Source organism: Xenopus tropicalis, chromosome 5, assembly GCF_000004195.4.
Source record: "Xenopus tropicalis strain Nigerian chromosome 5, UCB_Xtro_10.0, whole genome shotgun sequence".
Lineage (NCBI taxonomy): Eukaryota > Metazoa > Chordata > Amphibia > Anura > Pipidae > Xenopus > Xenopus tropicalis.
The window spans coordinates 1,965,870-2,030,615 of record NC_030681.2 but is presented as its reverse complement, the minus strand read 5'-3'; the positions used below and the strand labels follow the sequence as shown (position 1 = coordinate 2,030,615).

At 54.8% G+C, this 64,746-nt stretch overlaps 2 protein-coding genes across 5 annotated transcripts; one reads left to right on the top strand and one right to left on the bottom strand.

Moving 5' to 3' along the window:
- Positions 1–6,853: 6,853 nt before the first annotated feature.
- On the bottom strand, positions 6,854–42,411 carry tmem63b (transmembrane protein 63B). 3 transcript variants are annotated; one of them, XM_031902043.1, is made up of 24 exons: positions 42,265–42,410; positions 26,456–26,666; positions 24,516–24,595; positions 24,151–24,189; positions 23,487–23,577; positions 22,857–22,894; positions 22,103–22,245; positions 21,949–22,000; positions 20,119–20,227; positions 19,426–19,496; positions 18,530–18,610; positions 18,113–18,236; positions 17,789–17,922; positions 16,871–17,008; positions 15,393–15,546; positions 15,201–15,307; positions 14,985–15,071; positions 14,832–14,897; positions 14,436–14,598; positions 11,180–11,285; positions 10,880–11,047; positions 10,516–10,631; positions 10,245–10,325; positions 6,854–7,333 (listed from the first exon to the last, which is right to left on the bottom strand). In XM_031902043.1, the coding sequence occupies exons 2-24, from the start codon at positions 26,645–26,647 to the stop codon at positions 7,157–7,159; spliced, it is 2,517 nt and encodes an 838-aa protein (XP_031757903.1). In that variant the 5' UTR covers positions 26,648–26,666; positions 42,265–42,410; the 3' UTR covers positions 6,854–7,156. The 3 variants fall into 3 exon arrangements, with proteins under 3 accessions (XP_031757903.1, XP_031757904.1, XP_031757905.1); XM_031902045.1 differs by lacking the exon at positions 6,854–7,333 and adding an exon at positions 8,404–8,505 and having other exon boundaries at positions 42,265–42,411; XM_031902044.1 differs by lacking the exon at positions 24,151–24,189.
- Positions 42,412–45,622: 3,211 nt separating this feature from the next.
- Positions 45,623–52,001, top strand: mrpl14 (mitochondrial ribosomal protein L14). 2 transcript variants are annotated; one of them, NM_001171634.1, is given in 3 exon segments: positions 45,623–45,702; positions 47,409–47,502; positions 51,510–52,001. In NM_001171634.1, coding segments are annotated over 2 exon segments (435 nt in total). In that variant the 5' UTR covers positions 45,623–45,702; positions 47,409–47,434; the 3' UTR covers positions 51,877–52,001.
- The last annotated feature ends 12,745 nt before the right edge of the window (positions 52,002–64,746 follow it).

Sequence of the window (64,746 nt, the reverse complement as noted above, 5' to 3'; positions counted from 1 at the left end):
CTCTAGTCCCGGCCCCATAGAGTCCTGGGTGCACCCCCTTTCCCCACACTGACACCCCATTCCTGGGCTCTAGTCCCGGCCCCATAGAGTCCTGGGTGCACCCCCTTTCCCCACAGTGACACCCCATTCCTGGGCTCTAGTCCCGGCCCCACAGAGTCCTGGGTGCCCCCCCTTTCCCCACACTGACACCCCATTCCTGGGCTCTAGTCCCGGCCCCATAGAGTCCTGGGTGCACCCCCTTTCCCCACAGTGACACCCCATTCCTGGGCTCTAGTCCCGGCCCCACAGAGTCCTGGGTGCACCCCCTTTCCCCACAGTGACACCCCATTCCTGGGCTCTAGTCCCGGCCCCATAGAGTCCTGGGTGCACCCCCTTTCCCCACAGTGACACCCCATTCCTGAGCTCTAGTCCCGGCCCCACAGAGTCCTGGGTGCCCCCCCTTTCCCCACACTGACACCCCATTCCTGGGCTCTAGTCCCGGCCCCATAGAGTCCTGGGTGCACCCCCTTTCCCCACACTGACACCCCATTCCTGGGCTCTAGTCCCGGCCCCATAGAGTCCTGGGTGCACCCCCTTTCCCCACACTGACACCCCATTCCTGGGCTCTAGTCCCGGCCCCATAGAGTCCTGGGTGCACCCCCTTTCCCCACACTGACACCCCATTCCTGTGCTCTAGTCCCGGCCCCATAGAGTCCTGGGTGCCCCCCCTTTCCCCACACTGACACCCCCATTCCTGGGCTCTAGTCCCGGCCCCATAGAGTCCTGGGTGCCCCCCCTTTCCCCACACTGACACCCCATTCCTGGGCTCTAGTCCCGGCCCCATAGAGTCCTGGGTGCCCCCCCTTTCCCCACACTGACACCCCATTCCTGGGCTCTAGTCCCGGCCCCATAGAGTCCTGGGTGCCCCCCCTTTCCCCACACTGACACCCCATTCCTGGGCTCTAGTCCCGGCCCCATAGAGTCCTGGGTGCACCCCCTTTCCCCACAGTGACACCCCATTCCTGGGCTCTAGTCCTGGCCCCATAGAGTCCTGGGTGCACCCCCTTTCCCCACAGTGACACCCCCATTCCTGGGCTCTAGTCCCGGCCCCATAGAGTCCTGGGTGCACCCCCTTTCCCCACACTGACACCCCCATTCCTGTGCTCTAGTCCCGGCCCCATAGAGTCCTGGGTGCACCCCCTTTCCCCACACTGACACCCCCATTCCTGGGCTCTAGTCCCAGCCCCATAGATTCCTGGGTGCCCCCCCTTTCCCCACACTGACACCCCCATTCCTGGGCTCTAGTCCCAGCCCCATAGAGTCCTGGGTGCCCCCCTTTCCCCACACTGACACCCCCATTCCTGGGCTCTAGTCCCAGCCCCACAGAGTCCTGGGTGCCCCCCCTTTCCCCACACTGACACCCCATTCCTGGGCTCTAGTCCCGGCCCCATAGAGTCCTGGGTGCCCCCCCTTTCCCCACACTGACACCCCCATTCCTGGGCTCTAGTCCCAGCCCCATAGATTCCTGGGTGCCCCCCCTTTCCCCACACTGACACCCCCATTCCTGGGCTCTAGTCCCAGCCCCATAGAGTCCTGGGTGCCCCCCTTTCCCCACACTGACACCCCCATTCCTGGGCTCTAGTCCCAGCCCCATAGAGTCCTGGGTGCACCCCCTTTCCCCACACTGACACCCCATTCCTGGGCTCTAGTCCCGGCCCCATAGAGTCCTGGGTGCACCCCCTTTCCCCACACTGACACCCCATTCCTGGGCTCTAGTCCCGGCCCCATAGAGTCCTGGGTGCCCCCCCTTTCCCCACAGTGACACCCCATTCCTGGGCTCTAGTCCCGGCCCCATAGAGTCCTGGGTGCACCCCCTTTCCCCACACTGACACCCCATTCCTGGGCTCTAGTCCCGGCCCCATAGAGTCCTGGGTGCACCCCCTTTCCCCACACTGACACCCCATTCCTGGGCTCTAGTCCCGGCCCCATAGAGTCCTGGGTGCACCCCCTTTCCCCACACTGACACCCCATTCCTGGGCTCTAGTCCCGGCCCCATAGAGTCCTGGGTGCCCCCCCTTTCCCACACTGACACCCCATTCCTGGGCTCTAGTCCCGGCCCCATAGAGTCCTTGGTGCACCCCCTTTCCCCACACTGACACCCCATTCCTGGGCTCTAGTCCCGGCCCCATAGAGTCCTGGGTGCCCCCCCTTTCCCCACTGACAGGAGAAATTGTGGGCCCCCGGTGATTACATGTTAGGGCCCCTATGAACCCCCCGCACCCCTTATTGCACAGTATCCCCTAGAATGGGTCAGTGCAGGGTCCGTGCCCCGAACACCCTTCGCCTCTCCCTGGATATAAGTTCTGGGGTAACGGGCTGGAACCACTATTGGGTCAGAACATTTCTCCCTATTATCTGTGGATCAGCACAGTATGTCGGCCCTTCTGCACCCCCACTCGCACAGAATCCCACCCCTCGTATTGGGTCGGCACCACTCCTGTCCCATATGGATCTCCGGGGAGTCTCCGGCACCAGGGTCTGAGCGGAACCAAATGCTCCGTCATGGGGGCGGGATTCCTGCAGCTGCCGATACCCAGACTACTGATTGGTCAGAGCTTGCGCATATCATTAAAGGAACAGTAACACCAAAAAATGAAAGTGTATAAAAGTAACTAAAATATAATGTGCTGCTGCCTGCACTGGTAAAAGTTGTGTGTTTACTTCAGAAACCCTACTATAGTTTATATAAATACCCCGCTGTGTAGCCCCGGGGGCAGCCATTCCTGCACTGGTACAGCTGGGGTGTTTGCTACAGAAACCCTACTATAGTTTATATAAATACCCCGCTGTGTAACCCCGGGGGCAGCCATTCCTGCACTGGTACAGCTGGGGTGTTTGCTACAGAAACCCTACTATAGTTTATATAAATACCCCGCTGTGTAGCCCCGGGGCAGCCATTCCTGCACTGGTACAGCTGGGGTGTTTGCTACAGAAACCCTACTATAGTTTATATAAATACCCCGCTGTGTAGCCCCGGGGGCAGCCATTCCTGCACTGGTACAGCTGGGGTGTTTGCTACAGAAACCCTACTATAGTTTATATAAATACCCCGCTGTGTAGCCCCGGGGGCAGCCATTCAAGCTGGAAAAAAGGAGAAAAGGCACAGGCACATAGCAGATAACAGATAAAACACCATTGTATTCTACAGAACTTATCTGTTATCTGCTATGTAACCTGTGCCTTTTCTCCTTTTTTCCAGCTTGAATGGCTGCCCCCGGGGCTACACAGCGGGGTATTTATATAAACTATAGTAGGGTTTCTGTAGCAAACACCCCAGCTGTACCAGTGCAGGAATGGCTGCCCCCGGGGCTACACAGCGGGGTATTTATATAAACTATAGTAGGGTTACTGTAGCAAACACCCCAGCTGTACCAGTGCAGGAATGGCTGCCCCCGGGGCTACACAGCGGGGTATTTATATAAACTATAGTAGGGTTTCTGTAGCAAACACCCCAGCTGTACCAGTGCAGGAATGGCTGCCCCCGGGGCTACACAGCGGGGTATTTATATAAACTATAGTAGGGTTTCTGTAGCAAACACCCCAGCTGTACCAGTGCAGGAATGGCTGCCCCCGGGGCTACACAGCGGGGTATTTATATAAACTATAGTAGGGTTTCTGTAGCAAACACCCCAGCTGTACCGGTGCAGGGCAACAGTGCATTATATTTTTATTACTTTAAAGCTATTTCATTTTTTGGTGTTACTGTTCCTTTAACCTTAGCAGGAGGGGAGGGGCTTATAATCTATTCCAGCAGCTCAAGGGGGCAGCCATGTTGGTTCTGCCAGGGTCCAAGTAGAGTTCCCCACCCCACCATGTACATTATTATTGCCCAGTAAGATGCCCTGGCACTCGGTCGAACAGGGGCTGCCCCCGGAGAGATCCATTTCCCAGCAATCTCTATAGCAGATTGGATTCACTTACCCAGGGGGAGGTTCCTGTCTGACCATGGGAAAGAGAGCAGCCCAGGAGCAGGAAGTACAGAGAATCAGAGCTCTGTACCTGGGTAAGTACTGGGGGGAGATTGGATTCACTTACCCAGGGGGAGGTTCCTGTCTGACCATGGGAAAGAGAGCAGCCCAGGAGCAGGAAGTACAGAGAATCAGAGCTCTGTACCTGGGTAAGTACTGGGGGGAGATTGGATTCACTTACCCAGGGGGAGGTTCCTGCCTGACCATGGGAAAGAGAGCAGCCCAGGAGCAGGAAGTACAGAGAATCAGAGCTCTGTACCTGGGTAAGTACTGGGGGAGATTGGATTCACTTACCCAGGGGGAGGTTCCTGTCTGACCATGGGAAAGAGAGCAGCCCAGGAGCAGGAAGTACAGAGAATCAGAGCTCTATACCTGGGTAAGTACTGGGGGAGATTGGATTCACTTACCCGGGGGGAGGTTCCTGTCTGACCATGGGAAAGAGAGCAGCCCAGGAGCAGGAAGTACAGAGAATCAGAGCTCTGTACCTGGGTAAGTACTGGGGGGAGATTGGATTCACTTACCCAGGGGGGGTTCCTGCCTGACCATGGGAAAGAGAGCAGCCCAGGAGCAGGAAGTACAGAGAATCAGAGCTCTGTACCTGGGTAAGTACTGGGGGGAGATTGGATTCACTTACCCAGGGGGGGTTCCTGCCTGACCATGGGAAAGAGAGCAGCCCAGGAGCAGGAAGTACAGAGAATCAGAGCTCTGTACCTGGGTAAGTACTGGGGGGAGATTGGATTCACTTACCCAGGGGGGGGGGTCCTGCCTGACCATGGGAAAGAGAGCAGCCCAGGAGCAGGAAGTACAGAGAATCAGAGCTCTGTACCTGGGTAAGTACTGGGGGGAGATTGGATTCACTTACCCGGGGGGGGGTTCCTAAATAAAATGAATACAGAACAATATTTGGGTTCCAGACAGAAGAGACCACAGGTTCTTAGTAAGGTTCTGCTTTATGCACGGTCCAGTTCAGCATTTGGTGACACATTTCTGCAAACAAATATGCTACAGGGGGCGCCAGTGGGTGCAGCTGCCACGGCGCAGAGGGTGATGCCAATGGGGTGTCTCTGCCAACAGACTAAACTAAATTCCCATCCACAGCCCAGAAGGTGAGATCAGAACCAGCGCTTCGGGCTGGGGGGGTGCTGGGTACAGTGGGCAGGAAGCAGGGAGTAGTCCTAGTGTTTGCCCCGCTCCCGGGCAGGTACAGTCCATAATGGGAATGATCCAAAGCGGCAACGAGCAAACGCAGTGCGGTGAGAACCACAAGTAACACGGAGCTTATAAACATCACTATAGAACCCACAGGGCAGTGCCAGCCTACCTCTCCCCCCGCCCCCCACAGGCAGTGCCAGCCTCCCCCCCACCTGCCTTACCCCCCCACAGGCAGTGCCAGCCTCCCCCACCTGCCTTACCCCCCCCACACTCACCCACACAGGCAGTGCCAGCCTCCCCCACCTGCCTTACCCCCCCCACACTCACCCACACAGGCAGTGCCAGCCTCCCCCACCTGCCTTACCCCCCCCACACTCACCCACACAGGCAGTGCCAGCCTCCCCCCCACCTGCCTTACCCCCCCCACAGGCAGTGCCAGCCTCCCCCACCTGCCTTACCCCCCCCACACTCACCCACACAGGCAGTGCCAGCCTCCCCCACCTGCCTTACCCCCCCCACACTCACCCACACAGGCAGTGCCAGCCTCCCCCCACCTGCCTTACCCCCCCCACAGGCAGTGCCAGCCTCCCCCACCTGCCTTACCCCCCCCACAGGCAGTGCCAGCCTCCCTCACCTGCCTTACCCCCCACACTCACGCACACAGGCAGTGCCAGCCTCCCTCATCTGCCTTACCCCCCCACACTCACGCACACAGGCAGTGCCAGCCTCCCTCTCCCCCCGCCCCCACACAGGCAGTGCCAGCCTCCCTCATCTGCCTTACCCCCCCACACTCACGCACACAGGCAGTGCCAGCCTCCCTCTCCCCCCGCCCCCACACAGGCAGTGCCAGCCTCCCTCACCTGCCTTACCCCCCCACACTCACGCACACAGGCAGTGCCAGCCTCCCTCTCCCCCCGCCCCCCACAGGCAGTGTCAGCCTCCCCCACCTGCCTTACCCCCCCACACACTCACCCACACAGGCAGTGTCAGCCTCCCCCACCTGCCTTACCCCCCCACACACTCACCCACACAGGCAGTGTCAGCCTCCCCCACCTGCCTTACCCCCCCCACACTCACCCACTCAGGCAGTGCCAGCCTCCCTCACCTGCCTTACCCCCCCCCACACTCACCCACTCAGGCAGTGCCAGCCTCCCTCACCTGCCTTACCCCCCCACATTCACCCCCACAGGCAGTGCCAGCCTCCCCCACCTGCCTTACCCCCCCCACACTCACCCCCACAGGCAGTGCCAGCCTCCCCCACCTGCCTTACCCCCCCCCCCACACAGGCAGTGCCAGCCTCCCTCACCTGCCTTACCCCCCCACACTCACGCACACAGGCAGTGCCAGCCTCCCCCACCTGCTTTACCCCCCCACACTCACGCACACAGGCAGTGCCAGCCTCCCCCACCTGCCTTACCCCCCCCCCCCACACTCACCCACTCAGGCAGTGCCAGCCTCCCTCACCAAACACTCACCCACTCAGGCAGTGCCAGCCTCCCAGCCACACAGGACGGTTCCCCCCCCCCTCGCCCATACCAGGCACGCCATCCTTGCACACATAGAAATAATATCCATTTGCATTCGTAGAGTTGCATTTTGACCCCCCCGCCCCCCCACACACAGTGCAAAATGCCCCTTTCACATTGGTAGATGCGCAGTCTTGTTCTCGCACAGGTACAGCTGGTTCTGCCCCCAGATGCCAGGATCAGTGCCACAGCAGTTACGGGTAGAGAGCGGGCAGCGGGGGGGGGGCGCAGGGAGCCTCCGGCCGTACAACATGGAGAGTGCAGGCAGGGGGGGGCACACCCAGTCTGTACACTGTACAAAGAGCAGCAGTTGTGCGAGATCCAGTCATCCTGCACTCAGGCTAACGGGGGCCACATTGCCACAGGGCACCCCCGGAAATCCAGCGGGCAGCGCCCTCCAGTTCATGGCAATGGGGCCAGTGTGTTTGTAGTGAGATGCCAGTCCTACCCCCTCTGCCCCTCTGCTCTGGGTCACTGGTGGATCTCGTTCTCAATGAGACTGTCCTCGCAGGACTGGAACTCGGCATCCTGGGTATTTTCTGCGTTGATCATTTCCTCGTCCTGCGACCCCGGCTCCTCCGTGTCCTCGCTGTCTGCGGCCGGCTCGCTGTCTGCCGATGAGTCCTGCAGGACCTGCGCAATGTACTTCTGGGGGGGGGATATAAATATAATCAGGACCTGCGCAATGTACTTCTGGGGGGGGGATATAAATATAATCAGGACCTGCGCAATGTACTTCTGGGGGGGGGATATAAATATAATCAGGACCTGCGCAATGTACTTCTGGGGGGGGGATATAAATATAATCAGGACCTGCGCAATGTACTTCTGGGGGGGGGGGTATAAATATAATCAGGACCTGCGCAATGTACTTCTGGGGGGGGGGATATAAATATAATCAGGACCTGCGCAATGTACTTCTGGGGGGGGGGTATAAATATAATCAGGACCTGCGCAATGTACTTCTGGGGGGGGGGATATAAATATAATCAGGACCTGCGCAATGTACTTCTGGGGGGGTATAAATATAATCAGGACCTGCGCAATGTACTTCTGGGGGGGGGTATAAATATAATCAGGACCTGCGCAATGTACTTCTGGGGGGGGGGGATATAAATATAATCAGGACCTGCGCAATGTACTTCTGGGGGGGTATAAATATAATCAGGACCTGCGCAATGTACTTCTGGGGGGGGGTATAAATATAATCAGGACCTGCGCAATGTACTTCTGGGGGGGGGGATATAAATATAATCAGGACCTGCGCAATGTACTTCTGGGGGGGGGGTATAAATATAATCAGGACCTGCGCAATGTACTTCTGGGGGGGGGGATATAAATATAATCAGGACCTGCGCAATGTACTTCTGGGGGGGTATAAATATAATCAGGACCTGCGCAATGTACTTCTGGGGGGGGGTATAAATATAATCAGGACCTGCGCAATGTACTTCTGGGGGGGTATAAATATAATCAGGACCTGCGCAATGTACTTCTGGGGGGGGGGGATATAAATATAATCAGGACCTGCGCAATGTACTTCTGGGGGGGGGGATATAAATATAATCAGGACCTGCGCAATGTACTTCTGGGGGGGGGGGATATAAATATAATCAGGACCTGCGCAATGTACTTCTGGGGGGGGGATATAAATATAATCAGGACCTGCGCAATGTACTTCTGGGGGGGGGGGGGATATAAATATAATCAGGACCTGCGCAATGTACTTCTGGGGGGGGATATAAATATAATCAGGACCTGCGCAATGTACTTCTGGGGGGGGGGGATATAAATATAATCAGGACCTGCGCAATGTACTTCTGGGGGGGGATATAAATATAATCAGGACCTGCGCAATGTTGAAAAAAGACATACATCGATCATGTTCAACCATAAAAATGTACTTCTGGGGGGGCAGAATTAGTGCCATATACATATATATAATCAGGACCTGGGCAATGTACCTCTGGGGCAGGGGGGTATATGTATATACAGTATATATATCAGGACCTAGGATAGGAGAGATATAGAGTGTAAGGTGGGGGGGGTGGGGGGTATATATATATATATATAATAAGGATAGGAGAGATAAAGTGGGGGGGTGGGGGGTATATATATATATATATATATATATATATATAAGGGTAGGAGAGATATAGTGGGAGGGTGGGGGGTATATATATATACAATAAGGATAGGAGAGATATAGTGTGTAAGGTGGGGGGGTGGGGGTATATATATATATATATATATAATAAGGATAGGAGAGATATAGTGGGGGGGTATATATATATATAAGGGTAGGAGAGATATAGTGTGTATAGTGGGAGGGTGGGGGTATATATATACAATAAGGATAGGAGAGATATAGTGTGTATAGTGGGGGGGTATATATATAAGGGTAGGAGAGATATAGTGGGGGGGTGGGGGGTATATATATATAAGGGTAGGAGAGATATAGTGGGGGGGGTGGGGGGTATATATATATATAAGGGTAGGAGAGATATAGTGTGTATAGTGGGGGGGTATATATATAAGGGTAGGAGAGATAAAGTGGGGGGTGGGGGGTATATATATATATATATATATATATATATATATATATATAAGGGTAGGAGAGATATAGTGGGAGGGTGGGGGGTATATATATATACAATAAGGATAGGAGAGATATAGTGTGTAAGGTGGGGGGGGTGGGGGGTATATATATATATATATATATAATAAGGATAGGAGAGATATAGTGGGGGGGTATATATATATATAAGGGTAGGAGAGATATAGTGTGTATAGTGGGAGGGTGGGGGGTATATATATACAATAAGGATAGGAGAGATATAGTGTGTATAGTGGGGGGGTATATATATAAGGGTAGGAGAGATATAGTGGGGGGGTGGGGGGTATATATATATAAGGGTAGGAGAGATATAGTGGGGGGGGTGGGGGGTATATATATATATAAGGGTAGGAGAGATATAGTGTGTATAGTGGGGGGGTATATATATAAGGGTAGGAGAGATATAGTGGGGGGTGGGGGGTATATATATATAAGGGTAGGAGAGATATAGTGGGGGGGGTGGGGGGTATATATATATATAAGGATAGGAGAGATATAGAGTGTATAGTGGGGGGGTATATATATAAGGGTAGGAGAGATATAGTGTGTAAGGTGGGGGGTATATATATATATAAGGATAGGAGAGATATAGAGTGTATAGTGGGGGGGTATATATATAAGGGTAGGAGAGATATAGTGGGGGGGTGGGGGGGTATATATATATAAGGGTAGGAGAGATATAGTGGGGGGGTGGGGGGGTATATATATATAAGGGTAGGAGAGATATAGTGGGGGGGTGGGGGGTATATATATATATAAGGATAGGAGAGATATAGAGTGTATAGTGGGGGGTATATATATAAGGGTAGGAGAGATATAGTGGGGGGGTGGGGGGGTATATATATATAAGGGTAGGAGAGATATAGTGGGGGGTGGGGGGGTATATATATATATAAGGGTAGGAGAGATATAGTGGGTAAGGTGGGGGGGGGGGTCACTCACCGTAGACTTCTGAGATGAAGCATTGGACGCCGGTCGGCCATTCTGGGTTCCATCCACAGCATTCACCTCGGTGCCATCAATCTGCCAGAGAAAGGAGGGGCAGGAGAGGGGGGGTCAGTGTAGGAAAGGAAATGCACTTACCCCTGTGGGTATTATTCATAGCTGCCCCCCCCCCCGGCCAAGCACAGCGACAGTCAGACCCGCCCATCCTGCTGCCGCTAATGCTACTGCCGCGGGCACCATTGTACCAAGCGAGCAGCCGGTTACTGACCCTGTAGTTGTGGGCGCTCAGGTATTTGAAGTGCCCGAAGCAGACGTGGCACAAGCAGATCGCGATGGTGATCACCAGAACCACAAACGTGAACATGGACGTGGGAGCCATTAACCCTGCGTGAGAGACGGGGAAACGTTCAGAGCCAATAGCGACACCAACCTGTGCTGCCCCGCCCATTCTGCTTGGTATATAATGGGCGGGGCTTTGCTATAATGGCGCCATGACCAGGGCAGACCAGAGGGTGGCCTACTCGCTGGTAGGGTCCATTACCTAGGCCTACTAGTTACCTAACCTACTAGTATAGGGCCCAAGGATTACTAATTACCCATGGACCCCCAGTGCCCAGGTCACATGTCCTCACCAGTTCTCATGGTGGAGAAGAAGAGCAGCCAGAAGAGGCAGAGGATGGGGGCCGCCACCACCTGGCTCACAGCCCCCGAGTGGATCTTCTTGTCCAGTTTGGCCGGCAGGTAGGCATAATACAGGTTGTACCGGTCCACTAGATGCTTCAGCAGCATGTACATAAGCCCTGTGCGGATCAGAACAGAACCGGGTCAGCGGGCCATCAGCCACTCTCATCTACTGGCCAAGGGTCAGTCTGGTCCCAGGCCCCACCCACTGGATCAGACCAATAGAATAAAGACGGGAAGCGCTTACTCACCGAAGGGCACAATAATGGGGCACGTGATGCTGTAAGTCATGACTACGGTGAAGATGCACATCATCCAGGCATAGGCGGCGCCGAACTGGAACTCATAGGCCTGGTGCTGGGGGGGGGGGGGGAAAGAGAGAGGGGGGGGGGGGCGTAAGTGATAAGTAGAAGTCTTACTCATTCCCCTCCTACTCTTCCCAGGCATGGTCAGTCTGACTACAACTCCCAGAATCCCCCGAGGAGGATGCTGGGAGCTGAGCAGCACAGGAATGAAATACAAGTTCCCTGTGGGCGTGGCACACAAGCTCTCGCTCTATTGGATACATTCTAAACTGGCCCTGGGGCCAAACTGGCTGCAACCAATCACACAGATCCCAGGATTGGCCGAGACGTCCCACAGCTTTGGCTGCCAACAAGATCTTTACCCTCCCCCGAGGTGCCTGGGTACAGTGGGGCCCTTACTAAGCACCCTCTGGGATTGGCCGAGCAGTGGCGCAGCTCAGTAGGTGCCCGGGGTGCCAGTCTCCCATCTGCTTCCTGTCCCCTTTCCCTTTCTCCCATCTGCTTCCTGTCCCCTTTCCCCGTCTCCCATCTGCTTCCTGTCCCCTTTCCCCGTCTCCCATCTGCTTCCTGTCCCCTTTCCCCGTCTCCCATCTGCTTCCTGTCCCCTTTCCCTTTCTCCCATCTGCTTCCTGTCCCCTTTCCCTCTCTCCCATCTGCTTCCTTTTCCCTTTCTCTGTTCTGCTTCCTGTCCCCTTTCCCTCTCTCCCATCTGCTTCCTTTTCCCTTTCTCTGTTCTGCTTCCTGTCCCCTTTCCCTCTCTCCCATCTGCTTCCTGTCCCCTTTCCCTTTCTCTGTTCTGCTTCCTGTCCCCTTTCCCTCTCTCCCATCTGCTTCCTGTCCCCTTTCCCTCTCTCCCATCTGCTTCCTGTCCCCTTTCCCTTTCTCCCATCTGCTTTGTGTCCCCTTTCCCTGTCTCTGTTCTGCTTCCTGTCCCCTTTCCCCGTCTCCCATCTGCTTCCTGTCCCCTTTCCCCGTCTCCCATCTGCTTCCTGTCCCCTTTCCCCGTCTCCCATCTGCTTCCTGTCCCCTTTCCCTGTCTCCCATCTGCTTCCTGTCCCCTTTCCCTGTCTCTGTTCTGCTTCCTGTCCCCTTTCCCCGTCTCCCATCTGCTTCCTGTCCCCTTTCCCTGTCTCCCATCTGCTTCCTGTCCCCTTTCCCTGTCTCCCATCTGCTTCCTGTCCCCTTTCCCTTTCTCCCATCTGCTTCCTGTCCCCTTTCCCTTTCTCCCATCTGCTTCCTGTCCCCAGTGGGTGTGGGGGCCGAGCAGTGGCGCAGCTCAGTAGGTGCCCGGGGTGCCAGTCTTCCATCTGCTTCCTGTCCCCTTTCCCCGTCTCCCATCTGCTTCCTGTCCCCTTTCCCCGTCTCCCATCTGCTTCCTGTCCCCTTTCCCCTTTCCCCATCTCCCATCTGCTTCCTGTCCCCTTTCCCCTTCTCCCATCTGCTTCCTGTCCCCTTTCCCTTTCTCCCATCTGCTTCCTGTCCCCTTTCCCTTTCTCCCATCTGTTCCTGCCCCCTTTCCCTTTCTCCCATCTGCTTCCTGTCCCCTTTCCCCATCTCCCATCTGCTTCCTGTCCCCTTTCCCCGTCTCCCATCTGCTTCCTGACCCCTTTCCCTGTCTCCCATCTGCTTCCTGACCCCTTTCCCTCTCTTCCATCTGCTTCCTGCCCCCTTTCCCTCTCTCCCATCTGTTCCTACCCCCTTTCCCTTTCTCCCATCTGCTTCCTGTCCCCTTTCCCCATCTCCCATCTGCTTCCTGTCCCCTTTCCCTTTCTCCCATCTGTTCCTGCCCCCTTTCCCTTTCTCCCATCTGCTTCCTGTCCCCTTTCCCCATCTGCTTCCTGTCCCCTTTCCCCGTCTCCCATCTGCTTCCTGACCCCTTTCCCTGTCTCCCATCTGCTTCCTGACCCCTTTCCCTGTCTCTCATCTGCTTCCTGATCCCTTTCCCTCTCTCCCATCTGCTTCCTGACCCCTTTCTCTGTTCTGCTTCCTGTCCCCTTTCCCTCTCTCCCATCTGCTTCCTGTCCCCTTTCCCCATCTCCCATCTGCTTCCTGTCCCCTTTCCCTTTCTCCCATCTGTTCCTGCCCCCTTTCCCTTTCTCCCATCTGCTTCCTGTCCCCTTTCCCCATCTCCCATCTGCTTCCTGTCCCCTTTCCCCGTCTCCCATCTGCTTCCTGACCCCTTTCCCTCTCTCCCATCTGCTTCCTGACCCCTTTCCCTCTCTCCCATCTGCTTCCTGACCCCTTTCCCTCTCTCCCATCTGCTTCCTGACCCCTTTCCCTGTCTCCCATCTGCTTCCTGTCCCCTTTCCCTGTCTCCCATCTGCTTCCTGCCCCCTTTCCCTGTCTCCCATCTGCTTCCTGACCCCTTTCCCTCTCTTCCATCTGCTTCCTGCCCCCTTTCCCTCTCTCCCATCTGCTTCCTGTCCCCTTTCCTTGTCTCCCATCTGCTTCCTGACCCCTTTCCCTCTCTTCCATCTGCTTCCTGTCCCCTTTCCCCGTCTCCCATCTGCTTCCTGTCCCCTTTCCCCATCTGCTTCCTGTCCCCTTTCCCTTTCTCCCATCTGCTTCCTGTCCCCTTTCCCCATCTCCCATCTGCTTCCTGTCCCCTTTCACTGTCTCCCATCTGCTTCCTGACCACTTTCCCTCTCTCCCATCTGCTTCCTGACCCCTTTCCCTCTCTCCCATCTGCTTCCTGCCCCCTTTCCCTCTCTCCCATCTGCTTCCTGCCCCCTTTCCCTCTCTCCCATCTGCTTCCTGCCCCCTTTCCCTCTCTCCCATCTGCTTCCTGCCCCCTTTCCCTCTCTCCCATCTGCTTCCTGCCCCCTTTCCCTCTCTCCCATCTGCTTCCTGCCCCCTTTCCCTCTCTCCCATCTGCTTCCTGTCCCCTTTCCCTGTCTCCCATCTGCTTCCTGTCCCCTTTCCCCGTCTCCCATCTGTTTCCTGTCCCCTTTCCCTTTCTGCTTCCTGTCCCCTTTCCCTTTCTCCCATCTGCTTCCTGTCCCCCGTGGGTGTGGCACACAAGCTCTCGCTCTATTGGATACATTCTAAACTGTCCCCGGGCCAACTTACAAATGGGCTGCAACCAATCACACTGATCCCAGGATTGGCCGAGACGTCCCCCTTACTAAGCACCCTCTGGGATTGGGCCGAGCAGTGGCGCAGCTCAGTGGGTGCCCATGGTGCCAGTCGGGAGGTCCCTTACCCTCTTGACGTTCTTGCGCTCGGCGGCAGACCGGGCCAGACACAGGCGGATCATGTACATGAGCAGGCCGGGAATGCGCAGCAGATCCATGGCGTTTCCGATGAAGGCAGAGGCGATAACGTAGTTGACGAAAAAGGCACCATTGTCTGGGAGGAACACGCACCTGGGGGCAGAAGGGGCAGCAGTGTAGCAGGAGGGCAGCAATCCAAATGCCCCACCCCGAGATCCTCTCCCTCAAACCGCACATACGGGTGAATCTCTGCACCGGCCCAAACGTCCCAGAGCGGCGTATATAACCATTAATATACTGCGGGGGCAATAAATGCCCCTGCACCACACCAGGGCGTGCAGAGAGAATGCCCCAGGTGGGGTAACAAGTATGGAAGCTTCACTTACTCAAACCTAATGGCCGCCTCCAGCAGGAACTTCTTGTCAAACAGCCAGCGGAAAAACAGGTCCAAACTGGGGGGGAAAGAGGGCGAGAATAAGCAGAGGTGCCAGGGAAGTGCCCACTGCCCACAGCCCAGCCTGGCACCAACGGGCACTTACCTGCTCAGGCCCAGCGAGGGCAGCAGCAGCACCATGAAGATGAGGAAGGTGTAGCACTTGTGCATGGTCGTCCTGTTCTCCCCTGACCTGTAACCATAGCAACAAGGGGGTACTGCAATTGGCCCAGACAGGTGTCTGTCTAATGCCCCAGCCTCCCCCCGAGAGACCCGGGTGTGGGGTACAGAACCAATGGGCACAGAAGTTGGGGTTTGTTACCTGGTCCAGTGGGCTTCGAAAAACGCTGAGTAATAGACGATGGTGGGGAGCAGCGCCGAGAAGGCCCAGAGTAACAGGGTGGGGAAGAACTGGGTGACAATGGGGTTCTGTAGAGAAAAGAGCAGAACCGGGTCAGAATACAGGCAGGTTCTGTAGGGCCCACGGCGGGATAAAGGCCACAGCCCCACTCACATTCAGGTACTCGACTGGTTTTGTCACGTTGAACTTGTCCATGGTGGTGATGATGATGGCCGGGGTGGTGAGGAAGAAAAGCAGGAGGAAGAGGATGACGTTGATAACCAAACAGCGGATCCACCAGGCAAAGCCACGGATAGAGAGGTGCTCCCTGGGTACGAGAAAGGGTTAACTGCACCAACTGGCAATGGCCCTCAGCCCACCCAGCGCCAATGCCCGACACAGCACGGGGGGGGGGGGCATATGTCAGAGTGGGTAGGTGCCCCCCCTCCCTTATGTCAGAGTGGGTATGTGCCCCCCCTCCCTTATGTCAGAGTGGGTAGGTGCCCCCCCTTATGTCAGAGTGGGTATGTGCCCCCCCTTATGTCAGAGTGGGTAGGTGCCCCCCTTATGTCAGAGTGGGTATGTGCCCCCCCTTATGTCAGAGTGGGTATGTGCCCCCCCCCCTTATGACAGAGTGGGTATGTGCCCCCCCTCCCTTATGTCAGAGTGGGTATGTGCCCCCCCTCCCTTATGTCAGAGTTGGTATGTGCCCCCCTTATGTCAGAGTGGGTATGTGCCCCCCTTATGTCAGAGTGGCTATGTGCCCCTCCTTATGTCAGAGTGGGTAGGTGCCTCCCCTTATGTCAGAGTGGGTATGTGCCCCCCCTTATGTCAGAGTGGGTAGGTGCCTCCCCTTATGTCAGAGTGGGTATGTGCCCCCCCTCCCTTATGTCAGAGTGGGTATGTGCCCCCCCTCCCTTATGTCAGAGTTGGTATGTGCCCCCCTTATGTCAGAGTGGGTATGTGCCCCCCTTATGTCAGAGTGGCTATGTGCCCCTCCTTATGTCAGAGTGGGTAGGTGCCTCCCCTTATGTCAGAGTGGGTATGTGCCCCCCCTCCCTTATGTCAGAGTGGGTATGTGCCCCCCTTATGTCAGAGTGGCTATGTGCCCCTCCTTATGTCAGAGTGGGTAGGTGCCCCCCCTTATGTCAGAGTGGGTATGTGCCCCCCCCTTATGCCAAAGTGGGTATGTGCCCCCCCTTATGCCAGAGTGGGCATGTGCCCCCCTTATGTCAGAGTGGGTATGTGCCCCCCCCTCCCTTATGTTGGAGTGGGTATGTTCCCCCCTCCCTTATGTCAGAGTGGGTATGTGCCCCCCCTTATGCCAGAGTGGGTATGTTCCCCCCTTCCTTATGTCAGAGTGGGTAGGTGCCCCCCCCTTATGTCAGAGTGTGAATGTGGCAGGGACCTTAGACTGTAAGCTCCATGGGGCCAAAGAGTTGCAAGACATGTTGGGACTAAATAAAGGGTAATATGTGTTGCCCTATTCCCCCCTCTGCTGTACCCACACTATCTGGCTTCTCCCCATCACCCCCAATCCCCTGACCCCCGTACCCCAGATCACCAGTCTCTATCCATCATCCTATGCCCCCCACTGCCTGTTCTACCTACACTGCTGCCCATCACTCACACTCCCCCCAGCCCCCCCTCACCAGTAGATGTTCTGTGGATCTGGGGCGTAGCTCACGGTCCAATCCCGCACATGTAGGGAGTCGCTGCAGGACGAGTGCTTGGGCCCCCCCCGGCAGTTGCACCCGTGGCACTTACACGCATTGAAGTCCTTAAGGATCCTAAAAGGGGGGAAGAGCCAGACTTTATTCCAGCACAGGATTAGGGGTGCTACATGCACAGTCATACAGACCAACTGCAGGGGGGAAGAGGGGGACCCAAGAACACAGGGCAGGGGCAACTGAGACGGGATCATGGGAAGTAACAGCAGCAAAGGAAAAGGGATCAGAAAGGAAATGGGGAAAGGGGACAGGAAGCAGGTGGGAGACAGGGAAAGGGGACAGGAAGCAGAATGGAGACAGGGAAAGGGGACAGGAAGCAGATGGGAGAGAGGGAAAGGGGACAGGAAGCAGATGGAAGAGAGGGAAAGGGGACAGGAAGCAAATGGGAGACTGGGAAAGGGGACAGGAAGCAGATGGGAGAGAGGGAAAGGGGACAGGAAGCAGATGGGAGAAAGGGAAAGGGGACAGGAAGCAGATGGGAGAAAGGGAAAGGGGACAGGAAGCAGATGGAAGAGAGGGAAAGGGGACAGGAAGCAGATGGAAGAGAGGGAAAGGGGACAGGAAGCAAATGGGAGACTGGGAAAGGGGACAGGAAGCAAATGGGAGACTGGGAAAGGGGACAGGAAGCAAATGGGAGACTGGGAAAGGGGACAGGAAGCAGATGGGAGAGAGGGAAAGGGGACAGGAAGCAAATGGGAGACTGGGAAAGGGGACAGGAAGCAAATGGGAGAGAGGGAAAGGGGACAGAAAGAAGGGAAAAGGGCTGGAAGGGGCAGAAGACAATTACACCGCACTGTGCAGGAAGTGGTGGCACTGTGGGTATAACTGCCCTGGACTTACATGGCGGTAACTGCCTCATTGTGGAAGGTGACAAATGCCATGCCCAGCGGCTTCTCATTCACTTTCAACCTCTCCTTCTTGTAATCGTCCTTCAGGCGCTGCTCCAGCCCCGTGTAATAGTCTATGGCCTCCACCTGCCGCAAATAGAATGTGTGTGACACTCAGTGAGCGAGGGCGGGCCCTCTCCAGCTCCTCCCACTAGGAGCGACCAAGAGTCCGATGGTTCTGGCTCAGTTTTCCCCCTGAAGTCCACAAGTTGCCTCCCCATGGCCCCCGGCCCCACCCCCAATGGCCCCTGGCCCCACCCCTGTGGCCCCGCCTTACCTTCTCACAGCCTCTGATGACGCAGCAGCACAGGTGGCCACAAGGTTTGGGGTTGATCATGGAGGTCAGATTCTCTTTCTCCTTCAGATTCTTGAAATATATTCGTCCCCTCTCTGCTTTCTTCCTGCCGGGGGGGAAACAGAAGGGGTGGGGCTGTATAAGTCAGAAGGGGAGGAGCCAAGCTTATTATTGCCCCACCTGCACTTATACCAATAAGTCAACTGAGACTCAAATAATACATGGAACCCACAGGCCCCACAGTTTGCTAGACTGTAATTGCCCCCCAGGCATGTAGTTGGCAGCCCTACTTGCCCAGGCACCACCCAGAATCACCATATTTCAATGCCCACATGCTAGGACCCAGTAGATCTCACTCCGACCCGCCCACTTCCCAGCATGCCCTGCATTCTCTCTTACCTTTCTGCATCCAGGAACATGAGTCTGGCCACATTATAGCAGAGTCGGGCCTCCAGAACGGTGCAGTTGCTATAGACTTCCCTGGGGGGGACAGACAACAAGGGCTGTAGAGAGAAGTACTAGGCTGGGGGGGTCACTGGCTCTTAGCTTGGTCACCCCCAGACTGACTCTGTTCCCTGCAGCCTCCCCTCCACTTATTTTGGTCTCCTCTGGATCCTCCCACTTCACCAGAACATGATATAAATATCAGCCAATCTCTGCCTTTCTAGAAAATGAATCTAGTGTTAAAGAGATGATGTGGCACCTTAAATACCCCCTACATAGTAGAACTGCCCTTCATGAGAGTACAGTGACATCTGCCTAATCTGGGGGGCCATATACAATATAAGAGGTACACTGCACCCCCTTGGGACAGGCCCACACATAACAAATACATATGGCTGCCACCCCCTTACTAACCCCTCCCCACAAACAGGTGAATGTTATGGGTGGCAAACAGGTCCCATTAGCTGTAACTGACTCTAAGCACACAGTAACCCCTGTCTGGGGCTAATCTATATCTGCCCACGGGGCACCGGGGGCCGTAGAAGTGATATAGGTAGGGGGTCTCTGTACCTTTGTACCCAATCCTCGGTTATAAATTTGCCCCCTGTTGGTGCAAAGGATAAATGTGGGGCAGTAAGCAGGGTTGCAGGTTGGATGGAGGTTACAGCGGGTGAGTAGGGTGGCACAGGAGAGTGCCCACAAACACACCCACCACCATTCTACCCTGCAGAACCAGTAACAGAACGTTTAACCCCCTTCCCCACTCTGGGGCTCAGGGGCCAAATGGCAAGAGAAAGAAGGGGGTAGGAATAAGGGGTAGGTGGCACAGGGGGGCAGGTTCAGGGACTCACTCAAAGTGCCTCTTGATTTTGTCTGACTCGGCGTACTTGGAAATTCCGTTAATAAATAGGGTGCGTTTCACCTAAAGGGAACAAAGAGCCTCCGTTAGACAAACTGCCCCCCCCTGCGCTTATTGGGTAGTGCCACTAGATGGCAGTGTTACAGACAAAAGCTGCACAGTATAATGCAGCTTATAGTGATGGACACTTCCCCCCCTGCGCTTATTGGGTAGTGCCACTAGGGGGCAGTGTTACAGGCAAAAGCTGCACAGTATAAAGCAGCTTATAGTGATGGACACTTCCCCCCCCCCTGCGCTTATTGGGTAGTGCCACTAGGGGGCAGTGTTACAGGCAAAAGCAGTACTGTATAAAGCAGCTTATAGTGATGGACACTTCCCCCCCTGTGCTTATGGACAATTCCCCCCCTGTGCTTATTGGGTAGTGCCACTAGGGGGCAGTGTTACAGACAAAAGCTGTACAGTATAAAGCAGCTTATAGTGATGGACACTTCCCCCCTTGTGCTTATTGGGTAGTGCCACTAGGGGGCAGTGTTACAGGCAAAAGCTGTACAGTATAAAGCAGCTTATAGTGATGGACACTTCCCCCCCTGTGCTTATTGGGTAGTGCCACTAGGGGGCAGTGTTACAGGCAAAAGCTGTACAGTATAAAGCAGCTTATAGTGATGGACACTCCCCCCCCACTCACCAGATCATCCTCCTTGTAGCGCATCTTGGACGTGTGGCGCCTCATGCTGAACACCGTGAGTAACAGGTACAGGAAAGCGAAGGTGGTGTGTAGCCACAGCAGGTTATTCCTAGGGGGGGCACCGACATGTTATCTACCCCCCAGGCACAGCCCCAACATGTTATCTACCCCCCCCCAGGCACAGCCCCAACATGTTATCTACCCCCCCCAGGCACAGCCCCAACATGTTATCTACCCCCCCCCAGGTACAGCCCCAACATGTTATCTACCCCCCCCAGGCAATTCGCCAACATGTTATCTACCCCCTCAGGCACAGCCCCAACATGTTATCTACCCCCCCAGGCAATTCGCCAACATGTTATCTACCCCCTCAGGCACAGCCCCAACATGTTATCTACCCCCCCAGGTACAGCCCCAACATGTTATCTACCCCCCCAGCACTGCCCCAACATGTTATCTACCCCCCCAGCACTGCCCCAACATGTTATCTACCCCCCCAGGCACAGCCCCAACATGTTATCTACCCCCCCAGGCACAGCCTCAACATGTTATCTACCCCCCCAGGCACAGCCCCAACATGTTATCTACCCCCCCCAGGCACAGCCCCAACATGTTATCTACCCCCCCCAGGCACAGCCCCAACATGTTATCTACCCCCCCAGGCACAGCCCCAACATGTTATCTACCCCCCCAGGCACAGCCCCAATATGTTATCTACCCCCCCCCAGGCACAGCACCAACATGTTATCTACCCCCCCAGGCACAGCCCCAACATGTTATCTACCCCCCCAGGCACAGCCCCAATATGTTATCTACCCCCCCAGGCACAGCGCCACTTACAGACACAGCAGGGGAATGCACCTAAAGCATTGGGGGGTGGGGGGCAACGTGCCAATGGAATGGCAATCGCCTAAGGATTTGCTTTTAGAGCTAAGAAAACACAGTTGGCACCCAGGTGTGGGCACTGCCAGCAGAGCATTTATCTGTTATCTACCCCCCCAGGTACAGCCCCAACATGTTATCTACCCCCCCAGCACTGCCCCAACATGTTATCTACCCCCCCAGCACTGCCCCAACATGTTATCTACCCCCCCAGGCACAGCCCCAACATGTTATCTACCCCCCCAGGCACAGCCTCAACATGTTATCTACCCCCCCAGGCACAGCCCCAACATGTTATCTACCCCCCCCAGGCACAGCCCCAACATGTTATCTACCCCCCCAGGCACAGCCCCAACATGTTATCTACCCCCCAGGCACAGCCCCAATATGTTATCTACCCCCCCCCAGGCACAGCACCAACATGTTATCTACCCCCCCAGGCACAGCCCCAACATGTTATCTACCCCCCCAGGCACAGCCCCAACATGTTATCTACCCCCCCAGGCACAGCCCCAACATGTTATCTACCCCCCCAGGCACAGCCCCAATATGTTATCTACCCCCCCAGGCACAGCGCCACTTACAGACACAGCAGGGGAATGCACCTAAAGCATTGGGGGGTGGGGGGCAACGTGCCAATGGAATGGCAATCGCCTAAGGATTTGCTTTTAGAGCTAAGAAAACACAGTTGGCACCCAGGTGTGGGCACTGCCAGCAGAGCATTTATCTGTTACACAGCTGAGCCACAGAGCTTGCAATCTACATACAAAGACACACACAGCGCTAAGCTTGTTAGTGGGGCACAGTACCTATCTGCCCATGCTTGCCCAGTGCTGAGCTGAACCCAGTTCTCCCAGGGCCCATTCCCACTGACTGGGGGTACAGCCTGGGGGTACAGACTGGGGGGGCTAATGCTGCGGGCGCGGATGTGCTTCTCACTGGACCTACCTGGAGTCCAGGTTAGCGATGGTGGTTCTCCCGAAGCTGTAGGCATTGTTTTCTGCATGAGATACACACAGGGTTAGGGGGGGCAGCACACAGGGTTAGGGGGGGCAGCACACAGGGTTAGGGGGGCAGCACACAGGGTTCGGGGGGCTCTTACCCAGCAGGTCTCCAGAGAAGTTAACAGGCAGCACGATGCCCACCGAGAGAACCCCAACTACCACCAGGAGCCCAATGATGTGGCGCTGGAAGGACAGGTAATGAACTGCATCGGCACCGCACTTGTCCCGGATCTCATCATCCCTGGGGGGGGGGGGAAGAGAATCCAGGTGAGCCTCATACAGTAGCCAGGAGCCCCCCAGCGAGTCAGAGGCATGGGCAGCGCCCCCTATAGGTCAGTCCCTATGGACATTAAACACAGTGCACGGGGGGGGGGGGAAGGGGGTACAAAGCACAGAGAACACGAATCCACCCCCCCAAGAGGTCTGTTAGGTGGGAGGGTGGGAGCAGAGCAGTCCGTGGGGGTACACAGAACACAGAAGGGGATGGGTAAGGGGTACAAAGTGGACCCCCAGAGGTCAGTCTGTTAAGGGAAGGAGTGCATAAGGCGCAGTAGTGCCCCAGAGGTAAGTACGTTAGAGGAGGGGGCACAAAGAGCACCCCCCAGAGGTAAGTACATTAGGGGAGGGGGCACAAAGAGGACCCCCCAGAGGTAAGTACGTTAGGGGAGGGGGCACAAAGAGCACCCCCCAGAGGTAAGTACGTTAGGGGAGGGGGCACAAAGAGGACCCCCCAGAGGTAAGTACATTAGGGGAGGGGGCACAAAGAGCACCCCCCAGAGGTAAGTACGTTAGGGGAGGGGGCACAAAGAGGACCCCCCAGGTCAGTCTGTTTGGGAGGGGCACACAACTCACTTGATCCTGAAGATGGCGGTGAGCCAGGAGCAAAACCCCTGCAGAGGGAAGAGTGAGACGTTACACACAGACCAACCTACCTACGGGCACAGCGGGTACCCGCCCAATAAAACACCCACCTACCTGTTCATTTCTAAACATTTTTATGCCCCCCCCACTCCACCCCCACTCCACCCCCCCCCAAAAAAATAAAAGGAATGGGAATGTCTGTGTTTCTGGGTGGCGGGTCACGTTTTAGCTGTACCCAAGAGCTCACAATCTAAGATAGGGGCCCAGTATCCCAGTAAGAATTACTGTCTGTCAGCAGCAGGGCGTGCAACCCAAACCCAAACTGGTACCTGACCTATTTCTAAGCCAAAACCAGCAAAGAGAGTTGCAGAAATTCAAGGGTTAAACTGACTGAAGGGCTGGGTGATTAGTCTGAACTCAATAGGCCAGGACAGAAGATATAAAAAAACATCTGGCCCAGTCCCACAAATAATGAGCCCCCGCCACCCTTAGCTTGAGCCCAACCCACTTGTGAGCAAGTACCAGTACCAGCACCAGTACCAGCACCAGAACCCTCCTGATGAGTAAGATGCGCAGCCTTACAAGTCTTTACGTCCCCTTTATTTCCCAGCATGCACTCACGTTGTCGCGCTGCTCGAAGTCCACGGAGCTGGAGACGGAGGTGAGGCGCTCGTAGCGGTCGTGGTTATCGGAGTGCATCGCGGAGGCCACGCTGCGTGGAAGGAAGACATTGGTTAGAAGGGGCCCCCAAGCCACGGACGCACTGCAGGAGGGGGAAACCGCTGGTAGTTAAGTGGTTAAATCACTCAGAGATCTGATTGGGAGAGACAGAAGTTAGTACTTGTTACCCCGAGAGGCAGAGAGGAACTAGGAGTCACAGGTCCGTCCAACCCCAAAATGCAGCAAAGCACCGGTCCCAAAAGTCTGATTGGCCAGGAGTGCGCCCAGCTGGTACAACTACCCCCCCCCCCAGGGGCACCTACAATGTTCTGATACTGTACATGGAAAGGTGCAGGGAGTTTCATGTTCTCTCTTCAGCAGTCAGGGGGAGGGAATTCCCTTTGCACAGTGCACTTCCTGTGCCAACATTCTATTCCAGCAGGAACTTCCTGTTACTGGAGGTATATAGGCCCGTGGGTTCCAGTATATGAGTGCCAGGCTTGGGACAGGTGCTTTCTGTGCCCACATACAGAGAGTGCAGCCAGGACAGTTAGTGGAAGAGACACCACAGAGGGGGCAGTTAAAGTGACAGTAGGGGTACCACAAGGAGAGAGTTACAACATACTATTCGTGCTCCTCTTGAGGGACTCGCTGACGCCGCTGTCTGGGTTCAAACACAGAAAATAACATAAAAACTGAGTTAAAATGGGTCCAATCTGCTGTAAGTACTCGCTTGTCCAGAAACTCCCAGCAGCCCTCTGCCCGGTGCTGCCGGTACCCGCCCTGCTCTGCCAGGAGAACCCGCTCTGCAAGGGAAAAAACATGACGCCTGCCCTGCAATTTTCTCTCGCAGAATCTGCACGTGGGGAGTAAAATGGAACAGCCCCCGTGGGTGTAGGCACCCTAAATGCAGCTACATGCCTGGGGCACCCATGCCTACCCCGTGGCACAGAAGCAATCACCCCCCCAGCCCTGTGGGTGCCAACTCACCTGTCTGCATCCGTAACCAGCGCCAGCCTCCCATAATCCCACGCTACTTTCCTTAGGACAGAGAAAACAAAGAGCAGTGCCTGGGGAGACAGGAAAGAAAGGCAAATTAAGATTGTAAGCTCCGCAGGCCAGGGACCTCCTTCCTCATGTCTCTGACACTTTGCCCCTAAGCAGTTGCCACTAGGAAACACGTCACTCATTACTGGGTTGCTTGGCATATATACGTGTGGGGCTCGTGCCAGGGGAAAAGGGCTCCCTGACTGGTACCATCAGTACTGCTCTGCCCATAGGGTTAATATGACAGTTAGTGAGGGGTGACAGAGACAGATAGGCTGCCCCTGGGGGGGGGGGGAGGGCTTATCAGTCGGTGCCACACGGCACAGCTCAGTTAGATAAGGGAGCGCTTGGTACAGTTACACTTTTGCCTCACACACTGCTAAACGCACAGGGTGGGGGTCCAACTAATGTCCCCCATAAGGTGCCAAAAGCTTGTCATACTCCTGCGCTACAGAGCTACCAGTGCGGGCTGCAGCAGGCATGTCATCTGATCCCTAATTAGCCAGAATGCTTTGCATGCTGTGAGGCCCCTCCCTCTAACAATGTAAAAGCCCCATTAACCCAGTATATATCTTATATCTGCCCCCCCCCCCCCAACTGCCACTCACAGGGACCGTCTGAATGTGACTCACAGCCCTTGTGCCTCTTATTGGCAACTACTCATCATGGGAGGGGGCACAGCCTGCCCTTGTGATAAACCCCAGCAGCCAAGGGCCTGGAATAGAGTGACAAGTCAGCAATGGGGGGGGGGGGGGGGGGTCAGATAGGATCTGTGCCACTGTGACAGAATGCTCTGTTATACAGATAGCTAGAATCTCAGCCATAAAGCAGGGCAGGACTGCTGCTTACAATGGGGGGATCAGATAGGATCTGTGCCACTGTGACAGAATGCTCTGTTATACAGATAGCTAGAATCTCAGCCATAAAGCAGGGCAGGACTGCTGCTTACAATGGGGGGGGGGTCAGATAGGATCTGTGCCACTATGACAGAATGCTCTGTTATACAGATAGCTAGAATCTCAGCCATAAAGCAGGGCAGGACTGCTGCTTACAATGGGGGGATCAGATAGGATCTGTGCCACTGTGACAGAATGCTCTGTTATACAGATAGCTAGAATCTCAGCCATAAAGCAGGGCAGGACTGCTGCTTACAATGGGGGGATCAGATAGGATCTGTGCCACTGTGACAGAATGCTCTGTTATACAGATAGCTAGAATCTCAGCCATAAAGCAGGGCAGGACTGCTGCTTACAATGGGGGGGATCAGATAGGATCTGTGCCACTGTGACAGAATGCTCTGTTATACAGATAGCTAGAATCTCAGCCATAAAGCAGGGCAAGACTGCTGCTTACAATGGGGGGATCAGATAGGATCTGTGCCACTGTGACAGAATGCTCTGTTATACAGATAGCTAGAATCTCAGCCATAAAGCAGGGCAGGACTGCTGCTTACAATGGGGGGATCAGATAGGATCTGTGCCACTGTGACAGAATGCTCTGTTATACAGATAGCTAGAATCTCAGCCATAAAGCAGGGCAGGACTGCTGCTTACAATGGGGGGATCAGATAGGATCTGTGCCACTGTGACAGAATGCTCTGTTATACAGATAGCTAGAATCTCAGCCATAAAGCAGGGCAGGACTGCTGCTTACAATGGGGGGGGATCAGATAGGATCTGTGCCACTGTGACAGAATGCTCTGTTATACAGATAGCTAGAATCTCAGCCATAAAGCAGGGCAGGACTGCTGCTTACAATGGGGGGGGGGATAGGATCTGTGCCACTGTGACAGAATGCTCTGTTATACAGATAGCTAGAATCTCAGCCATAAAGCAGGGCAGGACTGCTGCTTACAAGGGGTACCATGCCCACCCCACACTTACCAGGAAACACATAAAATCCAGTGCAAGGACAGTTGGTACCCCCCCGAAGGGCAGGCCCTGTAGCACGGTGCTGCGGATGCGGGCACTGTAGCAATAATCCCTAGTTGTGGCATTGTTGCAGGACGAGCCCGTGCAGGACGCTGCTGCTGTGGTGCCCATAGATGCCAGGGTGCCAAGAACAAATGGGGTCATGATTATTTCATTTTCTGACCTAGGAAAATAAAACACAGCAATGAGGAGAGAAGAATATGGCACTGCATATTGGCCCCGTAGGCTGGCACTGCATGGTTGGCCCTGTAGGCTGGCACTGTAGGTTGGCACTGTAGGCTGGCACTGCAGGCAGGCACTGCACAGTTGGCACTATAGGCTGGCACTGTAGGCTGGCACTGCATGGTTAGCACTGTAGGCAGGCACTGCACAGTTGGCACTATAGGCTGGCACTGTAGGCTGGCACTGCATGGTTAGCACTGTAGGCTGGCACTGCATGGTTAGCACTGTAGGCTGGCACTGCATGGTTAGCACTGTAGGCTGGCACTGCATGGTTAGCACTGTAGGCTGGCACTGCATGGTTGGCCCTGTAGGCAGGCACTGCACAGTTGGCACTATAGGCTGGCACTGTAGGCTGGCACTGCACAGTTGGCAGCATCTCATTCGCATAGGGAATCTTTCATTAGCCTCCCACAGCATTTTGCTAAACCACTGGGTGTTATAGTTCAGCAAGAGGTTCCCAAACTCTGACTAGAGGGCAAGCTCTTGAGGTCAGTATTTGCAATAATAATACAATTGATACAGATATTCAGGGAAGCTGCTGTACACATGCAACTGTACCGCCACGTGCCAACGCATGGCTGCCCAGTAATTAGTCCTGCCCAATAATTAGCCCTGCCCTCATTAGCTGTAACTCCGCGCTGCCTGGCTCCGGGCTACAGCCCAATCTAATCACACACTCCAGATGTCACCTTGGGATCCTGCCCCCCCCCATAAGCCCAATGGTCTCTCCCATCTCAGGCTGATGGTTTAATAGGATGAGCAGCGGGGAGTGCTTACTCAGCATAGGGGGGGGGGGATGAGGCCAGTAAGCGCCTCACAGGACCTGCCCCGCTTGGACATTAAATAATACCCCCCCCCAGGTGTGTCTGACCCAGAGACACTAACACGCCCAGGCAAACACTGGCCTTACATACACACTCATACCCCCACCCCCCCTGCTGGGGGAACTGGAGATATGGGGGAAGGGGGGGTGCAAGAGAAATGGGCAAAGGTGCCAGCACCACAGACAGAAGCAGCATTTATGCCCTGATATATATAAGTACCCCAAATGGCTAAGTGCAGGGGTAGGATACTGGGCAGTTGCTGTGATTTAATAATGCAGTTAACCCCCCCTCCCCCCCAAGAGCAAATAGGGGAAAGTTTAGCATAGAAATGGCACTGTCTGTGTGGGCACTCTCTCTCTGATGGGCACAGTGCCAGGGGGCCCCTCTGTACAGTACAGAACAGACTGCCTTGGGTGTATCCCTTTGGCACTGGGAAACTGCCACCCTGGTGTATCCCTTTGGCACTGGGGGAATGGCACCCTGGTGTATCCCTTTGGCCGTGGGGGAATGGCACCCTGGTGTATCCCTTTGGCCGTGGGGGAATGGCACCCTGGTGTATCCCTTTGGCACTGGGGGAATGGCACCCTGGTGTATCCCTTTGGCCGTGGGGGAATGGCACCCTGGTGTATTCCTTTGGCAGTGGGGGAATGGCACCCTGGTGTATCCCTTTGGCACTGGGGGAATGGCACCCTGGTGTATCCCTTTGGCAGTGGGGGAATGGCACCCTGGTGTATCCCTTTGGCACTGGGGGAATGGCACCCCGGTGTATCCCTTTGGCACTGGGGGAATGGCACCCTGGTGTATCCCTTTGGCACTGGGGGAATGGCACCCTGGTGTATCCCTTTGGCACTGGGGGAATGGCACCCTGGTGTATCCCTTTGGCAGAGGGGACCGGACATCCCATTGGCAGTGGGGGAATGGCACCCAGGTGTATCCCTTTGGCATTGGGGGAATGGCACCCTGGTGTATCCCTTTGGCACTGGGGGAATGGCACCCTGGTGTATCCCTTTGGCAGAGGGGACCGGACATCCCATTGGCAGTGGGGGAATGGCACCCAGGTGTATCCCTTTGGCAGTGGGGGAATGGCACCCTGGTCTTTCCCTTTGACACTGGGAAACTGGCACCCTGGTGTATCCCTTTGGCAGAGGGGACCGGACATCCCATTGGCACTGGGGGAATGGCACCCTGGTGTATCCCTTTGGCAGAGGGGACCGGACATCCCATTGGCAGTGGGGGAATGGCACCCAGGTGTATCCCTTTGGCATTGGGGGAATGGCACCCTGGTGTTTCCCTTTGACACTGGGAAACTGGCACCCTGGTGTATCCCTTTGGCAGAGGGGACCGGACATCCCATTGGCACTGGGGAGTGCCCCTGGGGTAAGTATCTCTTTGCTTATTCAGACAGTTCCAAATCAGGGACTCTGGGAACAAAGGCTGCACACATTGGCATCAGGCAATACTTGAACACTGTGTTCCTGGCACAATGGGGCACATTGGGTGCCAGTCTGGGTGGCTGCTGCCTTTTCCCAATGCTGTTAATATGGGCATACATGGCACAGTGCCATAGGTTATTTCTGTTTCGCTTTCTGATTTGTGTGGGGTGAGACCCCCACGTGGGACTCCATAAGGATCACTGGGGGCACAAATTGGATCAGAACTGTGCCATCAATATGCCATGTTGTAAAGTAATGTGCCAATATGCTGCTTGTGCCTAATGTGCAGAAAAATACACAAAGTGCAGTGCGACCTGGCACAGGGGAGCCCGGTGTTTTACTCCTGCCCAATAGGTTGGCATTCCTGTCTGCCCCCTCAGTAACATCTCTGTACCCTCCTGTCTACTGTACAGAGGGGCCCCCTGGCACTGTGCCCTCCCGGGGGAGTCTGGTCTGTAATGTACAGAGGGGCCCCCTGGCGCTGTGCCCTCCCGAGGGAGTCTGGTCTGTACTGTACAGAGGGGCCCCCTGGCACTGTACCCTCCCGAGGGAGTCTGGTCTGTACTGTACAGAGGGGGTCCCTGGCACTGTACCCTCCCGAGGGAGTCTGGTCTGTACTGTACAGAGGGGCCCCCTGGCACTGTGCCCTCCCGAGGAAGTCTGGTCTGTACTGTACAGAGGGGGTCCCTGGCACTGTGCCCTCCCGAGGGAGTCTGGTCTGTACTGAACAGAGGGGCCCCCTGGCACTGTGCCCTCCCGGGGGAGTCTGGTCTGTACTGAACAGAGGGGCCCCCTGGCACTGTGCCCTCCCGGGGGAGTCTGGTCAGTACTGTACAGAGGGGCCCCCTGGCACTGTGCCCTCCCGAGGGAGTCTGGTCTGTACTGTACAGAGGGGCCCCCTGGCACTGTGCCCTCCCGAGGGAGTCTGGTCTGTACTGTACAGAGGGGCCCCCTGGCACTGTGCCCTCCCGAGGAAGTCTGGTCTGTACTGTACAGAGGGGCCCCCTGGCACTGTGCCCTCCCGAGGGAGTCTGGTCTGTACTGTACAGAGGGGCCCCCTGGCACTGTGCCCTCCCGAGGGAGTCTGGTCTGTACTGTACAGAGGGGCCCCCTGGCACTGTGCCCTCCCGAGGGAGTCTGGTCAGTACTGTACAGAGGGGACCCCTGGCACTGTACCCTCCCGAGGGAGTCTGGTCTGTACTGTACAGAGGGGCCCCCTGGCACTGTGCCCTCCCGAGGGAGTCTGGTCTGTACTGTACAGAGGGGCCCCCTGGCACTGTGCCCTCCCGAGGGAGTCTGGTCTGTACTGTACAGAGGGGCCCCCTGGCACTGTACCCTCCCGAGGGAGTCTGGTCTGTACTGTACAGAGGGGCCCCCTGGCACTGTGCCCTCCCGAGGGAGTCTGGTCTGTACTGTACAGAGGGGCCCCCTGGCACTGTGCCCTCCCGAGGGAGTCTGGTCTGTACTGTACAGAGGGGACCTCTGGCACTGTGCCCTCCCGAGGGAGTCTGGTCTGTACTGTACAGAGGGGCCCCCTGGCACTGTGCCCTCCCGAGGGAGTCTGGTCTGTACTGTACAGAGGGGCCCCCTGGCACTGTGCCCTCCCGAGGGAGTCTGGTCTGTACTGTACAGAGGGGCCCTCTGGCACTGTGCCCTCCCGAGGGAGTCTGGTCTGTACTGTACAGAGGGGCCCCCTGGCACTGTGCCCTCCCGAGGGAGTCTGGTCTGTACTGTACAGAGGGGCCCCCTGGCACTGTGCCCTCCCGAGGGAGTCTGGTCTGTACTGTACAGAGGGGCCCTCTGGCACTGTGCCCTCCCGAGGGAGTCTGGTCTGTACTGTACAGAGGGGCCCCCTGGCACTGTGCCCTCCCGAGGGAGTCTGGTCTGTACTGTACAGAGGGGCCCCCTGGCACTGTGCCCTCCCGAGGGAGTCTGGTCTGTACTGTACAGAGGGGCCCTCTGGCACTGTGCCCTCCCGAGGGAGTCTGGTCTGTACTGTACAGAGGGGCCCCCTGGCACTGTGCCCTCCCGAGGGAGTCTGGTCTGTACTGTACAGAGGGGCCCCCTGGCACTGTGCCCTCCCGAGGGAGTCTGGTCTGTACTGTACAGAGGGGCCCTCTGGCACTGTACCCTCCCGAGGGAGTCTGGTCTGTACTGTACAGAGGGGCCCCCTGGCACTGTGCCCTCCCGAGGGAGTCTGGTCTGTACTGTACAGAGGGGGTCCTGGCCCAATAAGTGGATATATATCTGTATATATAGAGTATAAATCCTTCCATCAGTGGCTTCTAACTACCTCCTTCCTTCGGCCCAACCCAATCCTACGAGGCTCTGGGGCCGGTTCTGAGTGACAGACAACCCGGCTGAGCGAGATTCTTCCCTGGATCAGCACTGAGCAATGGGAGCTGGGTATGTGCCCCGTACTCCCTGCACCCCGGGGCATTTCTTATATTCGTTGTGCAGCCGAGCGCCAGAAGCCCCAGGCACATCTACGTCATCCCCCAGGGGAGCTACAGGGACCGTTAGGACACGCCCACCCCTCGTATGAAACCCAGACAGGGACCTGAGAGGATCTATATGGAGCCCCAATAAAGGGGCCATTGTTACAGATAATCATCACAAGTTATGATTAATATATTATTAATTAGTAACATAATAAGTTAGATTGAAAACTAATCAATAATATATGGGGCTGGGCCTACTCATGTATTATTCATTATTGCCTACAAGATTGGGGGAGGGGGGTTCACTTATGCTATTTGTCTCCTTTAACCTTAATTAATTCCCTACGTCTGTTCCTATTGCTCAGGCCCTGGAAGTGCAATCTCCTAATTACTGGGCATAACCAGGGCACTGCCCCCGCACACACATCTCTCACCCACACAGAGGTAAGGGCTTCAGTAACACTGCCCTCATCAAATATGGCTGCCTGCCAGTACTAGCCATTACAAAGTGATCCTCCCCTCGCTTATCTCTGCTGTGGGCACAGGGGGTGGGGTTCAGAGGGGGGGCACAGAGGGTTGGGCACAGAGGGTTGGGCACAGAGGGTGGGCTACGCCTGGCACCAAACACAGATTGCCTTATTCTGCTCCCCTGCCATAGATCTGCCAATCAGCTACCCCCAACGCGCTGGGATTCCCTGCTCCCCCCACACAGGGCAGTATGGGGCCCGGGGCCCATTGGCTGATACAGCCCCAGGAGCCAACGCGCTGGGATTCCCTGCTCCCCCCACACAGGGCAGTATGGGGCCCGGGGCCCATTGGCTGATACAGCCCCAGGAGCCAACGCGCTGGGATTCCCTGCTCCCCCCACACAGGGCAGTATGGGGCCCGGGGCCCATTGGCTGATACAGCCCCAGGAGCCAGTGCGCTGGGATTCCCTGCTCCCCCCACACAGGGCAGTATGGGGCCCGGGGCCCATTGGCTGATACAGCCCCAGGAGCCAATGCGCTTGGATTCCCTGCTCCCCCCACACAGGGCAGTATGGGGCCCGGGGCCCATTGGCTGATACAGCCCCAGGAGCCAACGCGCTGGGATTCCCTGCTCCCCCCACACAGGGCAGTATGGGGCCCGGGGCCCATTGGCTGATACAGCCCCAGGAGCCAACGCGCTGGGATTCCCTGCTCCCCCCACACAGGGCAGTATGGGGCCCGGGGCCCATTGGCTGATACAGCCCCAGGAGCCAACGCGCTGGGATTCCCTGCTCCCCCCACACAGGGCAGTATGGGGCCCGGGGCCCATTGGCTGATACAGCCCCAGGAGCCAACGCGCTGGGATTCCCTGCTCCCACCACACAGGGCAGTATGGGGCCCGGGGCCCATTGGCTGATACAGCCCCAGGAGCCAATGCGCTTGGATTCCCTGCTCCCCCCACACAGGGCAGTATGGGGCCCGGGGCCCATTGGCTGATACAGCCCCAGGAGCCAACGCGCTGGGATTCCCTGCTCCCCCCACACAGGGCAGTATGGGGCCCGGGGCCCATTGGCTGATACAGCCCCAGGAGCCAGTGCGCTGGGATTCCCTGCTCCCCCCACACAGGGCAGTATGGGGCCCGGGGGCCCATTGGCTGATACAGCCCCAGGAGCCAATGCGCTGGGATTCCCTGCTCCCCCCACACAGGGCAGTATGGGGCCCGGGGCCCATTGGCTGATACAGCCCCAGGAGCCAATGCGCTTGGATTCCCTGCTCCCCCCACACAGGGCAGTATGGGGCCCGGGGCCCATTGGCTGATACAGCCCCAGGAGCCAACGCGCTGGGATTCCCTGCTCCCCCCACACAGGGCAGTATGGGGCCCGGGGCCCATTGGCTGATACAGCCCCAGGAGCCAATGCGCTTGGATTCCCTGCTCCCCCCACACAGGGCAGTATGGGGCCCGGGGCCCATTGGCTGATACAGCCCCAGGAGCCAACGCGCTGGGATTCCCTGCTCCCCCCACACAGGGCAGTATGGGGCCCGGGGCCCATTGGCTGATACAGCCCCAGGAGCCAGTGCGCTGGGATTCCCTGCTCCCCCCACACAGGGCAGTATGGGGCCCGGGGCCCATTGGCTGATACAGCCCCAGGAGCCAACGAGCTGGGATTCCCTGCTCCCCCCACACAGGGCAGTATGGAGCCCGGGGCCCATTGGCTGATACAGCCCCAGGAGGGGAAAGAATTTTTTACTAAAACTGCCCTCTCAATAATGTAAATAACTCTGTTAACTCTGTCCCTGCCAAACAGCTTAGGGCTGGGGGCGTTTCCTACTGGCCCCAATCAGATGCCTTACAGGTAGTCTCTCACCTGTGACTGATGCACTGGGGCCCCAGGGCCGCCCAAGCCCTTCCCTATATCAGCCCCTCAGAGCTATGAATGCCAGCGCCGTTACCATAAAGCAAGGCTGCCTGGAGACAAGTCTGTCAGCATTTTTGTGAGAATTCTGCAAATGGGTTACAGGGCAGTGGGTTAGAGGTGCCGGGAGTTGCAGAATCCTCAGTAACATAACCCAGCCACTTCTGATTATACACATGGGCTAGAGGGGGCTAGAGCGGGGGTGGGCTAGAGCAGAGGGGGGCAAGAGTGGGGGTGGGCAAGAGCAGAGGGGGGTTAGAGTGGAAGGGGGCTAGAGCGGGGGTGGGCTAGAGCAGAGGGGGGTTAGAGCGGGGGTGGGCTAGAGCAGAGGGGGGTTAGAGTGGGGGTGGGCAAGAGCGGAGGGGGCTTAGAGTGGAAGGGGGCTAGAGCGGGGGTGGGCTAGAGCAGAGGGGGTTAGAGTGGGGGTGGGCAAGAGCAGAGGGGGTTAGAGTGGGGGTGGGCAAGAGCGGAGGGGGGTTAGAGTGGGGTGGGCAAGAGCGGAGGGGGGTTAGAGTGGGGGTGGGCAAGAGCAGAGGGGGTTAGAGTGGGGGTGGGCAAGAGCGGAGGGGGGTTAGAGTGGGGGTGGGCAAGAGCGGAGGGGGGTTAGAGTGGAGGGGGGCTAGAGCGGGGGGTGGGCAAGAGCGGAGGGGGGCAAGAGCGGGGGTGGGCTAGAGTGGGGGTGGGCAAGAGCGGGGGGGGCAGAGCAGAGGGGGGCTAGAGTGGGGGTGGGCAAGAGCGGAGGGGGGCTAGAGTGGGGGTGGGCCAGAGCGGGGGGGTTGCATAGACGAGGAATCCTCTCATGTAAGTGAATAACAACTGCTACTCTGAGCCCTCCTGCTCTGGGATATCTATATATGGAAGCTGGAAGTGGTTCTGTTGCAGTTTTAGACCGCCAATATCGTGCTTTCAGTTCCACTAAGTGCCTGTATCCAGTTACCCCCTGGGGTTAAGAACTGTTGAACTGAAAGCCTGGTATCAGCAGCCTAAAACTGCTTCTCAAAAACCTCAGAGAAATGCTCAGAGAAGCACCCTGGGTAAATTTACATCAGTTTTGTTTTTGTGTTTATATCCCCTTTAATGCCACATATTCAGGGCAACTGGAGGATCATTTTGTTCCAAGGGAGATTCCTTCCTGTAATCCAGAGCTTTCTGGATAAGAGATCCCATACCTGTAGAACCATGATATTCAGCCCCCGGCACCTGAAGCCCAAAACATAATCTTAAACTCTAGGAATTACAATACAGGGACCCCCCCCCAGTCACTTTGGGGCCCTCCCACACGGTGGGTAGCTACAGGGGGCAGTCGCTCTGCTGTGTATGACAGTAGGTGGGGGCATTTGGGGAACTGGGTCAGTGTGCCACAACCTAGCCAGCGGGGGGCATCACACACTGGCAAAGTGTTGTGTTTGCCACAAAGAGATGCCCCAGCCCCAAACACATACGGGCCTTCCCTGCTGCCCCAGGGGTAATGGGCTTCATGCGTGCAGGCGCGGGGCCGGGTCTCTTAGAATGCTCTTTGTAACCATCAGTCTCATCCCTCATTCTCACTGGGTTTATAGTTATGTGTAACTGTCACTGTGTCTGTCCCTTTCCCTTCCCTGCACTGCTGGTTCTGACTCCTGATACAACTCCCCAATACCCATTCATTCCTCATTCTCACTGGGTTTATAGTTATGTGTAACTGTCACTGTGTCTGTCCCTTTCCCTTCCCTGCACTGCTGGTTCTGACTCCTGATACAACTCCCCAATACCCATTCATCCCTCATTCTCACTGGGTTTATAGTTATGTGTAACTGTCACTGTGTCTGTCCCTTTCCCTTCTCTGCACTGCTGGTTCTGACTCCTGATACAACTCCCCAATACCCATTCATCCCTCATTCTCACTGGGTTTATAGTTATGTGTAACTGTCACTGTCCCTTTCCCTTCCCTGCACTGCTGGTTCTGACTCCTGATACAACTCCCCAATACCCATTCATCCCTCATTCTCACTGGGTTTATAGTTATGTGTAACTGTCACTGTGTCTGTCCCTTTCCCTTCCCTACACTGCTGGTTCTGACTCCTGATACAACTCCCCAATACCCATTCATTCCTCATTCTCACTGGGTTTATAGTTATGTGTAACTGTCACTGTGCCTGTCCCTTTCCCTTCCCTGCACTGCTGGTTCTGACTCCTGATACAACTCCCCAATATCCATTCATTCCTCATTCTCACTGGGTTTATAGTTATGTGTAACTGTCACTGTGTCTGTCCCTTTCCCTTCCCTGCACTGCTGGTTCTGACTCCTGATACAACTCCCCAATACCCATTCATTCCTCATTCTCACTGGGTTTATAGTTATGTGTAACTGTCACTGTGTCTGTCCCTTTCCCTTCCCTGCACTGCTGGTTCTGACTCCTGATACAACTCCCCAATATCCATTCATCCCTCATTCTCACTGGGTTTATAGTTATGTGTAACTGTCACTGTGTCTGTCCCTTTCCCTTCCCTGCACTGCTGGTTCTAACTCCTGATACAACTCCCCAATATCCATTCATCCCTCATTCTCACTGGGTTTATAGTTATGTGTAACTGTCACTGTGCCTGTCCCTTTCCCTTCCCTGCACTGCTGGTTCTGACTCCTGATACAACTCCCCAATATCCATTCATTCCTCATTCTCACTGGGTTTATAGTTATGTGTAACTGTCACTGTGTCTGTCCCTTTCCCTTCCCTGCACTGCTGGTTCTGACTCCTGATACAACTCCCCAATATCCATTCATTCCTCATTCTCACTGGGTTTATAGTTATGTGTAACTGTCACTGTGTCTGTCCCTTTCCCTTCCCTGCACTGCTGGTTCTGACTCCTGATACAACTCCCCAATACCCATTCATTCCTCATTCTCACTGGGTTTATAGTTATGTGTAACTGTCACTGTGTCTGTCCCTTTCCCTTCCCTGCACTGCTGGTTCTGACTCCTGATACAACTCCCCAATATCCATTCATCCCTCATTCTCACTGGGTTTATAGTTATGTGTAACTGTCACTGTGTCTGTCCCTTTCCCTTCCCTGCACTGCTGGTTCTGACTCCTGATACAACTCCCCAATATCCATTCATCCCTCATTCTCACTGGGTTTATAGTTATGTGTAACTGTCCGTTTCTGTTCTCTGGTTCTGACTCCTGAGACAATGTAGCTGATTGCATAAGTCGGAACCAGAGTACAGACTGACACTGACTTATGTAATGAGTGTGCCAGTTGCATTATGTTGCAGTGCACGCTGAGGCTAATCTCCCCTTTAATTCTCTCCCTGGCTGTAAGAGCAGTAAGTAGTAAGGCGCTAAGCCCATACGGTGCCACGGGGCATATTTATGACTGGGCACAATATTTGTTGCCTGGAAAGCCCACACACAAGCGATGTGCCACCCCAGCCAGAAATCAGCAACCAAGTGACTTGCCCACCCTCCTCCTCCTCCATAAATAAATATATATTTAACCCCTCCCCGGAAGGTTTGGTTGGGGCATAAGTGGCTGATTCACCAGTAAGATATGGGCATGGGTACAACTGGCAGTGCCAGTGCCCCTAGGGCTGTAGTAGTGGATTTATTAGTAGCCGGGTATTAGCAGGGCACAGGCTGGGCTACAAGAGGCCTGACGCAGGGGATCTGTGGCACTGAGGTCCAATCAGAGGTATAGTTGGCTGCAGGCTGTAATAATATTATATTAGGGGCACTGTACCGGGGGGGGGGCACTGTACCGGGGGGGGCACTGTACCGGGGGGGGGGGCACTGTACCGGGGGGGCACTGTACCAGGGGGGGGGGAACCATTTGCCAGGACCTGTACAAACTATGCCCATCTGTGCCAGCAGCACACTGGGGCCTGGCAACACGACCAACCACCAAGAACTGACAGATAGTAAGTGGGTGCTGCCAGAGGGGCAGATAGTCAGTGGGTGCTGGCTGAGGGGCAGATAGTCAGTGGGTGCTGGCTGAGGGGCAGATAGTCAGTGGGTGCTGGCTGAGGGGCAGATAGTCAGTGGGTGCTGCCAGAGGGGCAGATAGTCAGTGGGTGCTGCCAGAGGGGCAGATAGTAAGTGGGTGCTGCCAGAGGGGCAGATAGTTAGTGGGTGCTGCCAGAGGGGCAGATAGTCAGTGGGTGCTGGCTGAGGGGCAGATAGTCAGTGGGTGCTGCCAGAGGGGCAGATAGTCAGTGGGTGCTGCCAGAGGGGCAGATAGTCAGTGGGTGCTGCCAGAGGGGCAGATAGTAAGTGGGTGCTGCCAGAGGGGCAGATAGTCAGTGGGTGCTGCCAGAGGGGCAGATAGTCAGTGGGTGCTGCCAGAGGGGCAGATAGTTAGTGGGTTCTGCCAGAGGGGCAGATACTGGCAGAGGGGCAGATAGTCAGTGGGTGCTGCCAGAGGGGCAGATACTGGCAGAGGGGCAGATACTGGCAGAGGGGCAGATAGTTAGTGGGTTCTGCCAGAGGGGCAGATACTGGCAGAGGGGCAGATAGTCAGTGGGTGCTGCCAGAGGGGCAGATACTGGCAGAGGGGCAGATACTGGCAGAGGGGCAGATAGTCAGTGGGTGCTGCCAGAGGGGCAGATAGTCAGTGGGTGCTGCCAGAGGGGCAGATAGTTAGTGGGTGCTGCCAGAGGGGCAGATAGTTAGTGGGTGCTGCCAGAGGGGCAGATAGTCAGTGGGTGCTGGCTGAGGGGCAGATAGTCAGTGGGTGCTGCCAGAGGGGCAGATAGTTAGTGGGTTCTGCCAGAGGGGCAGATACTGGCAGAGGGGCAGATAGTCAGTGGGTGCTGCCAAAGGGGCAGATACTGGCAGAGGGGCAGATAGTTAGTGGGTTCTGCCAGAGGGGCAGATACTGGCAGAGGGGCAGATAGTCAGTGGGTGCTGCCAGAGGGGCAGATACTGGCAGAGGGGCAGATACTGGCAGAGGGGCAGATACTGGCAGAGGGGCAGATAGTCAGTGGGTGCTGCCAGAGGGGCAGATAGTCAGTGGGTGCTGCCAGAGGGGCAGATAGTTAGTGGGTGCTGCCAGAGGCGGCAGAGTAGTAGTGGGTGCTGCCAGAGGGGCAGAGTAGTCAAGTGGGGTGCTGGGCTGAGGGGCAGATATAGTAATGTGGGTGCTGCCAGAGGGGCAGATTAAGTCAGTGGTTGCTGGCTGAGGGCAGATAGTCAAGTGGGTGCTGGCTGAGGGGCGATAGTCAGTGGGTGCTGCTGAGGGGCAGATTAGTCAGTGGGTGCTCCCAGAGGGCAGAGTAGCAGTGGGTTGCTGCCAGAGGGGCAGATAGTCAGTGGGTCGCTGCCAGAGGGGCAGATAGTAAGTGGGTGCTGCCAGAGGGGCAGATAGTTCAGTGGGTGTGCTGGCTGAGGGGCAGATAGTCAGTGGGTGCTGCCAGAGGGGCAGATTAGTAAGTGGCGTGCTGCCAGAGGGGCAGATAGTCAGGGGTTGCTGCCAGAGGGGCAGATAGGTCAGTGGGTGCTGGCCTGAGGGCAGATAGTCAGGGGTGGGGGGGTAGTTGGTGCTGCCAGAGGGGCAGATAGTCGTGGGTGCTGCCAGAGGGGCAGATAGTCAGTGGGTGCTGGCTGAGGGGCAGATAGTCAGTGGGTGCTGCCAGGGGGCAGATAGTCAGTGGGTAGTGCCAGAGGGCAGATAGTCAGTGGGTGCTGCCAGAGGGGCAGATAGTCAGTGGGTGCTGCCAGAGGGGCAGATAGTCAGTGGGTGCTGCCAGAGGGCAGATAGTCAGTGGGTGCTGCCAGAGGGCAGATAGTCAGTGGGTGCTGGCTGAGGGCAGAAAGAAAGTCAGTGGGTGCTCCAGAGGGGCAGATAGTCAGTGGGTGCTGGCTGAGGGGCAGATAGTCAGTGGGTAGTGGGTGCTGGGCGAGAGGCAGATAGTCAGTGGGTGCTGCCAGAGGGCAGATAGTTAGTGGGCTGCTGCCAGAGGGCAGATAGTTAGTGGTGCTGCCAGAGGGCAGATAGTCAGTGGGTGCTGCCAGAGGGGCAGATAGTTAGTGGGTGCTGGCTGAGGGCAGATAGCTAGTGGGTGCTGCCAGAGGGGCAGATAGTCAGTGGGTGCTGGCTGAGGGGCAGATAGTCAGTGGGTGCTGCCAGAGGGGCAGATAGTCAGTGGGTGCTGCCAGAGGGGCAGATAGTCAGTGGTGCTTGCCAGAGGGGCAGATAGTCAGTGGGTGCTGCCAGGGGGGCAGATAGTCAGTGGGTGCTGCCAGAGGGCAGATAGTTAGTGGGTTCTGCCAGAGGGGCAGATACTGGCAGAGGGGCAGATAGTCAGTGGGTGCTGGGCAGATACTGGCAGAGGGGCAGATACTGGCAGAGGGCAGATAGTCAGTGGGTGCTGCCAGAGGGGCAGATAGTCAGTGGGTGCTGCCAGAGGGGCAGATAGTTAGTGGGTGCTGCCAGAGGGCAGATAGTTAGTGGGTGCTGCCAGAGGGCAGATAGTCAGTGGGTGCTGGCTGAGGGGCAGATAGTCAGTGGGTAGTGGGTGCTGGCTGAGAGGCAGATAGTCAGTGGGTGCTGCCAGAGGGGCAGATAGTTAGTGGGTGCTGCCAGAGGGGCAGATAGTCAGTGGGTGCTGCCAGAGGGGCAGATAGTTAGTGGGTGCTGCCAGAGGGGCAGATAGTCAGTGGGTGCTGGCTGAGGGCAGATAGCTAGTGGGTGCTGCCAGAGGGCCAGATAGTCAGTGGGTGCTGGCTGAGGGGCAGATAGTCAGTGGGTGCTGCCAGAGGGCAGATAGTCAGTGGGTGCTGCCAGAGGGGCAGATAGTTAGTGGGTTCTGCCAGAGGGGCAGATACTGAGAGGCAGATAGTCAGTGGGTGCTGCCAGAGGGGCAGATACTGGCAGGGGGCAGATAGTCAGTGGGTGCTGCCAGAGGGGCAGATAGTCAGTGGGTGCTGCAGAGGGGCAGATAGTTAGTGGGTGCTGCCAGAGGGCAGATAGTTAGTGGGTGCTGCCAGAGGGGCAGATAGTCAGTGGGTGCTGGCTGAGGGGCAGATAGTCAGTGGGTAGTGGGTGCTGGCTGAGAGGCAGATAGTCAGTGGGTGCTGCCAGAGGGGCAGATAGTCAGTGGGTGCTGCCAGAGGGGCAGATAGTTAGTGGGTGCTGCCAGAGGGGCAGATAGTCAGTGGGTGCTGCCAGAGGGGCAGATAGTTAGTGGGTGCTGCCAGAGGGGCAGATAGTTAGTGGGTGCTGCCAGAGGGGCAGATAGTCAGTGGGTTCTGGCTGAGGGGCAGATAGTCAGTGGGTGCTGCCAGAGGGGCAGATAGTCAGTGGGTGCTGCCAGAGGGGCAGATAGTCAGTGGGGTGCTGCCAGAGGGCAGATAGTCAGTGGGTGCTGCCAGAGGGGCAGATAGTCAGTGGGTGCTGCCAGAGGGCAGATAGTCAGTGGGTGCTGCCAGAGGGGCAGATAGTCAGTGGGTGCTGCCAGAGGGGCAGATACTGGCAGAGGGGCAGATAGTCAGTGGTGCTGCCAGAGGGGCAGATACTGGCAGAGGGGCAGATACTAGCAGAGGGGCAGATAGTCAGTGGGTGCTGCCAAGGGGCAGATAGTCAGTGGGTGCTGCCAGAGGGCAGATAGTCAGTGGTGCTGCCAGAGGGGCAGATAGTCAGTGGGTGCTGCCAGAGGGGCAGATAGTTAGTGGGTGCTGCCAGAGGGGCAGATAGTCAGTGGGTGCTGGCTGAGGGGCAGATAGTCAGTGGGTGCTGCCAGAGGGGCAGATAGTCAGTGGGTGCTGGCAGAGGGGCAGATAGTCAGTGGGTGCTGGCTGAGGGGCAGATACTGGCAGAGGGGCACGATACTGGCAGAGGGGCAGATAGTCAGTGGGTGCTGCCAGAGGGGCAGATAGTCAGTGGGTGCTGCCAGAGGGGCAGATAGTTAGTGGGTGCTGCCAGAGGGGCAGATACTGGCAGAGGGCAGATACTGATAGGGCAGATAGTCAGTGGGTGCTGGCAGAGGGGCAGATACTGGCAGAGGGGCAGATACTGGCAGAGGGGCAGATACTGGCAGAGGGGCAGATACTGGCAGAGGGTGCTGCAGAAGGGCAGATACTGGCAGAGGGGAGATACTGGCAGAGGGTGCTGGCAAGGGGCAGATACTGGCAGAGGGTGCTGGCAGAGGGGCAGATACTGGCAGAGGGTGCTGGCAGAGGGGCAGATACTGGCAGAGGGTGCTGGCAGAGGGGCAGATACTGGCAGAGGGTGCTGGCAGAGGGGGGCAGATACTGGCAGAGGGGCAGATACTGGCAGAGGGTGCTGGCAGAGGGGCAGATGGTAGAACTGGGCGGAAGCAGGGTATGCGCTTGTTGCTGAGCAGACAGAGGAGACGCTGGAGGGGCAGATAATGACAGGGCGGCTGCGATGACAGAAGGGCAGATACCCAGCAAAGATGGCGCCAAGCCGCACAAACACAATAACAATACTGCCCATAGGGAGAAGGGCACAGACAGGGGGCACTCACCAGGCCGGCACAGGATCCGCTCCGCAGGGGCCCCTAGGGCTGCGCCTCTCAGTGCAGCTCCCCCAGCCCGTACAGCGACTCACTGCAGGTGGGCGGCACCCGGGCTGACGTCACCATCACTCACCCCGCCCATCCTCCCTCACACTGCGGGCTAAGTGTGCGGGGCGGGGCCTTCATGCGTCTTATTGTCAATAACAACAGCGCAACTTTATTTGTCCTGAGCAGCGGGACAGAGACAGGCCAGTGGGTCCGGGGGAACAAGCAGCAGCCCCGGGGGGAGGCAAAAGTGGTGCCTCCATAATAACTGCCCCCCAGGTGTAGGGAATAGGGCAGGGGGTAGTTCAGCCTTAGGTGGGACAGGGGCAATAGCTCTCCCCATACACTGTGTTTGGAGGAAATAAATGACCTTGGGCCACGGATTTAAAACGTCCAGTTCTGACAAGGGGGTGAGTGGGTCCCACTGTGTGTGAGTGAGTGGGTCCCACTGTGTGTGAGTGTGAGTGGGTCCCACTGTGTGTGTGTGTGAGTGAGCGGGTCCCACTGTGTGTGTGTGTGAGTGAGCGGGTCCCACTGTGTGTGTGTGTGAGTGAGCGGGTCCCACTGTGTGTGTGTGTGAGTGAGTGGGTCCCACTGTGAGTGAGTGAGTGGGTCCCACTGTGAGTGAGTGAGTGGGTCCCACTGTGTGTGAGTGAGTGGGTCCCACTGTGTGTGAGTGAGTGGGTCCCACTGTGTGAGTGAGTGAGTGGGTCCCACTGTGTGAGTGAGTGAGTGGGTCCCACTGTGAGTGAGTGAGTGGGTCCCACTGTGTGTGAGTGAGTGGGTCCCACTGTGTGTGAGTGAGTGGGTCCCACTGTGTGTGAGTGAGTGGGTCCCACTGTGAGTGAGTGGGTCCCACTGTGTGTGAGTGAGTGGGTCCCACTGTGAGTGAGTGGGTCCCACTGTGTGTGAGTGAGTGGGTCCCACTGTGTGTGAGTGAGTGGGTCCCACTGTGTGTGAGTGAGTGGGTCCCACTGTGAGTGAGTGGGTCCCACTGTGTGTGAGTGAGTGGGTCCCACTGTGTGTGAGTGAGTGGGTCCCACTGTGAGTGAGTGGGTCCCACTGTGTGTGAGTGAGTGGGTCCCACTGTGAGTGAGTGAGTGGGTCCCACTGTGTGTGAGTGAGTGGGTCCCACTGTGTGTGAGTGAGTGGGTCTCACTGTGTGTGAGTGAGTGGGTCCCACTGTGTGTGAGTGAGTGGGTTCCACTGTGTGTGAGTGAGTGGGTCCCACTGTGTGTGAGTGAGTGGGTCCCACTGTGTGTGAGTGAGTGGGTCCCACTGCGTGAGTGAGTGAGTGGGTCCCACTGCGTGAGTGAGTGAGTGGGTCCCACTGCGTGAGTGAGTGAGTGGGTCCCACTGTGTGAGTGAGTGGGTCCCACTGTGTGAGTGAGTGAGTGGGTTCCACTGTGTGTGAGTGAGTGGGTCCCACTGTGTGTGAGTGAGTGGGTCCCATTAAGGCACCAGTGGGCCCCCACAGGCAGGTAACTGCAATGAGTGTATTATAAGGTGGGTCTGCCCCTTCCGGACCAACAGCCTTGGGAGCAGGGAAACTGTAACCACTCCACAAGCAACAATTGCCCCACCCAGTACAGCAGATGATTAACCAATAGGAAATGGCCATACATAATATACAAAGCAGAGGCCCTGCCCAGCTGATTAGTATGAGGGGCCATTCCTGGGGGGGGGGGCTTCAGTTATAGGCACCCAAGGCATAGACTGACCCACACTGCCCCACGTACACTGCCCACTACTCAGCCCCTCTGATTGGCTCACAGCTCATTGGCCAGTGTATGGGGCAATTCAACAACCTCTATTGGCCAATCAGCCATCGGGGCGTGGGGAGTGACCCAGGGGGCAATTCATGTGTCCGCCAACTTTTGCCCCAGGCTAATGGGTTGGTACTGGTTCTTCTTTGTGTTTGGACCCCATTCTGTGCCTCTCTGTATGTAAGACCATTATCCATTTATCCATTTTCTGGATAAAAATACCATTAATATATAACCTTTACTGATAACATTGGCACCAAGCATCATATTTACCTGCCAGGCCGGCGGCACCCCTCGGCATCCTGGGGCCCCCCGTCATTCTCTCTGCTCTTTGTTTTATTAAGGAGAGTGGCCCCAATCTGTGTCCCTGCAATACAGGACCCCTTTTATCATTGTACCAAATACAGGGGTGTATGGAAAACAAATTGCCCCCCCCCCCCCCTCTGTGTCTGCCTGTGTTTTGTGCTGCCCCTTTGGCATCTCTATTGAACCTGAGGGCCCCAGGCTGTACGGCTGTACACTTGCCCTACTGGGGTCCGTATATGATGTCAGTGCATGAGCTGGGGGGCTGCACCTCGCTACCAATACTCAGTACCTAAATGCTGCTCTGCTGGAGGCCAGTGGGCTACATGTGGCCCCCAAATGACTATAACGGTCGCTGGATTTCAGAAGGGATCAGGGTTGCCAGATTTATTTTTCCAAACCAGCCAAAGTCAGTTCTAAAACCGGCCCAAAACTAGCCAAAAGCCACTTCCAAAGTAGCCCAACAATAGCCCAATATGTGCAATTACATTTTTTAAAAAAAAACAAAAGTATATATGGGAAAACCTGCCTTTATAAAGTGTATAATCACTGCCCATGCCCTGTGCCCCCTCTCCTTGGCTGGTAATTCCCTCTGTGCCCAGTCCAGCTGGCAAGCCACTACAGAAATGGATTCAGAATGTTGCATTAACCCCAGACATGATATACATATGGGTGCATTGAACTACAACTCCCAGCAGCCCCAAGAGATCCTGTGAACTGCAGATCAACTAACAAATTACTCCCCCACCCCCCCTCCTGGAGAATGGTACAATCTTATACCATATAGAGCAGGTTGTAAAACAGGTTGAGCCTAAATAGAATAGAAATGGGAGCCTCTGTCTATAATGTCCTATTGCATGCTGGGTATTGTAGTTTAATATGAATCCTAGCTGTAGTATAATTGTTAGATACAAACTACATTACCCAGCATGCAATGGGACAGGCATGTCAGGTTTACTAGGGGAAAAAACTATGGCAGGTTCCAAAGTACAAACCCGCCAAGGCTCCAAACAATAGCCCAAAACTGCACCTTGGCGGGTTTGTACTTGGGAAACCCACCTGGGCTTTAAATTAGTAGCCCAATTTGGCGGGAAACCCCCAACCCTGGCAGGGATTCCCATTTTGCTATTAGGGCACAGACGCGGGAAAGCTGAGTAGCGCCCCCTGTTTGGGATGTTCCAAAACGCACCAGTAGGGGCGCTGTGACATTTTTATGGCGGGTACCCGCACTCGCCGCTCTGAGAGATCGGACAGCGCCTTGCGGGGCCGCGCACGTCCCGTCATCACGTGACTCGAGCAGCGGCGGGGACGAGTCTTGGGACGCAACAACTCGGTGAGTTTGTCCTCTGCCGGCGAACTGCGTCTCCCAGCAGCCTCTGTGCCGCGCCGCCTGGGTACCGCTACTGGCACTTTATCTCCCAGAATCCCCAGCCAGACCGCAGGGTAACGTGTTCCCCATCTGAGGATTCTGGGACATCGAACAGACTCACACGGTGAGGGAAAGGCTGAGCCAATCAGTAGAGCCGGGGGCTTCCAGCTGGGGGCTTTACTGGGAAAGCAGTGCCCCCCCTGTGTCACCAACATGAGTGTTTGCAAACTGCCCCCTCCCACCTCAAGTGTCCTTACTGGCACCTACCTGCCCACAGCCACTTAGCTGGGAAACATCAATATTTACCCACTTGTAAGCTCCTCCCACAGGGGCACTTGGCTGTAATGGGGGTGGGGGTACAGCTTATTGTGTGCCCAGAACATTCCTTCTCTGTATATTTGTATTTATACATATGGGTAGGGGGTGCCATAGTGTTTCCCTTAGACAGTACAGTATGGGGGTACAGCTTATTGTGTGCCCAGAACATTCCCTCTCTGTATATTTGTATTTATACATATGGGTAGGGGGTGCCATAGGTTTCCCTTAGACAGTACAGTATGGGGGTAACAGCCTTATTGTGTGCCCAGAACATTCCCTCTCTGTATATTTGTATTTATACATATGGGTAGGGGGTGCCATAGTGTTTCCCTTAGACAGTACAGTATGGGGGTACAGCTTATTGTGTGCCCAGAACATTCCTCTCTGTATATTTGTATTTATACATATGGGTAGGGGGTGCCATAGTGTTTACCTTAGACAGTACAGTATGGGGGTACAGCTTATTGTGTGCCCAGAACATTCCTCTCTGTATATTTGTATTTATACATATGGGTAGGGGGTTGCCATAGTGTTTCCCTTAGACAGTACAGTATGGGGGTACAGCTTATTGTGTGCCCAGAACATTCCTTATCTGTATATTTGTATTTATATCATATGGTAGGAGGTGCCATAGTGTTTCCCTTAGACAGTACAGTATGGGGGTACAGCTTATTGTGTGCCCTGACATTCCTTATCTGTATATTTGTATTTATACATATGGGTAGGGGGTGCCATAGTGTTTCCCTTAGACAGTACAGTATGGGGGTACAGCTTATTGTGTGCCCAGAACATTCCCTCTCTGTATATTTGTATTTATACATATGGGTAGGGGGGTGCCATAGTGTTCCCTTAGACAGTACAGTATGGGGGTACAGCTTATTGTGTGCCCAGAACATTCCCTCTCTGTATATTTGTATTTATACATATGGGTAGGGGGTGCCATAGTGTTTCCCTTAGACAGTACAGTATGGGGGTACAGCTTATTGTGTGCCCAGAGCATTCCTTCTCTGTATATTTGTATTTATACATATGGGTAGGGGGTGCCATAGTGTTTCCCTTAGACAGTACAGTATGGGGGTACAGCTTATTGTGTGCCCAGAACATTCCCTCTCTGTATATTTGTATTTATACATATGGGTAGGGGGTGCCATAGTGTTTCCCTTAGACAGTACAGTATGGGGGTACAGCTTATTGTGTGCCCAGAACATTCCCTCTCTGTATATTTGTATTTATACATATGGGTAGGGGGTGCCATAGTGTTTCCCTTAGACAGTACAGTATGGGGGTACAGCTTATTGTGTGCCCAGAACATTCCTTCTCTGTATATTTGTGCTTGTGTTTGCCCATACCAGGCCTGCAGGAATTCGGGGGCTGCACCATGTTTGCTAGAGGCCTGAGGCTACTGGCCGCCCAAGCCTGTCAGGCACCAACCATACAGCACCTGAGGTAAGTACAGATCTTTGTCCAATCCACATCTTTGTATAGTCAGTGACATCACACCCACCTCTTACATCATTCATTTACTGAGCAATGACTTAAAGGGGACCTGTCACCCCAAGACATAACTCCAAATTATTTTCTATATTGTTAGTTAAGCAAAATAAACGTTACTTACACTATATAAATAATATAAATCTTGTTTCCTTCTGTCTTGGAATTAATCAAAGCAAGCAGGCAGGCGCCATTTTGTGGACACTGTTATGAAGGCAAGCTGTGTATCATGCCAAAATGTATGTTTCTGTGCCAGAATGGGGGACCAGATGCCCAGGCCCTTGCACTGGCTACACCAGGGGTCTGCAACCTTTAAGACCTAAAGAGCCACTTGGACCCGTATAATGTGCCAGAGTCCAATAGTCCCCCGTATAATGTGCCAGAGTCCAAGAGTCCAGGCCCCCGTATAATGTGCCAGAGTCAGGCCCGTATAATGTGCCAGAGTCCAGGCCCCCGTATAATGTGCCAGAGTCCAGGCCCCCGTATAATGTGCCAGAGTCCAGGCCCCCGTATAATGTGCCAGAGTCCAATAGCCCCCCCCTATAATGTGCCAGAGTCAATAGCCCCCCTATAATGTGCCAGAGTCCAATAGCCCCCCCCTATAATGTGCCAGAGGTCCAATAGCCCCCCCCTATAATGTGCCAGAGTCCAATAGCCCCCCCCTATACATGTGCCAGAGTCCAATAGCCCCCCCTATAATGTGCCAGAGTCCAATAGCCCCCCCCTATAATGTGCCAGAGTCCAATAGCCCCCCCCTATTAATGTGCCAGAGTCCAATAGCCCCCCCCCTATAATGTGCAGAGTCCAATAGCCCCCCCCTATAATGTGCCAGAGTCCAATAGCCCCCCCTATAATTGTGCCAGAGTCCAATAGCCCCCCCTATAATGTGCCAGAGTCCAATAGCCCCCCCCTATAATGTGCCAGAGTCCAATAGCCCCCCCCTATAATGTGGCCAGAGTCCAATAGCCCCCCCTATAATGTGCCAGAGTCCAATAAGCCCCCCCCTATAATGTGCCAGAGTCCAATTAAGCCCCCCCTATAATGTGCCAGAGTCCCCCTAATGTGCCAGAGTCCAGGCCCCCCTATAATGTGCCAGAGTCCCCCCTAATGTGCCAGAGTCCAGGCCCCCCTATAATGTGCCAGAGTCCCCCCTAATGTGCCAGAGTCCAGGCCCCCCTATAAATGTGCCAGAGTCCCCCCTAATGTGCCAGAGTCCAGGCCCCCCTATAATGTGCCAGAGTCCCCCCTATAATGGTGCCAGAGTCCAGGCCCCCCTATAATGTGCCAGAGTCCCCCCTAATGTGCCAGAGTCCAGGCCCCCCTATAATGTGCCAGAGTCCCCCCTAATGTGCCAGAGTCCCCTAAAAGTGTGACTTACCTCCTGAGAGCGAATCACGCACCTTCCTTCAGCCCGGTCCTCCTCTTCAGCGCTGGCGGCGCGATGACGTCATCGCGGTCCGGCGGCCTCTCTGATAGGCTGCCGGCCAGCGGCAGCACACACATCATCCTCCGCGGAGAGCAGCGCCTGAAAAGCCACTGAAAGACTAGTAGTCACTAGTCTTTCAGTGGCTTTTCAGGCGCGCTGCTCGCCGCGGAGGATGATAGTCACCAGCCTGACCGGAGCCGCACCTAAGGCCTAAACGAGCCGCACCTAAGGCCTAAACGAGCCGCACCTAAGGCCTAAACGAGCCGCACCTAAGGCCTAAACGAGCCGCACCTAAGGCCTAAACGAGCCGCACCTAAGGCCTAAACGAGCCGCACCTAAGGCCTAAACGAGCCGCACCTAAGGCCTAAACGAGCCGCACCTAAGGCCTAAACGAGCCGCACCTAAGGCCTAAACGAGCCGCACCTAAGGCCTAAACGAGCCGCACCTAAGGCCTAAACGAGCCGCGGGTTGCCGACCTCTGGGCTACACAATTAGATGATGAGGAGGGGGGGGAAGTGAGAGGTGCAGTGACATCTAGGTGGTGCTGAGCGGAAAGCTAAAGTTATTGTCTGCCTAAGGCATAGAGGCGGGGCAAGCAGTACATGATTGACAGCTGGGATTTTTAAATGCCTTTATAATGGATTTGGATGTGTTAATATAAAAATGCATTTGGGTTTCATATCTAATTTCAAAAAGGACTGTTATTATACAGCTTTTTATGTCTGGGTGACAGGTCCACTTTAATCAAAGCCACTCTCTGCCGACTGCATTCCTGATACAGCCCCTCCTCCTTCCTTATATAGCGACCAAGAGCCAGGCCCCTCCTCCTTCCTTATATAGCGACCAAGAGCCAGGCCCCTCCTCCTTCCTTATATAGCGACCAAGAGCCAGGCCCCTCCTCCTTCCTTATATAGCGACCAAGAGCCAGGCCCCTCCTCCTTCCTTATATAGCGGCCAAGAGCCAGGCCCCTCCTCCTTCTTTATATAGAGACCAAGAGCCAGGCCCCTCCTCCTTCTTTATATAGAGACCAGGAGCCACACCCCTCCTCTTACCCCCTCCTTTCAGGAGCCACACCCCTCCTCCTTCCTCATATAAGAGACCAGGAGCCACACCCCTCCTCCTTTCCTCATATAGAGACCAGGAGCCAGCGCCCTCCTCCTTCTTTATATAGAGGACCAGGAGCCACACCCCTCCTCCTTCCTCATATAGAGACCAGGAGCCAGGCCCCTCCTCCTTCTCATATAGAGACGCAGGAGCCACCCCCTCCTCCTTCCCTCATATAGAGACCAGGAGCCACACCCCTCCTCCTTCCTCATATAGAGACCAGGAGCCACACCCCTCCTCCTTCCTCATATAGAGACCAGGAGCCACACCCCTCCTCCTTCCTCATATAGAGACCAGGAGCCACACCCCTCCTCCTTCCTCATATAGAGACCAGGAGCCACACCCCTCCTCCTTCCTCATATAGAGACCAGGAGCCACGCCCCTCCTCCTTCCTCATATAGAGACCAGGAGCCACACCCCTCCTCCTTCCTCATATAGAGACCAGGAGCCAGGCCCCTCCTCCTTCCTCATATAGAGACCAGGAGCTATGCCCCTCCTCCTTCCTCATATAGAGACCAGGAGCTATGCCCCTCCTCCTTCCTCATATAGAGACCAGGAGCTATGCCCTTCCTCATATAGAGACCAGGAGCCACGCCCTTCCTCATATAGAGACCAGGAGCCACACCCCTCCTCCTTCCTCATATAGAGACCAGGAAGCCACGCCCCTCCTCCTTCCTCATATAGAGACCAGGAGCCACGCCCCTCCTCCTTCCTCATATAGAGACCAGGAGCCACGCCCCTCCTCCTTCTCATATAGAAGACCCAGGAGCCACGCCCCTCCTCCTTCCTCATATAGAGACCAGGAGCCACGCCCCTCCTCCTTCCTCATATAGAGACCAGGAGCCACACCCCTCCTCCTTCCTCATATAGAGACCAGGAGCCACACCCCTCCTCCTTCCTCATATAGAGACCAGGAGCCACACCCCTCCTCCTTCCTCATATAGAGACCAGGAGCCACACCCTTTCTCCTTCCTCATATAGAGACCAGGAGCCACACCCCTCCTCCTTCCTCATATAGAGACCAGGAGCCACACCCTTTCTCCTTCCTCATATAGAGACCAGGAGCCAGGCCCCTCCTCCTTCCTCATATAGTGACCAGGAGCTATGCCCCTCCTCCTTCCTCATATAGAGACCAGGAGCTATGCCCCTCCTCCTTCCTCATATAGAGACCAGGAGCTATGCCCTTCCTCATATAGAGACCAGGAGCCACACCCCTCCTCCTTCCTCATATAGAGACCAGGAGCCACGCCCCTCCTCCTTCCTCATATAGAGACCAGGAGCCACGCCCCTTCTCCTTCCTCATATAGAGACCAGGAGCCACACCCCTCCTCCTTCCTCATATAGAGACCAGGAGCCCCGCCCCCAATCTAATTACTAACAGTAGTAGATGAAGCGCTAACCCCTCCCCTAACTGTCGGCTCTCTCCCCCAGCCTCTCTGCACCCTGCGGTGCTATCCAGAAACTGACGCGGGTTCGAGTGGTGGATAACAGCACCCTGGGGAGCACCCCGTATCACCGCCCCCCCAAGTGCATTCACGTGTACAACAAGTCAGGGGTGGGGAAAGTGGGCGACAGGATCCTGCTGGCTATTAAAGGGCAGAAGAAGAAAGCCCTGATTGTGGGGCACAAGATGCCGGGGGCTTCCATGACCCCCCGCTTTGACTCCAACAATGTGGTGCTGATAGAGGACAATGGGAACCCCGTGGGCACCCGGATAAAGACCCCCATTCCTACGAGTCTGCGCAGGCATGACGGCGAGTTCTCTAAGGTGCTGGCCATTGCCCAGAACTTCGTATGAGCCCCACGGACTGACCCCACTGGGCTTCTGTACCCCCCACAGTGTCGCTGGACCCTAATAATAAATGTGCTTTGTTTTTCTATAATATATGGAAAGGGTTAATAAATGTATTCACTAGAGCCCAATCTGCCCCCCTACCTGCCCCCCGTGTCCTACTCCCTCCTCTGTCATGTGACTCATTCACTCTTGTGTATTATATGGAATTATCTGCCCCGCTGCCCTATATAACTCAGCCTATGGGCACAGAACCCCTCAGTGACTGCTAATATCCTTATCATTTACAGTAGGGGGTACATTATCCCTTATAATACATGAGTGATACTCAGAGTTCCCTGTATAACTCAGCCTGCAGCCTTGTGCCTTTATATGGGCACAGAACCCCTCAGTGACTGCTAATATCCTTATCATTTACAGTAGGGGGTACATTATCCCTTATAATACATGAGTGATACTCAGAGTTCCCTGTATAACTCAGCCTGCAGCCTTGTGCCTTTATATGGGGGGCACAGAACCCCTCAGTGACTGCTAATATCCTTATCATTTACAGTAGGGGGGTACATTATCCCTTATATACATGAGTGATACTCAGAGTTCCCTGTATAACTCAGGCCTGCAGCCTTGTGCCTTTATATGGGGGGCACAGAACCCCTCAGTGACTGCTAATATCCTTATCATTTACAGTAGGGGGTACATTATCCCTTATAATACATGAGTGATACTCAGAGTTCCAGATTTGGCCCCTTCAGACTGATTCTGCCCACGTTTGGGGCCCTGCAACACCCCCCCTCACATTGGCATTAGCCCCCTCCTCATACAACTTGCCCCGGGGCTTGTAAGCTGTGAGGAGCCTCTGAGCAGATTGGGGGCCACAGGAATCCATTGGCCCCAGTGTGAGAGCCCTGCTCCTGAGTGTAGGTGAGATGGGGGCACAGTAAGGGAAAAGGGGAGTTTATTTTGGGGCACATATAATGGCAGGGAGGGGCCATGAGTTGTGTTTACATAATGTACCAACTGGTACCGGTATTATACTGTATGTTACTAAAGCCCAACTGGTACCATGGGGGAGCTGGGGGTACTGGCACTGGGTATCTGAGGGAACGGGCCGGTACCAGGAGTAAATGTATGTTACTAATGCAAGGAGTCTGACTGGTACTATGGGAGAGCTGGAGGTACTGGCACTGGGTATCTGAGGGAACGGGCCGGTACCAGGAGTAAATGTATGTTACTAATGCAAGGAGTCTGACTGGTACCGTGGGAGAGCTGGGGGTACTGGCACTGGTATCTGAGGGAACGGGCCCGGTACCAGGAGTAAATGTATGTTACTAATGCAAGGAGTCCTGACTGGTACACGTGGGAGAGCTGGGGGTACTGGCACTGGGTATCTGAGGGAACGGGCCGGTACCCAGGAGTAAATGTATGTTACTAATGCAAGGAGTCTGACTGGTACCCCGTGGAGAGCTGGGGGTACCTGGCACTGGGTATCTGAGGGAACGGCCCGGTACCAGGAGTAAATGTATGTTACTAAATGCAAGGAGTCTGACTGGTACTGATGGAGAGCTGGAGGTACTGGCACTGGGTATCTGAGGGAATGGGGCCCGGTACCAGGAGTAAATGTATGTTACTGAATGCAAGGAGTCTGACTGGTACTATGGGAGAGCTGGGGGTACTGGCACTGGGTATCTGAGGGAATGGGCCGGTACCAGGAGTAAATGTATGTTACTAATGCAAGGAGTCTGACTGGTACTATGGGAGAGCTGGGGTACTGGCACTGGGTATCTGAGGGAAGGGCCAGTACCAGGAGTAATGTATGTTACTAATGCAAGGAGTCTGACTGGTACTATGGGAGAGCTGGAGGTACTGGCACTGGGTATCTGAGGGAACGGGCCAGTACCAGGAGTAAATGTATGTACTGATGCAAGGAGTCTGACTGGTACCGTGGGAGAGCTGGGGGTACTGGCACTGGGTATCTGAGGGAACGGGCCGGTACCAGGAGTAAATGTATGTTACTGATGCAAGGAGTCTGACTGGTACCGTGGGAGAGCTGGGGGTACTGGCACTGGGTATCTGAGGGAACGGGCCGGTACCAGGAGTAAATGTATGTTACTAATGCAAGGAGTCTGACTGGTACCGTGGGGGAGCTGGGGGTACTGGCACTGGGTATCTGAGGGAAGTTCAGCTTTAGCCTCTGGTTCTGATATTCTTAGTCTCGCTCCCAGCTGGTACCTATGGGTTGGGGGGAACCTCCTGTCATTCCTATATTTATACAGGATTGTGAGCTCAGCCTAGCAATTATAGGCCGGTAAGTCTGACATCTGTGGGGGGCAAGTTATAGGATCATATTTAATATTATTGTAACCCCTTTTTGGGGCTGTAATAGAGCCTGGGGGGTACATTGGGCTCCCTTACAAAGCGTGGGCCATAGCAATGTGGAAGGATTATTATGGAGGGTGTTGTTGAGCTGCACCTCCCACTGCCGGATGTGATAGTGATGTAAAAGAAGGAGGCCAGAACTGGTTTATTGGCCGAGGCAATGCAGGGTTATCAGCACTCACAGGCGGAAGGGCCGGTATAAAGGCACCAGTATGGAGGACTAACTGGGGGAAGGAGATTTATACCCTTAGGGTTCCCACCTTAATGGGCCGGATCCCCTACCGCAAACGTGGATCAGGCAGGAGACTGATACCCCTGTCAGTACTGCGGCCCCTACACTCAGCCTGTAAGGGAGATACTCCCAGCTGTCTCTCCTTGTTGGGGCACAGGCTGCTCTCTCTAATTAAGCTGTAACTGTCTCGCTTCTCTACACATTGCTGTTACTTATATCTCTCCTGCCCCCGACTTCACTGGAGGTAACGGTCCCTCTGGGGCAGCACCAAGTCTGGGACCCTGTGGATCCCGGGATCAGTGGAACATCCACCTGGTTCAACACATGCAGCCAAAGAGGAAGTCCCACCCCTTTCCATACACTATATTACAGTCTGACAGGAAGTGGTCATAAGGCTTATGGGCCAATGATACAGAACTAGCTAATAGCAAAATAGATACATGGGATTTATAGCCATAAGGATTGTTAACCCTATCGGTCCCTACATAATGTTGTGGAGAATGGCATTATGGGTAAGAATCAACCTGATGTTTGTACAGGGGTAGGAAACTGACACGGGGAAGGGGGGGGGCACTGGTACATTCTGTACTGGGAGTGAGGGTCTTACTGGGTTCTGTACTGGGGCCACTGCTCAAACGGGGTATTATTGTGTTAGAGAGGGGCAACTAAGCTGGTAATGGGTATGGGCTCAGTTATGGGGAAAGGCTGGCCCAGTTGGGATTGGTTACACTGGGGGGGGGGGGGGCAGTTAAGGGGGGGGTCACTATATATAAATAAATAAGGGGGGGCAGTAATGAAATAGAGAAAGTACAGGGAAGAGCGACTAAGCTGATAAAGGGAATGGGCTCAGTTATGGGGAAAGGCTGGCCCAGTTGGGATTGGTTACACTGGGGGGGGGGGGGCAGTAAGGGGGGGGTCACTATATAAATAAATATATAAGGGGGGGCAGTAATGAAATAGAGAAAGTACAGGGAAGAGCGACTAAGCTGATAAAGGGAATGGGCTCAGTTATGGGGAAAAGGCTGGCCCAGTTGGGATTGGTTACCTGGGGGGAAGGGGCAGTTTAAGGGGGGGGGGCACTATATATAAATATATAAGGGGGGCAGTAATGAAATAGAGAAAGTACAAGGGAAGAGCGACTAAGCTGATAAGGGGAATGGGCTCAGTTATGGGGAAAGGCTGGCCCAGTTGGGATTGGTTACACTGGGGGGGAAGGGGCAGTTAAGGGGGGTCACTTATATATAAATATATAAGGGGGGCAGTAAATGAAATAGAGAAAGTACAGGGAAGAGCGACTAAGCTGATAAAGGGAATGGGCTCAGTTATGGGGAAAGGCTGGCCCAGTTGGGATTGGTTACACTGGGGGGGAAGGGCAGTTAAGGGGGGGTCACTATATATAAATATATAAGGGGGGGCAGTAATGAAATAGAGAAAGTACAGGGAAGAGCGACTAAGCTGATAAGGAATGGTCCTCAGTTATGGGGAAAGGCTGGCCCAGTTGGGATTGGTTACACTGGGGGAAGGGCAGTTAAGGGGGGGGTCACTATATATAAATATATAAGGGGGGGGGCAGTAATGAAATAGAGAAAGTACAGGGAAGAGCGACTAAGCTGATAAAGGGAATGGGCTCAGTTATGGGGAACTTCGGGACCCCAGTAGCCATAGGCCGAGTCCCGGGGCGCAGGGGTTACAGTCAGTTCAGGGCCCCCTGGTTTCATAGTTTGGTGTATTGGCTGATTATTTCCCACTCCCACCACAGGGGGGCGCTACAAGCTCACATTACAGTGCTTTGGCTCATTGTGTCTCTTTCTTCCACTTAGATTTGTGGCATTAGGGATTGGGGGGGGCGGGGGGGTCATTTCTTATAATACACAGTCATGTGACACAGGGGCATTGTCAGGATTGCTGATGACATCACGGGGCCCTGTATGTAGCCCTGTATATAGCCCTGTATATACCCCTGTATATATACCCCTGTATGTAGCCCTGTATATACCCTGTATATATACCCCTGTATGTAGCCCTGTATATATACCCCTGTATGTAGCCCTGTATATACCCCTGTATATATACCCCTGTATGTAGCCCTGTATATACCCCTGTATATATACCCCTGTATGTAGCCCTGTATATAACCGCCTGGTATATATATATCCCCTGTATGCTACCCCTGTATATATACCCCTGTATGTAGCCCTGTATATATATCCCTGTATATACCCCTGTATATATACCCCTGTATATAGCCCTGTATATATACCCCTGTATGTAGCCCTGTATATACCCCTGTATATATACCCCTGTATGTAGCCCTGTATATATACCCCTGTATGTAGCCCTGTATATATATCCCTGTATATACCCCTGTATATACCCCTGTATGTAGCCCTGTATATACCCCTGTATATATACCCCTGTATGTAGCCCTGTATATATATCCCTGTATATACCCCTGTATATATACCCCTGTATATAGCCCTGTATATTACCCTGTATGTAGCCTGTATATACCCTGTATATATAGCCCCTGTATATATACCCCTGTAATGTAGCCCTGTATAATATATCCCTGTATATACCCCTGTCTATAACCCCTGATGTATGTATGTAGCCCTGTATATATACCCTGTATGTAGCCCTGTATATACCCCTGTATATATATACCCCTGTATATAGCCCTGTATATACCCCTGTATATATACCCTTGTATGTAGCCCTGTATGAGCCTGTATATATACCCCTGTATATACCCCTGTATATAGCCCTGTATGTAGCCCTGTATATATACCCCTGTATATAGCCCTGTATGCAGTCAGTGTGGGGTGGGGGTGCCGGGGGCCCCTCTCCAAACTATTGTTCAGCCGCTCCTTACTGAGTCTGTATATTATATTTATATTTTCCTACTTTGTTACAGACTATAACCTATTCTTCTATATATTTAGTTGCTTTGTTCCCATAGAAAAATAAGTGATGACCGTGAATTGGGCCAAATGGCTAGAAGCAGGAGGGCCCCCTGACACCCGGTGTCCCTGTGTGCAGAACATCCCCAGGCTGGGGGTAGGGCTCAGCCCACAAGCAGGGAAAATTGATTATGAGATGTCTGTATGGCAGCTCCAGCCCCAGCACTGAAGGGGTCACTGGTGGCAAATAAAGGGATGGGGGCCGTAGCTGTATGTGCCCAAACAGGTGAGAGGCGGAGCCTGCAGCCCCACCCTTAATGGAATTAGGGGACGTGTAACAATAGGGGGAGCTCCTGGACCCCCAGAATATCAATAGTAAGGTAAGGGGGTAACTTAGTGAAACCTGCAGGGATGCCATTGTGTCTGGGGCATAACTGGATGGGCAGGATAAGTTCCAACATTAGTTACCCCCCCCCCGCCCAAACTGCCCTTCCCAAAGCCACAGGCCCGCTCTGTCCCCCTGTGGGTCACATGGCTGGGTGCTGGGGTACCAGGGAGTTAGAGATGCCCCACTGGGGTACAAGCAGGCTGTATGTGCCTGAGACCGAATGAGCCTTTTCCCCTGAGATTCCTGCCCCGGAGCCTCAGTGAGTGGGGTAAAAGCCGGAGCCTCAGTGATTGGGGTAAGAGCCTGAGCCCGGGGGTGTAAGTGCGCAGAGGGGTGCTAGGGGGCAGTGTTGTGCCTACAGAGTTTGTACAGAGAAATGCACTGCTTTGTGCTCACTGGGAATGGGAGACACCTGCTCCGAGCCCTGATACTGCTGGTTCCGACTCCTGATACTGCCTCATCTCCTGCCCAGAATTATATTGTGTTCCACTGTAATGTGTGAGCTGCTGCCCCTTCAGCCTAAGGGTTAATATTCAGTCTGGGCACTGAGGGGCCACGGGGTAAAAGCAATTACTCAGTGTTCCAATTACTTTTCTACTGTCTCCATCTTGTCCTACTGTCTCCATCTTGCCCTACTGTCTCCATCTTAACCCTACTGTCTCCATCTTGTCCTACTGTCTCCATCTTGTCCTACTGTCTCCATCTTGCCCTACTGTCTCCATCTTGCCCTACTGTTCCATCTTGTCCTACTGTCTCCCAATCTTGTCCTACTGTCTCCATCTTGCCCCACGTCCTCCTCTGCCCCACTGTCCTCCATCTTTTGCCTACTGTCTCCATCTTGCCCTACTGTCCCATCTTGCCCTACTGTCTCATCTTGTCCTACTGTCTCCATCTTGCCTACTGTCTCCATCTTGCCCCACTGTCCGCCATCTTGCCCTATCCTGTCTCATCTTGCCTAACTGTCTCCATCTTGCCCTTACTGTCCCTCATCTTGCCCTACTGTCTCCATCTTGCCCTACTGTCTCCATCTTGCCCTACTGTCCCCATCTTGCCCTACTGTCTCATCTGCCCTACTGTCTCCATCTTTGAACCCTAACTGTCTCCATCTTGCCCCTACTGTCTCCCTCTTGTCACTGTCTCCATCTTGTCCTACTGTCTCCATCTTGTCCTAGCTGTCTCCATCTTGCCCTACTGTCTCCATCTTGCCCTACTCGATCTCCATCTGTTCTAGCTGTCCCTCCATCTTGTCCTAAACTGTCTGCCATCTTGTCCTAACTGTCTCCATCTTGTCCTAACTGTCTCCATCTTGCCCTATCTGTCCTCCATCTTGCCTAACTGTCTCATCTTGCCCTAGCTGGACCTCTCTTCGCTACTGTCCCATCCTTAATCCTACTGTCTCCATCTCCCTACTGTCTCCATCTTGCCCTATGTCTCCATCTTGTCCTAAGCTAGATTCCTTCCCCTTCTCTGTCCTATCTGTCTCCATCTTGCTCTCCTCCTTCACCTCTCGTCTCTCATCTCTCTGTCCTTCGCCTAATCGTAGCTCTCCCGTTCTTTTCCGATAGGCTCACTCTTGCCTTCCAGTGATAACGTCACCCCGCCAGCATTTTTAGTTGGCCCAGAGCCGCCCTCCATCTTGCCTCACTGTCTCCATCTTTGCCTACTGTCTCCATCTTAAACCCTACTGTCTCCCATATTGCGGCACGAAGCTTATAACTCGGGGTTCGGTCCATGTTGTCCTACCATCCACTTGTTCTGTGAACGATCTATTGGATCCTAATCTGTTATTCCACTGCCTTCTGCGCTATAGCGTGAGGATCTTCTCAAGATGTCTTGGCACTAGACATAACTGTGGTTCCGTCCATTCGGCCGCTATGGGTGCTCCGAGTATCTCCGCATCTTGGTCGCGCGACTGAGTGCGCAGTCGTTTATGTGTCCTAGCATGCTCGTGCTCTTACCATACTTGCCCGTGAGACTGGGTACTCCATCGTGGCGCGGCGTTAGCGGCTGGTTCCTCCATCTTGCGGGCCTAGAGGCTCGGTAGATCTGCGTGCCCGAGTACGCTCGTATCTGTATCCTCTATCTTTATATAGCTCGTTACCTGTCTCCATCTGCGCTAATGGTGTTTTTGAGTGGGTGTGTTCTTCGCTCTATTCTTTGCGCGCTATGATGTGGAGCTCTTATAGTATCCTCTGAGGCTAATTCATTATAGGTCTAGCCATTACTACTCTTTGGTTCATTCATTATCGTTATAAGCTGACACTCAATCCAGTAGGATAGGTATCGACATGACAGTTGATTTGAGATCCACACTCTGTTGTGTACTTCTCTAGGGCCTCTGAGAACTATTGGGCTTTAGGTCGTTCCCACATTTCTGTCACTACGGCTACTGGTCCCATCTTGGGCCTAACTTGGTCTCCATCTTTTTCCTCCAGTCTTGCCCATCCTGTCTCCCACTTGTCATAACTGGTCCCATCTTGGCTTCACTAACTTGTCAACAATATCTTGCTACTTTTACTCGATTCTCCCATCTTGCAACTCTCATCTTTGGCCACTATGGCTGCGCGCGATTGGGTGGCGCCCTCTCATTCTTGGCCCTACTGTCTCCATCTTGCCCTACTGTCTCCATCTTGGTCCTAGGGTCTGGTCTCCATCTTGCTCTACTGTCCGGCCCAATTTTGCCCTAAACTGTCCTCCATCTTTGCCTACTGTCTCCATCTTGCCCTATAATCTGTCTCCATCTTGCCCCATGGGGGCTCCATCCTTGCCCCCTGTCTCCATCTGCCCCACTGTCTCCTCTTGCCCCACTGTCCTCCATCTTTGCCCACTGTCTCCATCTTGCCCCACTGTCTCCATCTTGCCTGGGGCGCGCACTGTCCCCATCTTGCCCCACTGTCCCATCTTGCGCCCCACTGTCTCCATCTTGCCCCACTGTCTCCGTGGCCGCGAGACTGTCCATGCTTGCCCACTTGTCTCCAATCTTGCCACAGCTGTCCCCATCTTGCCCCACTGGGTTGTCCCCATCTTGCCCCACTATCCCCATCTTGCCCCACTGTCCCCATCTTGCCCACTGTCTCCATCTTGCCTGTGCGGGCGAGACTTGTCTCCAGTGTGGCCCATGTCTCCATCTTGCCGCTCAGTCTCGTCTCCAGTGCTGGGTCCCTACTGTGTCCCGCCAGGTCGTTTTGCCCTCACCTCGATCTCCATCTTGCTCCCTAAGCTTATCTCTCATCTATACCCTCCATTTGCTAGCTCCTTCTCTTACTCACGGCTAGCCTGTCTCCATCTTGCCCCTACCCCCCTCTGGGTCCTCCCATCTTTGCCCTATCTCTGGCTCCTCTATGCTCTTGTGCACCTCTAGCTGCTTTCTTCACTCTTTTGCCTTACTGTCTCCATTCTTGCCCTACTGTCTCGTCCCATCTTGGCCTAACTAATTCTGGTCATCCATCTTGTCCTATCTTTCTGTCTCCATATCCATTGTCCTCTATTCTGTACTCCATCTTGTCCTAATCTAAGCCTTTTTCTCCATCTTTGCATCCTATCTTTCTCCATCTTGTCCTATCTTCTAGAGTCCGTCCATTCTTATCGTCCCTTAAGCTGTAGAATCTTGATGTCACAATCATTGTTGCGCCACTATCGCTTGTCTCATTCTTGTACCGGCTACATCTACGTCCTCCACGCCATCATGTGGCTCGCTTTAGGGTGCTAGTCCACATCGGATATGCCCTAGGCCCTCTTGTACTCCATCTTCTGAACCTGAGGCTCGTCCCATCTTGTACCTCGCGCTGACTAGTCGTCCTATTCTTTTGTCCTTATCCTCGCTCCTTATGGTCTGCATTCTATCCTGCTTGCGCGTCCGCACCTCCCTTGCACTCTAACTGTCTCGCCCATCTTGTTCTTTACCACTCTATTGTTCCCCTAGGTCTGGTTTGGCTCGCAACGTACGTCCTAGACTAGCTTACCTGATTCTTGGGGCCACGATTCCACTATCTTTCAGTAAATGGGCCTGGATAACTAAATTTTCTTCAATAGTCATCCAAGTTCAACATTTTGGCCTAAATCTCAGGTAATTCATTTCGTTTAGTCGCTGAACTACACAAGTAATCGTAATTCAACATTATGACACTCAACCTCTGTCTCCATCTTGCTCTACTGTCCCCATTCTTGCCCCTGGTCTCCATCTTGCCCCACTGTCTCCATCTTGGCCCACCGTCTCCATCTTGGCCCCAATCCGTCTCCATCGTTGCCCCCGTCTCCGTCATGCTTGCGCCCATCCGTCTCCGATCTTTGCCTCGTCACCAGTTCCTCTCCATCTTGCCCCAGCCGTTCCCATCTTGCCCACCGTCTCCATCTCTTGCCCACACCGTCTCCATCTTGCCCGTTGTTCTCCTTGACTTACCGTAGTAGCGGGTCCTTCATCATAGCAAGCATTGTCTCACAATAATACCAGGCTATTTGGGCCTACTTGTCCGTAATGGCAGCATAACTGTCCCTATCTTTGCCTCGAGGACCTCGGGGGTCCCTCTATCTTGCTCCAGAGTACCCACTCGTTTCAAGGGATAAGCCTGGGTTTAGCTCGCGCTAGCTCTGGATACCTACATTCCTATGGGTCCCACTTTCATCTTGCCCCACTGTCTCCAACTTGTCCTATCCTCTTCTCTCATGAGAAGTTTGCCTCTTATAGGGCGGACCCTAACTGTACACTCACATTGGTATCTTGCCTACTACACGTAACTCGTGGTGGCTGCATGCCTACTTGAAGCCTTTTTGCCACTCTCTGCTTCTACTGTACCCGCCGCTATGCCCTTGCCGTCTAACTGAGTTCTCGTCCTATCGTGGTCTCGTACTTCTAAGGTCATTATGCACTGAGTGAATCTAATTTGTTTCACTGAAACTAGTCTCGAGGTCTTAGGCACATATATCCTTGGTCTCCCATCTTGGGCCGCGTAGCTGGTCTCCATTCTTGCCTACTGGTCCCATTTCTTTGTCTCTATCTGTCTCCATCTTGGCCTACTGTCTCCATCTGTCCTACTGTCTCATCATTGTTCCTAACGGTCTCTCATTCTGTCCTATGTCTCCATCTTGGTCCTACTGTCTCCATCTTGTCCTATCTGCTCAATCTTGCTCTAGACTGTCCACATCTGTGGCGCTACTGGTGTCTCCATCGTTGTCGTCACTTTCTCCATCTTGCCATCTACTGTCTCCATCTTAACCCTACTGTCTCCATCTTGCCCTACTGTCTCCATCTTGCACTAATGTCTCATCTTGCCCGTACTTGTCTCCATCTTGCCCTACTGTCTCCATCTTGCCCTTAGCTGGTCCTCCCATCTTGCCTACTGTCTCCATCTTGCCCTACTGTCTCCATCTTGCCCTACTTTCTCCATCTTGTCCTAACTTCTCCATCTTGCCTACTGTCTCCATTCTTGTCCTACTTTGTCTGGCCATCTTGGTCCTACTTGTCTCAATCTTGCGCCTACTGTCTCCATCTTGCCTGCTAAGCTGTCTCCATGCGATTGCCTAGTTCTGTCTCCATCTTGGGGCCTCTATCTGTCCGCCGCGATCTAAGACCGCTATTCTGTCTCCATCTTGCCTCTACTGTCTCCATCTTGTCTCTACTGTCTCCATCTTGCTCTACTTGTTCATCTTGCATCTACTGGTCCCCATCTTGCGCCGCTACTTGGTCTCCATCTTGCCCTCTCATCTTGCCTAATACTGTCTCCATACTTGCCCTCTGTTCATGCTTGCCCTACTGTCTCCTATCTTTGCCCTACTCGCATTTCCCCTAACTTGCTCTACTGTCCGCATCTTTGCCCCCGTCTAACCTCCATCTTGCCCGACTCCGTCTCAACATCTTGCTCCAGCCGTCTCTAACATCTTGCCCCACGTCTCCATCACTGCCCATACCTCTCCATCTGCCCCACCGTCTCCATCCTTGCCCACCGTCTCCCATCTTGCCCCAACCGTCTCCATCTGCCGCCACCGTCTCCATCTGCCCCACTGTCGTCCATGCTTGCCCCACTGTCCGCCATCTTGCCCCACTGTCTCTCATTTGCCGCCACCTGTCTCTCCATCTTGTCCCTTATCTGTATCCCATCTGCCCCAGTCTGTCTCCATGCTTGCCCCAGCTGTCTCCCACTTGCCCCATCTGTCTCCATCTTGCCCCACTGTCTCCAGATGATCTTGCCCCACGGTCCGCGCCGTTCTATTCTTGTTCCCCACTGGTCCCTATCTTCTCCTCACTGTCCCCATCGAATGTTCCCCGACTGGTCCGCCAGTCTTGCCCACTGTCCCCACTTGCCACTGTCCCCATCTTGCCCCGCACTGTCTCCATCTTTGCCACTGTCTCCAATCTTGCCCGCACTTGTCTTCCACTTGCCTCCACTTCTCCATCTTGCCCCACGTCTCCATCTGCCCCACTGTCCCCATCTTCCCCACTGTCCTTCATCTTGCCACGCACTGGTCTCATCTTGCCTCCACTGTGCCCATTGTTTGCCCTGACTGTCCCGGCTGCCCACTGGTCTCCATCTTGCCCCACTGTCTCATCTTGCCCTCACTGTCCTCGCATCTTGCCCCACTGTCCCGCATCTTGCCCATCTGTCCCCATCTGCCCCACTGTTCCATCTTGCCCCCCAGCTGTCTCCATCTTTCCCACTGTTCCATCTTGCCCACTGTCTCCATCTTGCCCCACTGTCAACATCTTGCCCCACTGTCTCCATACGTGGTCCCTAAACTACTGTCTCCATCTTGCTCTACTGTCCCCATTTTGCCTACTGTCTCCAATCTGTGCCCTACTCTCTCCATCGGCCCTACTGTCTCCCTCTTGCCCTACCTGATCCCTCCATCTTGCGCCTAACTGTCTCATACTTGCCTACCTGTCTCCATCTTGCCCTACTGTCCCAGTCTTGCCTAACTGTCCCAATTTTGGCCTCTGACTGTCTCATCTTGACCCTACTGTCCCATCTTGCTCCCTGACTGTCCCC

Coding starts and splice junctions, on each gene's coding strand:
- mrpl14 (XM_031901455.1), top strand. CDS start 47,435: ATGTTTGCTAGAGGCCTGAGGCTACTGGCCGCCCAAGCCTGTCAGGCA. Junction 47,503..51,509: donor CCAACCATACAGCACCTGAG/GTAAGTACAGAT, acceptor TCTCTCCCCCAG/CCTCTCTGCACCCTGCGGTG.
- tmem63b (XM_031902043.1), bottom strand. CDS start 26,647: ATGACCCCATTTGTTCTTGGCACCCTGGCATCTATGGGCACCACAGCA. Junction 11,048..11,179: donor CCCCATTATTGTGCCCTTCG/GTGAGTAAGCGC, acceptor TGATCCGCACAG/GGCTTATGTACATGCTGCTG. Junction 10,632..10,879: donor CTTCTCCACCATGAGAACTG/GTGAGGACATGT, acceptor TCTCTCACGCAG/GGTTAATGGCTCCCACGTCC.